Source organism: Melitaea cinxia, chromosome 20, assembly GCF_905220565.1.
Source record: "Melitaea cinxia chromosome 20, ilMelCinx1.1, whole genome shotgun sequence".
In the NCBI taxonomy this organism is placed as follows: Eukaryota; Metazoa; Arthropoda; class Insecta; order Lepidoptera; family Nymphalidae; genus Melitaea; species Melitaea cinxia.
Window position 1 is genome coordinate 5,463,613 of NC_059413.1, and position 72,089 is coordinate 5,535,701.

Below are 72,089 nucleotides of genomic sequence, written 5' to 3' on the forward strand. Positions count from 1 at the left end.
GATACTGTACTCATGAGTAGTATTGAAACAAAAGTATCGATAATTCTAGGTATCGAGCACAAACACAAAAGTACTCGATACCTAGACGTATTGATCTTCCAAAGAAAAAGGTCGTCGCTTCAAATTATCGTAGAAATTTCAGTCAACCAAAAAAAAGGTAATAGTATTCATTTAAAACTTTCGAAACGATACCTGCCAAAAATTACTCATTGAGTAAAAGTATCGAATGCAAAGTATCGAGTACAAAAGTATCGGTATCGAATGGTAATGTACTCGATACCACAAAGTATCGATACTTTTTTCGTGTCCCTAGGGGTAACCCACAATAACCATTTTTTATCCTTTACTTTTTATGCCAATCCGCATTGGAGCAGCGTGGTGGATTTAAGCTCTGATCCTTCTCCTACATGGGGAAAGTGGCCTATGCCCAGTAGTGGGATATTACAGGCTGAAGCGATCCTTTAATTTTACGAGAAATAATGGCTTATTTACGAAGCTATTTTAACCAATACAGCATTAATATTCCAATAAAGTACCATTAATAATTGTGCATTTAGTATAGATTAATATACGAACCTCTACAGCATGTAATTTAAATGAATATTTTCGAAGATATTAAAGATTTAAAATGCAGAGACATAACGCTTGCGGCGGTACAGGCCAGCGCGACAAATTTTCGAAATTGTATGTTCGTATTTTAGATTTAATTTTAGGTATTAAGATTAATTTTTAATCTTCTTTTATAGTAAGTACATTTGGTTGGATAGGATTAGACTAAAACCATAATTTATCAATTTAAGAGTAATCTCTAAAGAAAACATGTTTGTATTGTCTAACGACAGTGAAAGCTGTGAACGTTGTATATAAAGACATTCTGTAGTATATTATTATTATCAGCATTTCGCCCGTGTGAAGCCGGGCCGGGTCGCTAGTATCTATTATAGTTATGCCACAGCCCACAAGAAGTGTTCTTTGATTTTTAACCGACTTCAAAAAAGGAGGAGGTTATTCAATTCGACCGTATATATATTTTTTTTATATATGTTCGGGGATAACTCCGTCGTTTATGAACCGATTTTGATAATTATTTTTTCGTTAGAAAGGAGATATCACTAGTTTGGTACCATGATAAGGAGACCAGGATCTGATGATAGGATCCCAGAGAAATCGAGGGAAACTCTCGAAAATCCGCATAACTTTTTACTGTGTGTACCGATTTTAATGATTTTTAATTTAGATAGATAGATAGTTACTCTTTATTGTACACAACAACAATCAACACAATAACATATTACAAATAAAAAAACAGTGTACAAAGGCGGTCTTATCGCTAGAGTAGCGATCTCTTCCAGACAACCTTTAGGCATATAGGACACAGCGTAGTGAAAGCGGTAGGGAAGTGTACACAGAGAAGTGACAATTAGTGTCACCTAGAACAATATCAACTATCGAGTACAAATACACATACATATAGAGCACAATACATACATACATACATAGATACATACATAAAAATACATATATATACACACGCATATATACACATATATACACATATATAAACATACGCATAAAAATACTATACCTACATATAAACGAAATACATTTAATATGGATAAAAGCATAGAATACAAAATACAAGTAAAGCAATACTCCTACATTATGTTATGCAGAGATAAAAAAAAAACAATTATGACGTACAAGTGACAAATAGTGCGCCTTGAGGTATTTTTAAAGCAAGACAGGGATTGGGCTTGTTTTATAGGAAGAGTTAGAGCGTTCCAAAGTTGAACAGCTTTAACTGAAAAAGAATTTAATCGAAAGCCGATGTTTATCATCTGGTCACATTTAAATTTCATCGAGATCTGATTACAACTTTTGGAGTAATCTTTGATAATGCAATTTTACTTGACTATTTTTTCATCTACCTAACTTGTCGATATAATTGAAGTCGGTTTTCTTCGTTCGCCTGCAAACACAATTATAAAAATTTAATTAAAATGCCGCCGCTAGAAAATGCTCTTTGTTTGTATCTTGGTATTAATCCTTACCAAAATAAATTATTCATATTCAAAATTGCTTTAATATCTAATATGTAAATTTCTCGTGTCGCGGTGTTGTAGTTAAACTCCTCCGAAACGGCTTGACCGATTCTCATTAAATTTTGTGTGCATATTGGGTAGGTCTGAGAATCGAACAACATCTATTTTTTATCCCTCTAAATGTTAAGGGTAGTCCACCCCAAAATTTTTTTTTAATTTTTAGATTATTTTTTTATTTTTTATTTTATTATGATTTGGCGTTGAAAAATACATACAACTCAAATTTTCACCCTTCTACCACCAACCCCTATTTTTAAATAGCGTTTAGCGGCAAGACAACGTTTGCCGAGTCAGCTAGTCTTTATATAATTTTTTGAATTATTCAATTTTTCAACATTCCATTCGAAAGATATCACGACTTTAAAAATGTTAGTAAAAGTTGCTTCGTCGTCGCTCACCTGGCTAGCCTTATGCAATTTAGGCGTCGCTGGGCTTCGGGCCGTATCTTAATAATTTTTTTTTTAGTAACGTGATGAAAATATAAGGGTTTAATGTATATGAAATCATTTTTTTAGTATCATCATCATCATCATTACAGCCTATACAGTCCACTGCTAGACATAGGCCTCCACAAGTTCACGCCAAAAATAACGTGAAATCATGTGTTTTGCCCATTGTCACCACGCTGGGCAGGCGGGTTGGTGACCGCAGTATTGGCTTTGTCGCACCGAAGACGCTGCTGCCCGTCTTCGGCCTGTGCATTTCAAAGCCAGCAGTTGGATGGTTATCCCGCCATCGGTCGGCTTTTAAGTTCCAAGGTGGTAGCGGAACTGTGTTATCCCTTAGTCGCCTCTTACGACACCCACGGGAAGAGAGGGGTGGCTATATTCTTTAGTACCGTAGCCACACAGTACAGTAGTAGTAGTTTTTTTAGTAACGTGACGGTAATATAAGGGTTTATGTATATGAAATCATTTAATTTTGAAATTTTTGTTAAATTTTTGTTAAAACCCGTACGAAGCCGGGTCGGGCTTCTAGTTATTTTATATATTAGGTTCGAGCTGGTATAATAAATTTTTTTTCGACATCATAAATGGAGGTGCTCAACTCGACTGTTTTTTTATTTGTGTTGCCCTCAGAACTTTTGTCTGGGGGGTGGCGATTTTACTGTTTCTTTTTTAATCAAAAGCTGGTGTTTGTCATTTAAATTTAATGGAGATCTATTTGAGTTACCTCTAATAAGGCATATTTACTTGATTATTTTATCGTCTACTCACTTTGTTATTAGTCGTCGATGTAATTGAATTCGGTTTTTTTGTTTCGTTTAAGGGCGAACACAATTGTAAAGACTAAATTATGTTCCGCATATCAATTAATTAATTTATTTTAATTTAATTAGGTTATTTTAATAACAAGTTTTCCTGCTTGTGATTTCATAGGCATAATAAGTTAATTAGGAATATAATAAATTAATAAAGAATATAATAAGTTAACAAAGAATAATAAACTATGACTACTAGAATGACTAACCCGGTGGCGCAGTTTGTAGTAACCCTGCTTTCTGCTCCGAGGGTTGTGGGTTCGATTCCCACCCCGAGTCTGGGTATAATATAAATATTTATTTATATATGTATTATTTATAGGTGTGTTTATCGAAAAAAAAATGTAGCTATATACCAGTCGGCTGTTACTATAACACGAGCATTAAGTTGCTTACTTTAGAAACAGACGACCGTGTGTAGACTCTAGATATTTATTATTTATTTATTTATAATATTACAGTTTTAAAATTTTAAGAATCGATACATTTTTGTATTGATTGTGATTCTCGTCTTTTTGTTCGTAACTAGTTATTCCACATGTCATAATTGACTCCGTAAGAGAATTATAACAATAATTTCACCATGCATTTTTTTATAACTCTAAGAGTTAGGCAGCGTTTTTAATGGAACCTCTCAGGTGACTCGATAAATTCCTATCGTTTTAGCATATTTGCCGTATTTTAATAAGTTTATTATCATCGTATCCATTACGCACTTTGTCTATAAGTTTAAACCGTTCAGTTACTTTTGAGTTCATCACGAAGAGACAGATAGTCATGGCATATAATTTTGTTTTACAATTTGTTACTATAATTTGACCAAACGATGATTTCAATTTTAGTGATGAATGGTTTTGCTAAAACATTTTAAGTGTATTACAAACGTAGGTACAAAAACGAAATAAAAATGTGCTCCTTTTTTTTATGTCACTAGGTCGGCAAACAAGCGTACGACTCACCTGATGGTAAGCGATTGCCGTAGCTTATAGACACCTGCAACACCAGAAGCATCGCAAGCGCGTTGCCGACCCAATCCCCAATCCCCCCAGGAGCTCTGGTCACCATACTCACCAACAGGAACACAATACTGCTTGAAAACAGTATTATTTTGCTGTGGTCTTCTGTAAGGTCGAGGTACTACCCCAGTCGGGCTGCTCCATATTTTGAGCAGGAAATTCCTGCTGTGCCCTACCTCAGTTAAACTAAAATGTCATGACTTAAAATAAATTGATAATATAAATAAAAAAATATATTAGAATAAATTTATATAAAGTATACATAAGTAATAAAAACGTTTATAACCATATTTATATAAGGATAAAAACAAACTGTAGGCAAACTGAATAACACATTAAAAAAAAAAACAAAAAAAAAACTTAACAACAGAATTTATTCTATTTATTTCGAATTTAGAACTATTGTGATACAGAGGTTAAACTTTTTGCCTTATCTTTGGAAGTTTATAGGAGATTCATTATGAACGGATTTTAAAAATATTTCAACTGTAGACGTCTATGCTATTACTAAGTATCTGGTTATATTTTATTTCCGCTTTATCCGCTTCGTAAACAATGAAGTAAAAAAATATTAGTCTGATATCAGATGTATATCAAAGTCCATAATACAATACGCCTTTTATTGAAATAGGGGACAGCAGGAAATATCGTGATCAAATATAAACTACTGAGAAAACTGGAAAGGACCTTAACCTAACAGGTGATCACAGAACAATTTCTGCTCTCAAACAGCATTGTGTTCCTGTGGCGAGTAAGGAAGCCGTAGCCTTAGGACGGTCGGGGGTAGGGTCGACAATGAACTTGCGATATTTCTAGAAAAAACACAACACGTGATAGAATTGCATGTAGTGTTATATGTTAGTGTTTATGTTTATAAAGTAATAATAATAATCTGGTTAAAGGAAGGAATAACTTTGTGATTAAGAATGTAATTCATTCGTGTAATATCGTCAAGAGTAAAGAAGTTTGACATCTAGCAAAGTGGGCGCGTATAAGCTAGAAATAATTAAAATTAATTATTGATAAATTGTGTTACAAATAAAGATTTCACGTATAATAAACATAAACACAAGAGTTTTTTTACGTTTGCATATTTATGCATTAATCACATTTTACTATAATTATTTACATTATTAAGTTTTCAGATGGTTTTTACAATAAGTACAAAATAAAAGTTACAACATTATGTAACGGCGTAAAACTTATTTCAACACTGTTTGTAACTATCAAGCTTATTAAAACTTACTTTAAACTTAATGTTTTAAAATTAACTTATTTGTAACATTAATATATATTTTTTGCACGCTATCAAGTACATTAAAAAGAAACGGAAAAAAAACATACTGAATAAAGTGCAAAGGCGTGCAAAGGAGGTCTTATCTCTGATAATGATTTCTTACAAACTCTAAAGGTAACATTTGTAACAAATAACAGGCACACAGTGCAATTTATTATACACATAGTACAAGACGTCATATACACAGCATAATTATACAATACAACAAAAACGTTTAAGTTTTAAGTTATTAAAACGATTTCAATTAAACTGAAACACAACATCAACTAATAAATATTGCAAATCGACTTTTAGAAAGAAACAATTAGCTACGAGTAATTCCGATTTCGTTGAGTGTTATGGTCGAAGTTCCACACCCCTAGACGTAACCGTGACAGTGTAGTGTGACCTTGACGAAGAAATGTTGAAGCTTTCTTGCAAATTCATCATGATCTAATATTTAATAGTCTCTATAAAGTTATGTCATGTATTATTCTTTATAATAGCTTCAGATTCATTACTCTGTACAAACAAATGACCAAGTCAACCTCGTTCAAAAGAAAATAAATTTAAAAGGCCCCAATCAGGATATTTAAAAAAAATTGAGTAATAAAAATATTTCAGAAGCATAAAAAATAAAATTCAAATTAAAACAAACATTTGACGAAAATGATAAGATGTTTGCGAAGAAAGAAGATTTATTTGAAAACATTTCGGGTAGAGGGTAATTTCAAAGTTTGTATTAAGATAAATAAGGAAAACTGTGACGAAACATAAAAATAAGTTTCTTTTTAAAATCGTGTATTAAATCAACAAAAGTAATTTCAGTTTTGTATTAACCTGTACAAACACAGTGTTGATAAATACATTAAAAATTTATGATTTACCGTGACTTTGTTTACGTGGAATTATAAATGTACCTATCTTGCTTTTATCCTTATTATGAATCTCTTTTTCCCTTGGTATTTAATTGATTATATCCTAAATATCACTTAACTAAAGCCAGAGTTTCAGTATTTACAACCATAGAGTGGAAGAAAAGATTTTTTTAAGTTGCGCTATTGGCTCTTTGTCTCATATATAAGAAGGAAGCTTAATACATTATGACCCCGCTAACTTCCTTACTATGTGTATCGATCGCTATTAATTGACTAAAATAGGTCTAAGATAACAAAAGGGGACGAAAGTTTTACGTTCTCTCCAAGGGATGAAGGGAAGACCCACGAAGAACTACACCAAGATCAGAAACAAATGATGACTTTGTTCAGCCTATAAAATACCACTGCTGGGCCTCCTTTCCCACGTAGGAGAAGGATCGGAGTTTAATGTACATATTAGTAAACCAGAGCGGCTGTAATACCTATACATAAGACTACCCACACGAAGTAAATAAATTATTAGTTAACTATTCATGGAGTAGTTTCTCTAATCAGTACGGAGCCATTCAACGTATATAAATGAAATTATTTAAACTATGAGAATTATTTGTATGATTAGCAATTTAACTTGCGTCATTGTATAATAAGCAATTAAAATTGTGCTTTCAATTTAAAGTTACATAAGAAATCTCGTGTTAAATTCGACCTTTACAAATATAAATACGATCAAAATACATGCACAATTGTCTTTTTTTAAGTAGGCAACTTATTCCTGTGTTTTTGATAAACCCGGCTGACTTTGATACATTTTTTGCAGTAAACTCATGGGATGGTACACAGCACAGAAAAAATTATAAAACAAACAAGAATGAAATATAATAAAAAAGAATAAGAATAAGGGGGCCGGTAGTGACGGAATACCACCACTATTTTGGCGTAACTGTGCTAAGTACTTGTCGAGTCCAATCACTTTAATTTTTAATATGTCTCTTAAAGAAGGAGTATTTCCTACTATATGGAAAAAAGCACACATAGTACCTATTCATAAAAAAGATTCTAAAACTAAAATCGAAAATTACAGAGGTATATCTATTCTTAACACACTTGGTAAAATACTGGAAAAATGCGTCTACGATGCAATTTACCCTGTTATTATCAAGAGTTTACCGAATGAACAACACGGATTCCTTAATAATCGCTCTACAATCACTAACCTCGCATACTTTTCCGACTATATATTATCTAATATGGAGCATGGTGGTCAGGTTGATGTTATATACACAGACTTCGAGAAGGCTTTCGACCGTGTTGACCACTTAATACTCTTAAGTAAACTTCAACAATTGGGAATTCACGGAGATCTGTTGAGATGGATAAAATCTTATTTAACAAATAGGTCCCAAGCAGTAGTCGTAGGTGGCTATAGATCTAACTACGTGAGCGTACCTACTGGCGTAACACAGGGCTCCCACTTGGGGCCACTTCTCTACAATTCGTACTTATATGACATCAAAACCTGTTTCAAGCATGCTAATCACGTAATGTATGCGGACGATAAAAAAGTATACTTAAAAATAAAAAACCTTGAAGATTGTAACTTGTTGCAGTCCGACCTTGACTCCCTTTATGCGTTCTATGCTCGAAACAAAATAAGTGTCAACGTTAAAAAATGTCAATGTATAACATTCACACGTAGGAGACATCCCATTAAGTTTTCTTATGAATGTGATGGCAATACGATAGCAAGAGTCAACATCGTTCGGGACCTTGGTGTATATTTTGATGACAAAATGTCATTTTCTAATCATAATCTTTTGATCACGCAGAAAGCATTTAGGAGTTTGGGTTTTGTAATTCGGATTTGTAAATATTTTACTGATATTGAGGCCATCAAAACTGTATACTTCGCGTACGTTCGCAGTGTTCTCGAATATGCAAGTCCTATCTGGTCATCAATGTATAATATTTACCGACCCGACCGACTTGAAGGGGTCCAAAAAAGGTTTTTAAAACACATTCTCTATCGCAGTTAACAGTTCTCCAAATCTTACATTGAAGATTGCCACCGAAATAACATATTATCCCTCGAGGAACGCCGCAGTGTCTTGGATATATGTTTTTTGTATGATATAGCGAATGGACACGTGGATTGCCCGGAGCTAGTAAGTACACTGTCATATTGTGCACCTAAACGTCGTACGCGTCATACGCCCTTGTAGTAGCAGAAAATACTCTGCCAATTCTGCACTGACTAGATTACCACATATCTTTAATGAATCATTCGAAGACATAGATTTATTTGCATTCTCTAAAGCTAATTTTAGAAATAAACTAATCTTAAAACTAAAAACTAAAAATAAATAAATGTGCGCGACCCTCGCTAAATATTTTTGAATCTTTAGCTATCGAGATAATAACCATTATAGCAAGCTAAAGCTCCCTAGTGGTCATGTACCGATCCCAAGATATTGACATCGTAGGGCTAGGGCGTCAATTCCTAATCCACACAACACACTATGTGATGACACACATAATATGTCTGCCTAATACCTATTTAATTATCTAATGATTATAATAAATATAATGATATTAAAATAACTTTTTATTATATTATAAAAAACATTATTATATATTATACATATTGAAACATCGACAAACACGCTGTACTTTAAATATAATACTCGTATAAATTTATTGAACAATAATAAAAAATTGATCCATAGCTGTGACTATTGTAAGCGCGCCATCCCATCGGTCCAAATGCAACAATGTAATTATACTTATAAATATTATAAAGGGAAACCTGTTATTGGCCTTATTTTTTTTTTTGTAATTTGGTTATAGTATGTATTAACTGAAACGCTGTTGGTTTTCTTATATAATATATAATAAATATAAATAAATAAATAAACAAAAAGGCCAATTACGACCATCCATCCGTTTAAAATTTAAATTAACAAACGTGAAAAAATAAAATAAAAGAAAAAACACAAAAAAAAACTTATTTTCATATTAAACCTATAAATACCCCTGGGAAGTATAATTTAAAAACAATTAACTCCATATGGAAGGAAATATAACATATATAATAATAATAATAATAGTGAACATTATATAAATATTTATAAAATATATATAAATTATATATATTCAGTTGTTGTTTTGATTATTTTTTTAAAGAACTGTTGTTTTATTTTGTTTTGAAAAATATTTTTAGAACCATTGAAAATATCTACGTCTTGAAATTTCAAATTGTATGAGTTAGGTAATCTTCTAAGTATAGAATTCTGTGCATAGTTGGTGGAGCAGTTCGGGACATAAAATAAGGCAGTGTGTCTTGTGCGCCGTGAAGGACTGTTTAGTGTAATGCGTTCAACAAGCTCCGGGCAGTTGATGCAGCCACGAAATATATCAAACAATAGTCCCATGTCTAATACCTTCCTGCGTTCCGTTAACTTCAGAAGGTTATAAGCTCGGCAGATATCTACGTATTCATCACTTATATTGGCTTTTTTTACACTTAAATTAAAGGTGATGAACAAATTTCTTTTGTACACTTTCAATGCGTTTTATATAAACATCATACCTTGGAGACCATATAGGAGCAGCGCATTCTAAGATGCTTCTAACGTATGCATAATAAACTATTTTGAAGCTAAGAAGATCTTTAAAGGGACTATAGGTTCGTATGACAAAACCAAGATTTCTTAGTGCTTTGGATCTAATTGTATCAATATGAGAAAACATTAACATTTTGCTATCAAAATATACACCTAAATCACGGACCATCTTTGTTCTACCAATTTCAACGCCATTAAAATTATATTTAAAAACAATGGGGTTATTTTTACGAGTAAAACTAATACATTGACATTTCTGTATACTAACATTTATATTGTGTTTTGTATAATAATCAAATAGGTTGTTAAGATCATGTTGTAACCGCTTACAGTCATCGACCGTGCGTACGCTCATGTATACTTTTTGTCGTCAGCATAGAGTAAGTGTTTTGAGTTTACAAGAACCGTACTTATGTCATAATTATACGTGCTATAGAATAAAGGGATATAGATATACAAATAATACGTAATTTACACTCAAACTCAGCGCGTGACCCGAAATCATAACAAACACAGCAAGGTCCTAAAAGTTACTTTCGCTCCAGCCTATCACAGTTCACTGCTTTCCAATAGGTCTACCCAAGATCTCCAAATATTTGTGCTTACGAGTATTTTACTCGTTATCATAAAAGCTGCATATCCTATTTTAAAATATTCAATGAACAAAATTGCTTTTTAACTATAATCTTCTATATTCCGACCTCCTCAGGTGGGAGATTAAGCACCCGTATCACTTTGGGCGTCGCAAAGAAAATGTCTCGTTAAAATTCATGAGGCGCAATTGTTGAGTTTCACCCAACTTGAGTGATATTAGATTTTTCATTGAAGGCACCGTTTACCCCAGTATACCCTTTGCGGTTACCTACCAGTTTAGTCTTTATACGCCGGTGGAATTTTTACATGGAATGTTGGGTCGGGCGTATACGTTTCTGTATAAAATTACATGTTACATTATGTGTTTCAGAGCAATAATGTCAAGCACTTTTAACATTACTAACAGACTATGTAAATTATCCACAAAAGTATCAATATTCTTTATTCAGAAGTATGAATTAGTCTCAATATTCTTATTTCAACAACTTAAAAATTCAATATCGACGATGGTTGTCGTTAAAAAAAGCCTTTTTTTGTATTTTCTTGTAAAAAGTTGCAAAAAAAATATTGGTTTTATTGTTTGAACTTGTTTGTACTGTGTGGCTACGGTACTAAAGAATATAGCCACTCCCTCTCTTCCCGTGGGTGTCGTAAGAGGCGACTAAGGGATAACACAGTTCCGCTACCACTTTGGAACTTAAAAAGCCGAACGGTGGCAGGATAACCATCCAACTGCTGGCTTTGAAGTACACAGGCCGAAGATGGGCAGCAGCGTCTTCGGTGCGACAAAGCCAGCCTTTGGTCACCAACCCGCCTGCCCAGCGTGGTGACTATGGGCAGGACACATGAGTTCACGTTGTTTTTGGCGTAAACTTGTGGAAGCCTATGTCCAGCAGTGGACTGTATAGGCTGTAATGATGATTGTTTGAAACTAGCTGGTTTCGACACCATGAAAATATGGCATTTTTAAAAATAAAATTAAGAAGAAAAAAAATAGTTTTCTGCCACTTTTCCTTTTTTCCATCCGTTTACGATTCAGCCTGTAATATCCCACTACAGGCCTCTTTCCCAATGTAGGAGAAGGATCAGACGTGAAACAGATGTGAGGTATAAGCGAATTTGGTAACTTTTGATTATTTTTGAACAAAGCCATCATGCTGGTTCAATATATCACCAAACGGCTTTGGATAGACCTCATTGCGTACTAGTGTTTCAAATACTTTCGACATTGTTGATAGAATTGAAATTTGTCCACAGTTTTCTATATTTTGCTCAGATTCTTAAAGCGCCAGAACTATTCTAGTAATTTTCCATACGTCGGAACACAAACGTCGGATACGTCGGATTCACCCAATTCAAGAGATTTGTTATAATTGTAATTTAATAATTTTTGTTTTTCTTCCAGCTTGCTTCATACTCGTAAATATATTTTTATGTATGTGACAACTTTTCGTTACGGAAATAAGCAAACCCTATGACACTCAAAAATAATAAACTACTTATAAAAAAAATTAAAATCAATTTTGTAGCTGGAGGGATTAGCTCCAATAAAACTACCAATAAACACACAAGGTTGATCTTTTTATATTAGTATACGACGACAACCGATGTAACGGTGTAGACGTTTCATTAAGAGTGACGGTTCGGTGTCCTTTGCCACATAATGAAGATATTTTTATATAAAAAATATTCGTTTTTGGTCAATATTTTTATTCGTGTACATTCCACCGTATCTCGGGGTGCATGTATTCGTAAAGTTGTCCACTTCATTTTTATCATAAACCCCTGAAACGCCTGATGATTGATCCATACTCTAACACTAAGTATAGAAATTATTCGTTAAGCCGTAGTAGACTGTTATAGAAGACTAAGCCCCTACTAAGAAAAAAAAGTGCTCAGCAATATGAAATTTAAGGGTACTTTCAGTTTAGTTCAGTACACTTCATATACTCCCTGTATAGTACACAAGGATTAAATATTATATCTCTCCACAGGTGATCGCTATTACGAGATGGCCATAATTGCGTGTAAGGGATCTATAGAGCGTGCGAAGGGCCAGCTGGACAGAGTATGCACTATGAGAACATTACTACCACATTTTTTTACGGATTGGAATATAAAAACAGATTTTGCCAGTGCAACTGAACCTGTGTAAGTATGAATCGAGCTTGTAAGAGAATGGTATTATACTAAAAAACTTCAAAAAAGGTTCTTCTATAAAGATTGGCAAACTCGAAAAATCATCGTCCTTACAACGTAAGGCTTTTCCGAGTACTAACAACCTTAAAAGCGAAAAGTTTTTCTTAATTTACTTAAATATTTCGTTTGTATTCATGCATATTATGCAATATGCAATCAAATAGAAGTTACTTTATATATTTTATAAGGAAAATATCTTGATTTGAATTTGCTAACTCGGTTATGTTTATTATTTTATTATTAAATAAATTATCCTTATTTAAATAAACGGTTTCAATAATCAACTTTATTATGGTATGTGAGTCATATTAAATATAATAAATGGTACACTTAAATAATTATAGATAAAATTAGCACAACTAACCTTGAGTGATTACATCATACTATGTTTTATATAAGAATAACACAATTTGCTTATATAAAACAACTAAAGATTTTCATTTTAAACGTGAAACAAGTTACAAATAATCAAATAAAATATCAAATATTGGGGGCACATAGGACATGTACACAAATTATTATACAATTGTTTCAAAGATTCCTTCGTTTATGTAAAACTGGCTGGGAAAAATTAGAATTATTTTTTTATTTTTTTAATAATGCTTAGGAATTATATTGAAAATAATATTTTTAACGATTTAAACAAAGAAACAAAATTATTATTGCTAGTGATATGAAAAAGAAAGTAATGAGAAATCATTTTCCCGGGCTAATGGTAGCTAAAAATTGATAATTAATGCTATTTTCATTATAAATATAGACAATGAAATATATAATAATGTAAATATTGATGTGTGTGTGAAATGAAAATTTGTATGTGTGTATGAATGTATAAGTACGTGTGTATTTATTATATATATTCCATAGATATTAAGGCTTACTTACTATTCGTTCTGCTGTTCACTTTAAATTTTTGTTCAATCAAATTTTTACGTAAATAATAAAAAACATGAGTAATCTATATCATCGTAATCTGTATCAAATTGTTCTAAAATGTATCTTCTTTTTGGCTAAGATCTAGATTAGGTAAAACCGAATTTCGGGACCGTGGGGGGATGGGGGGGGAGAGGGTGGGAAACGCTACCCCTGGTACCACTGTCACACCTCGGAACCCCATGGTTATGGAGATATCCATGGTTAAAGTTTTGAGGAAGAAGAATTTCGAAAGTTAGAGGAACGCTTGGCTCCGGCGCTACGGGAAGTGCAGCCCTTGCGTGCGAAAGCACGCTCACTCATGCTCCGTACAAAAAAACCGAATTATGGGGTTTTTGGGTGTGGAGGGTGGAGGGTGTAGGGGAATCTATACAAGGTAACACTGTCATACCTCAAAACCCCATGGTTATGGAGATATCCATGGTTAAAGTTTTGAGGTTAGAAGAAGAATTTAAAGCTATTATAATACCTTTGAGCTCGTACTGTTTGCATTGTGTGACAAATCGACACTTTTAAACAAAACGTCAAGACACAATATTCTAATAAAATTAGTAACATTGCGTGCTAGAATATAGGTTTAGAAATTCGAAAAATACCCAAAACCGAATCGGAGCACCCCACTGTCCACGTGGTCTTGGTCTGTCCTACCCCTAGAGTGTTTTTTTTTTGTGCCGCGGAGGCGCGAAGGGAGGGCAGCCCTCGCCCGCCGTGCGAAAGCGCGCGAACGAATGCGTAGAGGAGCGGCTGAGGCTGGTCGCCCAAGGCGACCAGCCTCCGCTGCGGAACGGAGCATGAGTGAGCGTGCTTTCGCACGCAAGGGCGGAAGGGCTGCACTTCCCGTAGCGCCGGAGCCAAGCGTTCCTCTAACTTTTGAAATTCTTCTTCTAATCTCAAAACTTTAACCATGGATATCTCCATAACCATGGGGTTCCGAGGTGTGACAGTGGTACCAGGGGTAGCGTTCCCCACCCTCTCCCCCCCCCATCCCCCCACCGTCCCGAAATTCGGTTTTACCTAATCTAAAGCTTTACCTTCTTTTTTTGTGTGCAATAAAGCTTAATAAATAAATAAATAAATAAAATAAAACATAAATGTATATATTAACACGCGAAGCACAGGCTTTGTACCCCTTTTACAAAAATTGCACGGATGGAGGAGTATGAAATTTAGCACACTTATAGTTTATATAGAGATGGAACTAGAGAATGCTAATTATAATTTTTATTATGCATAAAAAATATTAAATCAATAAAAAAAACATTACGCACACTACCATGTATAATATAATTATACTCATTTATTTATTATTATAGAAATATAATCTTTGACAATAGAACCTTAATAATGTTCAAACTTATAATTTAAATTAATTATGGTCGAATTTAGACCACTGGGTAACCACTAGTAATTGTAAATACGCAATCTTTAAAACTAACTGCTTATCTGAATATGGAAATTTATTTATTCCAGGTGGACAATCTTGCTGCCAAAGTTGACAGATGAGCACTACAGAGTGGAAGTCGTGAAGTTTAACAACGTTCCACTCCACCCTTCTCAAAACATGGAATTCTTTAGATCGACTATTGTTGTAAGTTGTGTGTACTTAAGGAATGAGGAAAATGTTGTGCGTAGAAACCAATTATCTAGTAGAGGATCTAGCCACATTTCTATGTCATTTAAAACAAAGTTTAAATTTAAAATAAAAATAAATTTATAGTTTTTTTTTTTTTTTTTTTTTTTTTAATTTAATATATTTTCTTATCTTGTCAAATTCTTCATAATCGTATTTCTTCCTCGTGGAAACAAATAATTCGAACTGTTAGAGTCTCGAAATATAGCTACGGTTTATAAATGTCTACGAGATTTCGATGCTTTACAATGAGCCCAGAATCCGAATGTTGTAAAACAGCTACTAATTCATTTATTTGAAATGCAGGAGATAAATTATATACATTTGTTTATTTTTGAATATCATTTGATTTACTTTATAAATACGAGTGATGTAAAAATCAAACAAAAAGGTAGTTTTCAATAACATAATGTAATCTAGTCAGTGAAAAATAAATGCCTCATATTAAACTCGTAGGAAAGTAAGTAAAGTTTCTAACACTAACGTCTAACTATGCTCAGTATTTGTGTAGCTTCACAAACTTCATTATGAGCGTGGATCAAGCTCAAGCTCATGAGCGCTTATAACAGCCAATCCCTATCGTTAATACAATCAGTTGGATAGAAGACGCGTGACACCGAACATCCGGTTTATATTCGTTTCAATCCAGTTTTATTTTAGCCACTGTGTTGTACCGTTTATCCCTCACGTTAGTCACAGACATGCTGTGCGTTTCCATTGCAAAGCAACCGTTGAACAACCATTGATTAAATGTCTTAAAACTTTTTCATTTTACTTGGAAAGTAATTTAGCACAGAGAAGGATCATTCTAGGTCTCCAAAAATCAATATTTCACTTCTAAGGGATTGTTTGAGTGGATATTTTATATTTCTGAAAAAAATTACACATATTCCTAAAATAATAGTTTTACGCAATTTTTATTAGGGAAAAAATTGTTGGTAAATTAATTCATTTTTTCACCTTGTGTCAGTTTCGTCTGGACCACAATAATTGTTGGAAAGTATAATTAATGGAAGATATAATTTATTCTTTGTAATTTTGCAGCTGTCAGAATATATTAGAGCTCACGACTACATGAATGGATTTCTAGTAATCGTGGATATTTCTGAAGTAAAGCTTGTGGATATTTTGCCCAAGATAAATCTTATGTATTTAAGACAAGCTTTGTCTATATACATCGTGAGTATTATATATATTTTAAATCTATATTTATAAGTAGCTAAATTGTGATTTAAAAAATGTATATAATTTTACTAAGGGGCATTAATCATGTCATTTTTTTTTTAAATTTTTTTAACCCCTTAACCCTAGGTGAGAAATATCAAAATTAATTGATTATTGTTGTAGAAACCGTCCATCGTTCAATGAAAAATAATATTCGTGATATCACTCCCCTCTGTTGATATTTTTTTGTTTTTTCCGAACATCACTCGATTGTATGACCCCTTAGAATATTATTTAAAAAACTTGGACTGATATTAAGTAATTCTCATCGTCTTTGAATTGTGGATTTGACATTGTATCTAAACGTATGTAGGTTAGGAGGACAAGGGCAGTAATAAAAAGTAAGATTATGTAACAACATACGATCTTCCTCATCATCTCCAATTTTTAAACATTGTATCTAAACGTATGTACGTTAGGAGGACAAGGGCAGTAATAAAAAGTAAGATTATGTAACAACATACGATCTTCCTCATCATCTCCAATGTTTCAAAATCAAAATCAAAAATTATTTTATTCAAGTTATCTTCAAAAGCACTTTTCACAAATTAAAATAATATTTCTATTACCAAATTAAATTTAGTTGAAGTAAATTTAGCACCGATTCTAAACCTCTCTAAAATATACCCTATACTTCTGCGCTTTGACACTGTCCACCATATTATGTGTTAAGGTGCCTTTTATTTTTCAACTTTAAAAAATTAACCTCGTAAATCTGCCATTAGCTTCTATAACCCGAAAAAGTAACTAGTGATTTTTTTAGAAATACTTTAGGGGTCGCTACTGTGTGTCAAGGTTTTGAAAATAAGGGCACACATCTTAGTGTACACAAAACGGTTCAATTCACGATTAAAGTACAACTAAACGTATTTTTTAGCTCATTGTTGTTGATCGTGGAACGTGACACGCTTTGTTTACCTTCCCGCCCTTCCCCCGCAATCCTTATGATGCCCCCCTAAAGCACCTTGGCAACAACCAACAGTGGCCAACGCGCGGTAAGACCGAGTGCACGTATATTTTGTTTTGCCGCGTATCGTGTTTTGTGGCATCATGGTGTCGTCGTCCAGTTCGTTACTATTGACCCCGAATAAAACTAGTATTCGGTTGGAAGGACAAACATCAAATAATTTAATTCAAAGCAAGTTGCCGATGACTAATAAAGTGTTGAGTAAATTTTTTCATTACAAGATCGTTATGAAACAAACCAATCGTAATTCTTTGAATACTACTACTTGTGATTTTATTGCAGTGTGAAAAAGAAAATAAAGCCAAACGCTCTAAGAGCCTACGAAATAATGAAAAATAATGGCAAGGTTAATTAGAAGAACTTTCTTTGACATAGCTCACGCTGATTCTTTAAATGATATCACCATTGAGAAAATCATACAATTTTTGATTGAGTAGAAAAAAAAAGGACGCCTTGGTTCTTCTTCTTCTTAAGGTGCCGTCTCCTTGCGAAGGTTGGCAATCATTAGGGCGATTTCAACATTTGAGACCGCTGCGCTAAAAAGTGATCTTGTGCTCTTCCCGAACCAATGGCGCAAGTTCTTTAGCCACGATATCCTTCTGCGGCCAGGCCTCCTTCTGCCTGCTACTTTCCCCTGAATGATAAGTTGAAGGAGTTCATATTTTTTGGTGTTGCGCATCACGTGTCCAAAATATTCCAATTTCCTCCTCTTTATGGTTGTAAGTATCTCTGTGGCCTTCCCCATTCTTTGTAGCACGGTGGTGTTTCGTACGCGGTCCCTCCAAGAAATTCTTAACATACGTCTGTACACCCACATCTCGAACGCTTCCAGTTTTTTAGACATGGCTCCTGTCAGCGTCCAAGCTTCCACACCATAGAGAAGTACAGAAAAGACATAGCACCGCGCCATGCGTGTTCGAAGAGAAATACTTAGGTTCCGGTCACAAAGAACTCTTTTCATTCTCGAAAAGGCGTTGCGTGCCTGCTCTATTCTGCATCGTATTTCGAGGCTGTGATCTCCTGTTTCGTCAACGATTGTGCCCAGATATCCGAATTTGGTGACCCGTTCAATGCCCTGGCCATTTAGGGATAAAGACGTGATAAGCTCGGGTTTTCGGCTTATTACCATATAATATGTACGATTTTATTTTTGTGTTACCCTCACATTAGGAATTCTAAACATTTTTGAATATCATATCAAAAATTGACCGCTCCAGCGGGATTCGAACCCGCGTCTCCGACTGACCGTGTCGGCGTTCTAGCCAATTAAGCTATGGAACGATGTACCCGCTAGAGCGAAACTTTTGATATGATGATTTTTATTTTCGGTTTAAGCGAACCGTGGCGCCGTCTATAGTGAGTTCTTTACAGAGACCCGTAACTATTCAAAGTTTCATATTACAATGAAAATCTTTGACAGGAGACGACACCATGCTATTTCTAATATGTACGATTTTATTTTTGTGTTACCCTCACATTAGCAATTCTAAACATTTTTGAATATCATATCAAAAATTGACCGCCACGGTTCGCTTAAACCGAAAATAAAAATCATCATATCAAAAGTTTCGCTCTAGCGGGTACATCGTTCCATAGCTTAATTGGCTAGAGCGCCGACACGGTCAGTCGGAGACGCGGGTTCGAATCCCGCTGGAGCGGTCAATTTTTGATATGATATTCAAAAATGTTTAGAATTGCTAATGTGAGGGTAACACAAAAATAAAATCGTACATATTAGAAATAGCATGGTGTCGTCTCCTGTCAAAGATTTTCATTGTAATATGAAACTTTGAATAGTTACGGGTCTCTGTAAAGAACTCACTATAGACGGCGCCACGGTTCGCTTAAACCGAAAATAAAAATCATCATATCAAAAGTTTCGCTCTAGCGGGTACATCGTTCCATAGCTTAATTGGCTAGAGCGCCGACACGGTCAGTCGGAGACGCGGGTTCGAATCCCGCTGGAGCGGTCAATTTTTGATATAATATTCAAAAATTATTACCATGTACTTCGTCTTTTTGGTGTTGATGTTTATACCGTATTCAACACTAACGGAAGCCACTGAATTTATCAACCTTTGAAGACCCGCGAGACTATCGGCGATTAATATCGTGTCGTCTGCGTACCTTATGTTGTTCAATAATTTGCCATTAATTGATATGCCGTTTGGACTGCTATCTAGTGCCTCCGAAAATATTTTCGGAGGCACGCCTTGGTTAAATGTGTGTAAAAAAAGAGCAGAAAAACGCCCGCGTTTAACGTTTTATAGATCAAGAGAAAACTTATTATCAATCTTTGCGACAAAAGTGCATACTGGCTTCTTCGACCACCAGCAGTGACGACGAAAAAAAGTTCTACCTCAGTAATATCGGTGAGACCAGGATCGACTTTGACAGTAGAATTGCCCCGCCTAAACACAAACGGGGCGCAATAATTTTAACATCAACGCTCAAAAGTACAGGAGCCGATCCTTCTGAGTTCAATATTAATGCTTCCTCGATTCGTCACCAACGTATGCAACAAAGAGTAGCGGAGGGTTTAAAAAAATAATTTCAATCAACTAAGCCTCTTACAATTCATTAGGATAGCAAACTGATCGAAGACATAACAGAACACGAAACAGTGGATCTACTACCTAAACTTAGCCATGGAACTGGGGAAGCTTGTGCTTCAAATGTGCTTCTGATACAATTCTATCCTAGAACTTAGGCAATCAAACTCACCAACGGAAACACAATACTGCTTGAAAATAGTATTATTGTGTTTAGCGATTAGTTTAAATTCACAAAAAGGGCAATTAAAAGCTATTACTTATATATGGGTTTTCGTCGTTACAATTTATGTCGAACATTGGTATCAAGCTCCTATGATAACTTCAGCACCAAGGAATGATTTATGGTTGTTAAAAAATCTATAAAGTTTCTAGATATAAACAAAGCAATGACCAAAAAAGCCCTAACAAAGATCCTGGGGTTTTTGTGGTATCTATCCGAAGAACTTGTTTCCCTTGCATTTTTTATGACGAGATCTTTTTTGAAACTAATCTAAAAATGGTACCTACGCTGAATGACGAAGGTTCAGATTTTAACTTCCAAGCGTATTACCCTGGATATTAGTCACATTGACGAAAAAATATTGAGAATTTTGTGTCGGCTTTAAGGCTTTTCAGTATTTTTGGAATTTCACTCGCATTTTTGAAAAAAGAACGCCATTTTTGGACATAATATGAAGAATACAAGGTTTTTAGAGTTACATGAGAGTGTTAAATGATACAGCAAAGCTAGGCACAGCATTAAAGGAGTATTTGGTAATGTGAAGAAAAGGGAGGATCCTCCAACCAGACGGGTGTTATGTCTGGCGGGCTAACGCCCCGACGGTTGTTGTTGGGATCTTGTATATAAACTTTGATAACTTTGATAGCGCGATGTAGGATACGTCAGTTTTCTCTAGTTTGTGTGCCGCGCGATAGATGTCGCTACATCACTCCCCTCCGAGACCGGAGGTCGATAGCAGGTTGAATCGTCCATTCATCTTGTGATGCTTGCCGGGCCAGTGGAGTGTTCCAGTGAGTCGGAACCAGATGCCACATAGTTCACGGTGAGTCGGAACTGTCTGCGGTGATGCTGTATATGCTCCAGTGAATCGGAGTGGTGCAGTGCTGCGTAGTGGCTGGCTGCTGCGTCGACCAGGAGAGAAGTGCATCTCTGCTTGCTGACCGGCCGAATTGCAGTGTGCTGTGCCAAAAGTCGCTGAGAAGACTGTGGGCGATGACCAGGAATACGCGTCCGCTGCATGCTGATGGTCAGGATACCCATGGTAGCCGTAAATGCTGGCTGGCTGAAGCCGTAGATGCTAGATGCTACTCGCTGCTCGAAAGCTTGAGGAAGTGATGATGACGATGAAGGTTGCGTTGATGTTCTTGCTCGGGGTCAAGTGATGATGACGTCACGATAACGTGGCTTTTGCGAAGGCTGCGCTGACGTTCATGCTCGGGGTCACCAGTTTGGGAATGCGGAGGAATATGGTTTGTGAAGTTCTTCATCCACCCTCACAAAGGGAGGATCCTCCAACGAGACGGGTGTTATGCCTGGCGGGCTAACGCCCCGACCGTTGTTGTCGGGATCTTGTATAATTATATACTCAGTCACTTTGATAACTTCGATAGCGCAATGTAGGATACGTCAATTTTCTCTAGTTTGTGTGCCGCGCGATAGATGTCGCTACAAGTATAACAAGCTGATCACCACCAACGAAGAACAAAAACAATTTCTATTTTGGTAGTCAAAAATTTTAGAGAAAAGTATCCAAATGTTAATAAGAGTACATTGTTAACGTAAAATATCTTTTTTTCTAATGATTAATATTTTTTTTAATGTATGATTGACATCTCGGTAACGAAATAAATTAATTGCCACACAAATGTATTTTTTTATTGTTTTTAATTTAGTAGTAGTGACCCCTAAATATTTTATTAAAAATCAAAAGAGAAATTAAGATAATATTTATTTATCTCTTAGGACATGATCAAAGGGGGTGAACTAACGTAAATTCAGAAAAAAAAAATTTTGAGTCAAATTATAACTAGAACCCTAATATATTATGTTTATATACCTATAGTTATTTTTTGATTTCCAGGAGGGTTATGGAATGAGAGTTAAATCAATTCATTTGGTGACGACATCGAAAGTACTAGATACACTTTTGGCGGTCATTAAACAAGTTATGAGCCCTAAAATTGCTGGGAGAGTTCATATTCACAAAACCATGGATGAAATAAATGAGTTCGTTCCAAAACGCATTCTTCCAAAGGATTATGGTGGTGAAGAGCGCTCTATAAAAGAATTATATGGTACTTACATAATTTAGACTTCGCTAAGACCCTTTTACCTACTCAAAAAATTAGGGAGACCTACATACAGAATGTTTATTATAGGAAAACGTAGTTATCACGTAATTTAGTTTTTGTTTCTAATAATTACATAGACTTCCGATCGCTACTATAGGTATATACCTATATACTAGCTGACTCCGCAAACGTTGTTTTGCCGTATATGTTACTAACCCCCTTAATCCCCCCCCCCCCCTTATAACTTAGGGTTATGAAAAATAGATGTTGGCCGATTCTCAGAACAACCCGATATGCACACAAAATTTCATAAAAATCGGTCCAGCCCTGACACGAGAATTATATATATATATACATGTATATATTTGCCCCTCATATGGTAACGTATTGTTTCACTATCAATTTTTTCTTCTTTATTTATTTTCAGAGGAATGGCTCGAAGTACTTACATCTGATGATCATATAAAATATATGCGCGATATAAATGAAGCGCGTACCGACGAAGTTTACAGACAGAGTGACAAGTTCAATGAGCAGTGCGCTGGAATGCCCGGCACTTTCAGATTATTAAGCATTGATTAAAGTAATAAGAAAGTTCCGTGAAAAAAAATTTGAACAAATTTTATATTGTTACAATATATCACATGTATCATTCGATGGGTCGATTGGTACCATTACATTAAAATAATTTGGAACTGCTAACGTCTATAAATCCATATTTTAAGCTAGGAAAAAACAAATCAAATTATTAGTGATCAAATTATATTAACTTCGTATGCCTAGTAGTAGGATATTACAGGCTGAAGCGAATATTAATAAAAATTTAATACAATAAATATATTTTTGACGAAATCATTTAGATAATTTTAATTATTATAAATTTTACGAAAGTACGTGTTACGCAGCAACGTGTGACGCGTCAGTACTTGGATGGGTAACCGCCTGGTTTATACCACGTTGAATACACCGGTTCTCGTCCAATCACCGAAGTTGAGCAACGTCGGGCGCGATCTGTACTTAGGTGGGTGACGGCCTGGGAATACTGCATGACGTTGGCGTTTTGTTTTTTGTTTTTAATTAGTTTTTTTCAATTAGTTTGGCAAAGAAGTTTCACTTCTGACATGTGTACTTTGTACGAACGCAATTTTGGGCACAGCATTTATATATTTAATAAAAAAATATTTATTACCTATAATACTTCTTTACATAGCTTGTTTATTATTACACATTTTTTTATAATATTATTTCTTTGTTTTATTTAGTATTTCCTGTTTTTTAATCAAGAGCAATACCTACCTAAATGTTGTTGATTGAAGTCAACGTTTTCAATTGTCTTCAATGTGTAATGGCCTTCAAGATACCTACAAGTTTAAAAAATACCTACAATAACACTATTCGTATATCCGCGGCTGCAACCGTTTAGATAACACCGATTACATTTTGGTTGTTCCATTATTACTATTAAAATATAGCACGTCTAACTGCGAGTATATAATAATATTAAATTAATATGAGAATAAAATTATTAAAATCATATTTTAAATGTTGAAAATTTCGTGTAGTGTATATATATATATACACTACACTATATATATATATATATATATATATAATTATATATTTAGTAATAAAATTATTATTAATTTTTTCTTGTAGTGCTTTTTCTATGTTAAAAATAAAATGTTTTTCGATATTGCAACAAAAAATTTCCCTTATAACAACTTTTTTTATACACTAGGGTTTCGAATTTCCTCATGCTGTCCAAGTAGAAAAGACGCATTGTTTAATACTGTAATAAAATGTAGCATGTTTTGTTATTTTATACAATTCATAATATTGAAACTGTTCAACGTAATATTGCTACACGACGATAGATGTCGTTGCACGCATTTAAATCGCGCTATCGTTTAGTTCAACGATTTTGATATATACGTCTCCATATAATTTACCCCGACCCCGCCGGCGAGGGCGAGGTCCCCGCGTTCTGACAGCTCGCATGCGCCTAGGCGCGTAGCTGACCGTCCGTAAGCCGTCTCAGCGCTCCGCATAGCGCCTCCTCCACTCCGACGACGCTCTAAGCCGAGGTGCGATCTCGCTATGAGACACCCTAAGGGCGGGCGTTTTTCCCCCCCGAGCCCTCCCAGAGGGCTCCCATTCTTCCTTCGCTGCCGGCTTGCCTAAGTGCCCGGCCCCTCTCACCGGTGACGCTGTAAAGGCCGCTAGGGCCAACAGCACTCTACAATTCGAAAAAAAAAATTTACCCCGAGCCTCCGATTCCTTGAAAAGGTCACCTTTTCAAGGTAGCAAAATCAGCCAGTTACAAACGATTTAATCAAAAAGAATTTATTGCAACTTTTTACCAGAAAATACGAAAATATTTTAATTATAAGTTTCTAACAAGTATATGTAATAGCTCAATGTACTTGTGTCGTTTTAAAATTTTTGTTATTTCTTACTTGTGGGTCATTGCAGTCTATTCAAATTAATTTTATTGTTATAATCTTTTATAGAACACGTGTACATCACGTCCAAAAAAACATCACCTATTCTACGGGATTTACAAAATAAATACGCTGTTGCAAGGCGCTGTTGCGCTTTATTTGAAAATATAAAAGAGAAATAATATTTTCATTTTTTTCGTATTGTTGAGTGTTGTTGGCCCTATCGGCCTTTACAGCGTCACCGGTGAGAGGGGCCGGGTACTAAAGACACCGGCCGTGAAGAAAGAAGGGGAGGGCTCGGGGTAAATTTTTTTTTTTTTTTTCGAAGTGTTGAGTGCTGTTGGCCCTAGCGGCCTTTACAGCGTCATCGGTACGAGGGGCCGGGTACTAAAGACACCGGCCGCGAAGGACGAAGGGGGGCCCTCTGGGAGGGCTCGGGGGGAAAACGCACGCCCTAAGGGTGTCTCCTAGCGAGATCGCACCTCGGCTTAGAGCGTCGTCGGAGTGGAGGAGGCGCTATGCGGAGCGCTGAGACGGCTTACGGACGGTCAGCTACGCGCCTAGGCACGTGCAAGCCGTCAGAACGCGGGGACCTCGCCCTCACCAGCGGGGGCGGTGTGTGTGTGTCTTTTGTGTGGTGGTGTATATGGCGTTAAGCGCCGTGATCCTATCGTCAGGGTCGGTTAAGACGTGCATGGGACGTCTTTGTACGGTCTGTAAGTTTCCTCTACCTACGTATTTACAAGCCTCTGCTACAAGAGGATTGGGGTGGCTGCGCACTCTCTCAAAATACGCTGTAGCGAGTATTTTGAGGTACTCCGCGATTGAATCGATCTTAAGGTCGCGATGTAAGTTGACATTACGCATGTACCACGGCGAGTACGTGGCAGTGCGTAGAAACTTGTTCTGAATGATTTGAAGTCTGTAGATGAGGGTTGGTTCCACATGAGCGAAGACAAGGCACGCGTAGGTCATAATAGGTCGTACGCAGGCCTTGTATAATGTCGTCTTATTTCTAAAAGACATTTTACTCTTCCCGCATAGCAGCGTGTGTAATCGACCTAAGTAGTACGAACGCTGCCCTGTTTCGGACCCGGTTGATGTGGGCTTTGAACGAAAGTTTACTGTCAAGAATGGCACCTAAGTACTTTGTTTCTTTTGGCCAAGGAATCGGAGGCTCGGGGTATTTTTTTTTTTTTTTCGAATTGTAGAGTGCTGTTGACCCTAGCGGCCTTTACAGCGTCACCGGTGAGAGGGGCCGGGCACTTAGGCAAGCCGGCCGCGAAGGAAGAATGGGAGCCCTCTGGGAGGGCTCGGGGAGGAAAAACGCCCGCCCTTAGGGTGTCTCATAGCGAGATTGCACCTCGGCTTAGAGCGTCGTCAGAGTGGAGGAGGCGCTATGCGGAGCGCTGAGACGGCTTACGGACGGTCAGCTACGCGCCTAGGCGCGTGCGAGCTGTCAGAACGCGGGGACCTCGCCCTCGCCGGCGGGGTCGGGGTAAATTATATGGAGACGTATATATCAAAATCGTTGAACTAAACGATAGCGCGATTTAAATGCGTGCAACGACATCTATCGTCGTGTAGCAATATTACGTTGAACAGTTTCAATATTATGAATTGTATAAAATAACAAAACATGCTATATTTTATTACAGTATTAAACAATGCGTCTTTTCTACTTGGACAGCATGATGAAATTCGAAACCCTAGTGTATAAAAAAAGTTGTTATAAGGGAAATTTTTTGTTACAATATCGAAAAACGTTTTATTTTTAACATAGAAAAAGCACTACAAGAAAAAATTAAAAATAATTTTATTACTAAATATATAATTATATATATATATATATATATATATATATATATATATATCCTTCGTGGCCGGTGTCTTTAGTATCCGGCCCCTCTCACCGGTGACGCTGTAAGGACCGCTAGGGTCAACAGCACTCAACACTTCGAAAAAATAAAATAAAAAAAAATTCACCCCGAGCCCTCCCAGAAGGCTCCCCTTCTTTCTTCGCGGCCGGTGTCTTTAGTACCCGGCCCCTCTCACCGGTGACGCTGTAAAGGCCGATAGGGCCAACAACACTCAACAATACGAAAAAAATGAAAATATTATTTCTCTTTTATATTTTCAAATAAAGGACCTTACCTTGCAACAGCGTATTTATTTTGTAAATCCCGTAGAATAGGTGATGCTTTTTTGGACGTGATGTACACGTGTTCTATAAAAGATTATAACAATAAAATTAATTTGAATAGACTACAATGACCTACAAGTAAGAAATAACAAAAATTTTAAAACGACACAAGTACATTGAGCTACTACATATACTTGTCAGAAAACTTATAATTAAAATATTTTCGTATTTTCTGGTAAAAAGTTGCAATAAAATCTTTTTGATTAAATCGTTTGTAACTGGCTGGTTTTGCTACCTTGAAAAGGTGACCTTTTCAAAATGAAATTAAAAAGTAAATACAGTTTTTTTGCCACTTTTCATTTGTTTTTCTGTCCACCAAGTTGGTTAATCCAACGAAGAAATTCCAGAGATGCATTTCGCTCTGGTCACCCAGTTACGGATAAACATGATGAAATTTTTGAAAAAGTGGAACTAGATCGACGCATATTGAGCATACGTCTTTAATTAACTTTTAACTCTTTCAATTAACAAAACTTGATAGGGAACTGGGGAGTTTTAATGCATGCACCATAAAGCCCCACTCTGGCGCTCTCAGATTTACAGCTGTTTCAGTCTCATGATAATTCTTTAAGTAGTGTAAATTTAAAATCAAGAGAGAACTATCAAAACTACTTATCGCGGTTTTTAGTAATTCACAAATTTTCATCAGCAACTGAATCCTATCCCCACCTACAAGATGGCCCAAGTTATCGAACAAAATGTTACATAATATATGTAATATAAATTATTTTACACTAATATTATAATTAGTGTAAATAAATTTTGTAAAATCTTATCTTGAATTTCAATCTAAAATGCGAAGAAACTTTTGTAGCGACATCAATCTCGCCACACACGAACTATAAACTGACGTGACCTACATCGCGATATTAAAAGCTATCCGAGCGATTGAACATATATACAAGAACTCGACAACAACCGTTGGGCAGTAGCCCACCAGACGCTACACCCGTCTGGTCGGAGGATTCTCCATTTTCAATGGTGGATGAGGAACTTTACACCCTCTTCCTCAGACTCCCAAACTGGTGATCCCGAGCATGAACGTGCTGGGACAGTTGTTCTAGTACTGACGGTCACTAGATTGATCTCCGCTCATGACAAATACTCACACAGGTCATCCAGGTGTTTGACAGGGTTGGGGCGTTTGTACTGTATGTATTTCCGGACCCCTGACATAGGAATTAAATTACTAAATGTGAGTTGGTTGTTTTATTTTATATGTAAAAAACTTTTGAGTTTTAGAAAACTTTTTTACTTTTAAGTATCATTCGTTTTATCATTCGTATATTCATTTTAATTCGAAAATAATGTAAAAGTATTAATACAAAAATAATAGTGACGCTAAAATTTTAACTCGTTGTAACGATGATGTCTGTGGTTGGTCCCATTTAATCGGGTAGCAATCGATTTTTTTGGTAGTGTCAATTACAATGGCTATATTTTCATTTTAGATTATTTTAACTACAAGATGAACTGATCTTAAGTTTGTCGGTTCGACACTTTTCACATAGTATATTGGAGATTATTTTTCCTTTTTTACCGATATATTTTTTTTTGGTAAATATCCTTTGTATGTTATAAGTTATAAATAAAAATAAACAAGTAAGTAATAGAAAATATGTAAATATTTTTGTAACAATATAGCAGTCGATAAAAAAAAAGAATAACACAAATCACCCGAAATCTGCCTGCGCAAAGTAATATTTATTTATAAAGATTTCAAACAAAAGCAATTTCAAAGTTTGTTTGTGAACCAAATAAAGAAAACTGTGATGGAAAGCAAAATATAAATGAAGGATCGTACTTTCCAAGTTAAAAAAACAGTTTCATCCTTCGTCATTATAATTTTAATATTGTTGTACACAAAATGATGTTAAAATTATGCAAACTAGTTGTTTAAACAAACGGTTTGAATAATTAAACCTCACATCAAATATTTACGTGATCGAAATATTTTTCAAACACAGTAATTTTAACGCGCTTGTTATGCTCATTGAATTGTAATCGTCCGTTGGCTGCGGTATTTCCTTACCGTTGGGCAAACCGTAAGCTTGGTTATCACCCTAGATGTATAAAAAAGCGAGTTTACTCCTTCAGAACGACTGTCTAAATAGACAAAAAAAAGGCTTACTAGTCTAGGAAAAACATTATTACTATATCAAATGATAAATAAACGAATCAAATAACGCCATCTATCGGAACCCTATTGTGTTTAACTGTAGATGGTGTTATTAGAAAACGTCGTCGTCTATACTAGATGGGGTTACAAGAAACGTAACGAGATCATTCGTTCAGTAGATTTTACTCCTCATGTTTTTTTTCATGTCGGGGGCCTCATACAAAAATCTATTCCTAAGGAGTATAACTCCAATAAAACACGAAACACAAGCAACACGCACAGCTGTATATATAGCTAAAAATTACACATATACATTTTGATTACGGCAAAAATTACATATTACATTCTAAAGAAAATAAAACAAACAAAATATTAGAAAGACCATTTTAAGATTCAAAGACATTAGTCACTTTTTAACCGACTTCCAAAAAAGGAGGAGGTTCTCAATTCGACTGTATTTTTTTTTTTTTTTTTTTTTTTTTTTTTATGTATGTTACATCAGAACTTTTGACTGGGTGGAGCGATTTCGACAAATTTTCTTTTAATCGAAAGGTGGTGTGTGCCAATTGGTCCCATTTAAATTTATTTGAGATCTAACAACTACTTTTCGAGCTATATTTAATAATGCGTTTTTACTTGACGCTTTTTTCGTCGACCTGCGTTGTATTATACCGCATAACTTTCTACTGGATGTACGGATTTTGATAATTCTTTTTTTGTTGGAAAGGAGATATCCTTAGTTTAGTACCATGATAAGGAAACCAGGATCTGATGATGGGATCCCAGAGAAATCGAGGGAACTTCTTGAAAATCCGCAATAACTTTTTACTGGGTGTACCGATTTTAATAATTTTTAATTTAATCGAAAGCTGATGTTTGTCATGTGGTCACATATAAATTTTATTGAGACCTGATAACTACTTTTTGAGTAATCTTTGATAACGCGTACTTGCTTGACTATTTTTTCGTCGATCTGCGTTGTATTACTTGTCGACGTAATTGAAGTCGGTTTTTTTTTTCGTTTGCGCGCAAACACAATTATATAGCTTATTTATAAGAAGTAAGCTATCAAATTCATAAAGACAGATTAGAGAGACCACAGAAATAGTTCTGTAAGCTTTAAATTAAAAGTACAATAATCAAATTACCTTGAATAAATATTGTGATATGTCAAAGTATCATAGACAACAGGAAAGTAGCAGCAACATGATGAAATTATGTTTTCTACATAAACTATATTAAAGACATGAATTTCAGGTAACATACACTACGCTTCGGCCTGTAATATCCCACTACTGGACATAGGCTTCTTTTCCCATGTAGTAGAAGCATCAGAGTTTGATCTACCACGCTGCTTCAATGCGGATTGGCGGATATTATTCCCTACTATGAGTAACGATCGCTATCATACATGATAACAACCGGGACCGATGGCTTAACGTGCTCTCTGAGGTAAGGTGGGAAGACCAATAACTTTTACTTACTATTACTACTATTTACTTTTTTCCTTATTTTTCTTTATTATACATAGGTATTTCATAGAAGCGTTGAGTTAGTGTATAATTGCAATGTATAATGAAAATTTATTATAGGTACTGTTAATTTTTATTTAAAAACTAGCTGTGCCCGCAACTTCGTCAGCGTGGAATTAAAAAAAAAATATGTTCAGTTCGCAGAGTTACAAAATAAATCAATTTCTAAAATCAAATAAAATAAAAATACTTGTATTCTGTCCTATAAAAAAGGTAAAAAAAAATATACTAACTTGTTCGTGATTCATCTTCATAAGGTAATTCGTGATTCGTTAATGAAAATAAAAAAAAAGAATACCCCTTGATTATTTAGAGTGTCGGAGATAACAAGAATAAATGACTGCAATGGGAGTTGAAACAGAATTATAACATATTTGTCGTGCCATGAATAGCACAGTCTGAAAATGTTCGCGACATAACCATCAGTTTTCAGGAAGTACTTGTTGCTATATGTACGTACATATTCGTGCATATTTACACTATTACTTTTATTGAAAACAAATGATAAATATCATATTTTATTTTAGTTACAATTACGCATAAAAGAGTCCATTTACAAAAAGGCAGAAACCGTCGTAAATAAAAAACAAAATATAGCCTGCAAAATTACATACTTATATGTACATACATAAATTAAACTGAAGTTATGTCCAAAAAAATCAAACAAAAATACTTAGCTCGTGTAGACTTCTAAAGCACTTAGATCGTCATTTTAGAAGTCACCTACGTTTATATTTATTAATTATTATGGGTCACTCGTCGCAATGGCTTTGCCCGGGTATTAGCCATACATAAATATTACTATTAGTATATTCCGCATTATAACTATGATAAATTATTTAAAAAATCAAAAACTTAACCAGTGGATTACTGTAGGATAGGGGCCTGGTTTTCATTTATTAATTTCGTTAAAATCCATAAAATTCCTCGAAGGAAGTAATAACTTTGACTACGGACAAAACCTTTGATAAAAGTTCCGCAAAATTCCTTGCATTTACATCAGTATGCTTTAACATTAACAAAGGTTCGATGCTTATTAAAATTTCTTTAACGGTTTCGCTTCAAGTAGAATAAAAAGGTACCCACAAATTTCCCAATTCCTTAAATTTCTTTGAAAATAAATAACACTTTTAGGATACTTAAGTCTGAACATCTGTCAGGGGTCTTTGCAATGAATTCACTTGATCGATCATAAAAATATGGTAATATATACTCGCAAAATGTGCTGTGTGGCTACGGCACTAAAGAATTTAGCCACCCCCTCTCTTCCCGTGGGTGTCGTAAGAGGCGACTAAGGGATAACAAGGTTCCACAACCACCTTGGAACTTAAGAAGCCGACCGATGGCGGGATAACCATCCAACTGCTGGCTTTGAAATACACAGGCCGAAGACGGGCAGCAGCGTCTTCGGTGCGACAAAGCCAGTACTGCGGTCACCAACCCGCCTGCCCAGCGTGGTGACTACGGGCAAAACACATGAGTTCACGTTATTTTTGGCGTAAACTTGTGGAGGCCTATGTCTAGCAGTGGACTGTTTAGGCTATAATGATGATGATGATGATGACTCGCAAAATAAATTGAAAATAACATTTCTATAACCCAAACTAGAACGCAATATGTATATAAGTTAACAACAGTCAAACTAGTTTAACTACTCATAACTTTATACGATATTGAATTTAGATAATTTTCTTTTTACTAATACAAGGCAGCATCTCGATCGTGGCTTTTATGCGAATTTGTAATGCAAAACTGTGCAACAAAGCTAAAGCGGAGTTCTATATTATATTGTTATAGCCGAAAGCCAATGTTATAAATTTGAATTTTATACAGTGAGTGAATCAGCCCTAAATTTCCGTTTTGAAATATTAAAATTAAGCATTTGAATGCTGCGTTAGTATTGTTCATCGTTATTGGAAAGGGGTATATGAAAAATTAACTTATTTGTTTGTGTTTCTATATGTAAACGATTATTATAGCCCATAGACGCCTGGCAATACCAAGAGCATCGCAAGAGTACTAACTATTCTACTTCCGACTCCCCTTAGGAGCTTTGATTACTTTACTCACCATAGGAACACACCACGACTTTAAAGCAGTGTTATTTTTTTGTGACTGTGCTTGTGTGCCGTGGTCCTTCAGATTTTGAGAAGAATATTTCTTGCTGTGCCGCAATTAAGATTCTGCTAGTACTTAATCATCGTATACTATATTAAAGATTTCGAGTTTCGTGCTGATTCCTTTCAGAATAATCTGATTCCAAAACGGTGGTAGCTGATCGAGAACTATAAAATCAATTAATGTAACGATTAAAAAATTAATTTAAAATTCCTTGAATAAATACCTAATATTTTTCATTATCTTTTTAGAAATTAAAAAAAAAATTATTATCATTATTTTTATATCACAAAAATGTTAATATTTTACCGTTGCTACCTTTCGTAGGAAAACCATTGTAAAAACGAAGAAATATGGATTGATCTCAAATCTTCATTCTATATAGAGGAAGAGTTTTCTCCTTTTTGATTACCAATGTACATAAACAATTTTTATATTTCATTCTTAAACACAGTTTAATTTAAAATTTATTTGTTATTTAAGCCTGTTATGTCCTGCTGCGGTGCAGATATTTTTGTTTCTTCATATAGAAGAAGGGTTGAATTATAATCATCCACGCTGCTACGTTGCAGTTTAGCTTGTTTTTTTATACAACTAGGTTGGCAAATAAGCATACGGCTCACCTGATGGTAAGAGTTTTGAGCATATAACAGATTTAGCCTGTCGCTAGAGGGATCCATGTTGCCTCCAGATCCGGTATCCTCCAAATAAAACGGCTGATGGCTTCCGCAGGGGTTTGATCGGTATTGCACCCCCAAGTGTTGAAGCCGACATACAGTCTTGGACTACCTACCCAGGCGTCCTGGATATCACCCGTAAATGGGTTCCCCTGCGATTCCAAAAAGATGCCTATAACCACTTGCAATACCAGAACTATTACAAGCGCGTTGCCGACCCTACCCCCAATCACCCCAAAAAAGCTGGTCGCTACAGGAATACAACACAGCTGAAAGTATTGTCATTAAGCTGTGATCTTGGTTGGGGTACTTCTCCAGTCGGGCTGTTCCAGATTATGAGCAGAATATTGTCTGCTGTGCTTTAACTCGTAACATGAAACTATCTAGCAGCCGGAACCTACTGCTTTACGTGCACCTAGAACAATACAAAAAGTGCTTGTTTGAGTGGAAACTGGTCACTTAAGTGGCTACACACCCCTACACCAGAAAGGATGTCATTGAAAATTTAGAACTATTTTAACGTAAGGGTAAGTAACCTCTCGATAAGTTTTTAAATAAAATGTGATAACATAACCTATTCCATTCTCTCACGTCATATCCTCACCCTTTCTTCATCTGTCTCCTTACTACCCAGTCAAATATTGTTGCTAGTTGAAACAACTACAGAAATACTGTATCATGTTAAGTATATGTGTAATGTAAATATAAACTTCACGATATAAAATAACTTGAAAAAACAAACATTAACGACGTAGTTCTTGGTCGCTGGTAAAACATTCAAAATATTGGGCACTTGTCATAGCTGACGGGACCCAAATTGAATATTATGCACGAATCGAATTCGCCCTACTCGCACCTGTCAACGGAATTCGTGCCCTTCGTAATATTGGCACTTATTGTGAAATCGTTTACGCAATACAACCCGAAATTATTATACGACTTTTAAAAGAAGCAAATTTTTAGTGGATGAATGTTATTTATCGATTTCGAAAACTTTAAAAATTACAATTCGATTTAATTTTTGAATTATTTAAGTTTTTTCGAGTGTCGTTCGTTTTTTTTTCGAACAAAATTCAACACAATTTTTTTGAAAATGCTATTTTATAATATTTTATGATGAGACTCAACTCAATAGTTCTATATTCGAAAGTATTGATTTCGATAAGAAGTCGGTACTATTACGAAATGACGTTAGCAATTTATGCTTGTTGTTAAGTCGCTGTGCATTGTTTTTTTGGAACGAAGTTCCTTACGGCAGGCTTGACATTTGGCTGGGCGACCGAACTGAAAAAAATGTGATACTAAAACCGTAATAAAATATGTAACGGAAGTGACGTAATATCAGTCACACGACTGTATAATATGACGTTTGTAAAACCAAAATATTACTAGTAAACTTTTTTTTAAATTATTTATGTAATTTTATACTATCAACAAAAATAAATAAAGACATGTTTTTTATTTCACTTAATAGTTTGAATTCTTATTATTGTTATTATTATTATTATTTTGTTTGATTTATTTTATTTTACGGTATTTGTTATTTTCTAAAACACTAAATTTCCTAAATACTTTTATGTACTTAATTAAAAACCAATCAACAAAATAAAAAAAAATCAAGAACTAGAAAATATATATAAAATTCAACATATTTTTTTTTCAAATTGTGTTGCTTCTATATATATCCGAAGAAACTTCGTTCATACCTGGTGTCCCATAACACCAAATATTTTTTTTTTATTACTTATGGGAAAAATTACTTAATTCATTTTGAGTAATGCGGTATCGATTATTTTTTCGTGATATACAAGTGTTAAGTTTCAGTTCGTTAAGTGATTTTACATACACACACATTTTTTACAGTTTGACGTCAAATAATATTAATCTTATTATACTATTTTTATCAGTACTATATTACTGTACGAAATACGAAAAAAAAAAAAAAAAACAATTAATGAAAAAAATATGGCCATGGGCGATATCTACATTGGAATTCACGAGCTAACGCTGAAATCCCCTTTCTGCAGTCCTTTAACTTTACTACATTCACATTCAACAAATCAATGAATACATTTAAAAGTTATGGTAGAGAATCTTGTAATATGATAAATTCTTTTGCTCTTAATTATATTTTAATCGCATATAATTATGTCAACTCATAATTGTGTATTAATATAATTGTGTTTGCTCGCAAACGAAAAAAAACCGACTTCAATTACATCGACGACTAATACAGCGTAGATCGACGAAAAAATAGTCAAGTAACTACGCATTATCAAAGATTACTCAAAAAGTAGTTATCAGATCTTGATAAAATTTAAATATGACCACATGATAAACATCAGCTTTCGTAAGTAAAAAGTTATTGCGGATTTTCGAGAGTTTCCCTCGATTTCTCTGGGATTCTATCATCAGATCCTGGTTTCATTATCATGGTACCAAACAAGGGATATCTCCTTTCCATCAAAACAAGAATTATCGAAATCGGTACATCCAGTAGAAAGTTATGCGGTATAATACAACGTAGGTCGACGAAAAAAGCGTCAAGTAAAAACGCATTATTAGATATAACTCAAAAAGTAATTGTTAGATCTCAAATAAATTTAAATGGGACCAATTGACACACACCAGCTTTCGATTAAAAATAATTGTCGAAGTCGGTCCAACATGTCAAAAGTTCTGATGTAACATACATAAAAAAAAATATAGTCGAATTGAGAACCTCCTCCTTTTTTGGAAGTCGGTTAAAAAGCAAAATTGAAATAGAAACGACAGTTTCTGAACAACACACTCATATAAATATGAACTCTAAAAGTACGTGATTGAACGAATTAAAACAATAAATTGAAATAATTTGTTTCGTTTCGGTATGTGATATAACTACAATCTGAGTGGCCTGTTAGTTCAGTTAGATTGCCAACTGAGCTAACAGGCCACTCACCACATGCCTTCAGCTCCAGCGTTGTTTTTGATTTCCGCATCACGACTGGTGGATATATTTTATATGTGGTATTACTTATATATACAAACATTTGCGTTTCAGTCGGATATAACCTAAAACACAGGTTTGTTTTAGGTTAATACTTTTCTTAAGAACAGACGACCGTGTTTCGTTCTTTGATTTAAAATTGTTTTTATAATTTAAATTGAAAGGGTCTTGATAAAATTGATGATCTAATAATCATAAAATATAATATACCTATATGAATAATCTCAATGTTCGAGTTAATATTTTCCATTTTGTTTACAAATATGTAAATTATATTCCTTCATTTTCGATTTACACATTTGTATTCAAGCAATTCCTTCGCTCTTATTCTTATTGGCAGGGGTTGATTGGATGCTCATTCGAATACGAGGGTTTGATTTCACAAAGAAAACAATCGCTTATAAATATTAGCCATTCTTCTGTTGTGGAGATTGGATGAATCCTTTCATAATTATGGAAATACACATGGATTTATTGCGATGCGATGATTGGTAGAAAAAGGCCTAAAAATAATTGATATACAAGAAACAATTACAATGTAATATAAAATGTTGATTCAGAAAATGTACAATAGTAATATATTCAGAGTTGAATTGAACCATGTCAATTAATAATACACGTGGCAAAGGGTTTTTGACGTTATACGAGTATTACTTATACTATTTGAGTAAATGCCACAGATTTTAACAATTATATCACTTTTTTATACAACTAGGTCAGTAAACAAGCGTACGGCTCCTATGATGGTAAGCGATTACCGTAGCTATAGACACTAGCAACACCAAAAGCATCGCAAGCGCGTTGCTGACCCTACCCCAAATCTCCCCAAGAGCTCTGGTCATCTTACTCACCACAGGAACACATCACTGGTCGAAAGTAGTATTATTTAGCTGTGATCATCTCTAACTTCGTGGTGCTTTCCCAGTCAATGCTCCAGATTTTGAACAGGATAATTCCTGCTGTGCCCTACATTGGTTTATTTAATGAAAAGATATTAAAAATAATCATTTGATTAAGTTTTTAGATTAACATAGTTACTTCTATTACTAAAACCATTCAAAACGGGATATTTACTACGATTATTATTTTCATTTTTCATTCGGAGCTCGATATTTAGACATTAACTGCGAATGTCTTGTTTACGAGACTGAAATTTGCGGGTAGATTTTGACGACTTTAGAAATTTTCATACCGGACTACCTCCTTTCTCACACGTTACAATATCAGTTTCAGTTGCAGTCTCAATGTCGAAATATCGAGCTCCGCAAAATGAAAATAAAAAACAACATGTAAAATATCCCATTTTTGAATAGTTTTAGTAATCATGAGATTGTTTATCAGAGACACAAGTGAGGAATTAGGTACGTATATATGCTTAATTTCGATATAATCGATTGCATTGCAGTATTATTTTATTGTTATTCTTATACAATTAAAACTGATGTCTACCCAGGATTTAGAGTTCATTATATACTGTGACTAAGTTAAAGTTCCTGGATAACATAAAGTTGATGGATACGTTACATAAGTTTTTAATGTACCTAATGTAAGAAGGATGTAGCCATTTCTAAAATTACTGTTGCTTTTGATGTATTGACTATTGTTTGTTCAAATTATAGCGAAGTAAATGTTTTCATTTTATTTAATTTCAATACTATGCAGGTATACATATAAAGCAGAAAGGTTTTTAGGCTTGAAAATTTAATTAGGAATCACGATATTCATGCTCATATGCCGATTGAAACAGCAAATACTGTTGCTGCTATTTTCTAGTACCATTTCTATCAGGTTATAATTAAAGCAAATTGTATTCTCAATGACCGTCTGTTTTTTAAATTACATGTTTACCAAAGAGTTTAATCATATCAAAAAAAACCTGGGCAAGAGTCCTCGTAAACCAATGACATCTCATTCAGTTTGGTTTGAACAGACTGTCCTTGATTGGTAAGGAATTTTATTACCACGCGATTTTCGATTTTTTCCATATTTTGCACTTTGCTCCCGATTAAGTTGCTTGGCCAACGATAATTCAAGGACTAATAATCTAATCTCTATAATTTTTAATAATATCATTACTATTAATTAGGTATATTGGATGCGATTTGCGTGGTCACAGCACTGGTATGTGGCTGTTGAGCTGATGGTTGCGGGTTCGATCCCAGCACATTACAAACATTTGCATTGGCCATACAGATGTTTACCGTGGTCTGGGTGTTTGTGCAATCCTTGTGGGTCTCCCCACCGTGCTTCGGAGTGTACGTTTATTATCTATTATTGTTTTAAATGCTCGACTTTTCTGATACTTTACAGCAACCATAGTCACGGGAGGACCTCCCGAAATAGTTGTTTCATTATAATGAGTGAAATTCGCATAAACTTTAGAAAACTAATATGTATTCTTTATTGGGAAAACACACTTAAAAACAATATTGACATAAAAAGAAACTTAGATGCAGAAATAGTAAGCAGTATAGCTTCTGACGCTGAGATGGCTTATGAGACGGGGCTTAGTATCTCTTCAAGACAACCTTACTAGTTTGGAAACAGAGTCAATGTATAACATAGTGTGTATAAAAATTTAAAAAAAAAATTTACACTTGAAACCTTAATCGTCACCGACTTAATAAAGGTATAAATGAATTTAATGCTTAATAATATGAATTTCGAGGTGAAACGTCTAAGGTACAGTTGAATAAATAGAAATCATAAAAAAGGTTGTAAAAAAAATTGAAGTTATAAAAGTAATAATGTTTTAAATAAATCGTAATCGTAAACTAATAGTAATAATTGATGATGGTTAAGGTGTGGGAGATTACATTAATTATTGTATTGTATAGATAATAATTTATGACGGAAAACCTTCTATAACATTGTAATAATAATAAAAGTGTTTGTTTTATGATTTACCTTGAGCGTTATTATACCTACATACGCCTAACCTATGCCTAGGCGCCTATTAAACTACTATTCGAGGAGGAAGATTTTAAAACATATTACACACAATATGGGCTAGGGATGAAGTAGAGTTTTCCTAATTTTAAATACCATAGAAGATTTTTTTCCATAGAAGCGTAATAGTACATAAAACTATGGGTGAAATCACGCGGGTTATATCTACTATATAACAAAAATAACAAAATTATATTTTATAGGGTGGTTCTTTTTAGTAAGTATCTACAGCTGACGAGAATTGTCCTGTCCTAATCTTTAATCAAGTATTACTTGCAATGTCATTTTCAAAGTTACTGAAACATCAAATCATTGATTTTTTTATTACAATAGCCATGTCGCTCTCTTATCATGTATGTTGTCAGTGCGTTATCGCCCTAAACTGACATTCACATGTTTCCCTTCTCTTTTATGGCCTCTCAGTATGATATACCAGACATCATCACATTTGTCGTAATTTATGAGAGTGGAAAAAATAACGTATACACTCAAACAGCTCATAACGAGTACTGAAACGTAAGTAGCAGAAGCATTTGTGTGTAATTTGATTACTGTTGAAAAACAGATGGAAATATTTATTAAATAATATATTTAGGCTAATACGTTTTATTACCAAATGCAATTTTATTGTAGTTTATTTTAGTTGTATGTAATTATTGATTATCTCTAATGTAAGAATAATTGAACTAAGGTAGCGCAGTATAGTATAGTAGTAATGAAACTTCATTTCTTGTTTAAATTTTGTTTATAAAATTTTTTTTTTTTTTTTTTTGATAAATATCAAGAATTTGTATTTAATGAAACAACTTTTTTCGGATTTTATCGCGGTTTACTATTAACTTTTGATTCCCGACGTTTCGGATACTTTACAGCAACCATGGTCACGGGAGTCCTCCCGTATCCGGAAAAAAGTTGTTTCATTAAATGAGTAAAATTCGCGTAAACATTAGAAATCAAGAATTTGTATTTTGAATTCTTCTTTATAATTTATGTTTTGCAATTTATTAATTCTATTTTAACCGACTTCAAAAAAGGAGGAGGTTACTCAATTTGACCGTATAAATATATATTATATATATGTTCGGGGATAATTTCGTTGTTTATGAATCGATTTTGATAATTCTTTTTTTTTTGTTGGAAACGAATGTGGTCCCAACTGTGGTACCATGATAAGGAAACCAGGATCTGATGATAGAATCCCATAGAAATCGAGGGAAACACTCGAAAATTGTAGTAACGACTAGTGCGTTTGTTAATTTTCTACGTCTACTTACGTTATATTTCTTGTCGATCTAATTAAAATCGGCTTTTTTTCGTTTGCGAGCAAACACAATTATGTTTATATATTTTACTACGTGCACGTTGTTTTGATATTATATATATTTTGCTATGTGAACATTGTTATTTATATTATTATTATTATTCTTTAATAAAGAGTCTGTGGAGGATAGCGAAGATCTTGTCTTTGCTTCAACCGTTAAATAGCTCATTTGCTAAATTTCTATCTTAGGTCTTCACCTTTTCACAAACAAATTAAGCCTTTGCTGGATATCTAGTTGTTGTTGGTCTGTAGATATTAGTACAGAAATATAGAAAAAACTACTCACATTATCAGATATAACAAGTCGACAACTCTTTTCAATGTCTGTGGTGTAATAATAATTTACACTTTACAGGAAAACTGGAAATATCATTACTTAGATAAGATCATCAGTGTTTTTATTATTTTTACCATATTTGATTGTGTCATGGAAATTCGTCTTGGCATCTTCGTCAGAACTGATAGAATTTTAATTGTAGATGATTAGAATCCTATCAGTTTGACTACAAAAACAAAGTCGCTTCCCGCTGTTTGTATGCTTAAATCTTTAAAACTACGCAACGGATTTTGATGCGATTTTCTTTAGTAAATAGAGTGCTTCCAGAGGAAGGTTTATATTATGTATAATACAAGCATAATATAATAGAGAAATACTGATAGTTTTTGCAACCGTGCAAAATCGGGGCAGGTCGTTCGTATATATGTATATAAAAGAATGTTTAGCAGGTATTTAAAACAATCGGTCGGGCGTGTTCTACATAATCAACCGTAAAGCTTTGATAGTCACACACGTAAACAAAGTTATGGATACAATACCAAAAGATAATTTTATCGAGTTCAATACAAACACTCTTGAGTTTATCAGAAAACAATATGATTTGGAAACACCAGAAAGAATTGAGGAAGCTATCAACCTATTAGAAGATTGGATAAAGAAGCAACCTCATTTTATGAAAAAAGACTTTTGTGAGTACACAATCTATATATTTTAGTAATAATTTTATATATTGTAATATATATTTTTAACTGTATTAGCAGAGTTTTTGTTACATGTATAACAATCATTAATTAGTAAATTCTAACATCCTAGCTATTTTCTTTTCATTTCTTAGATATACGGGAGATGGAGTTAATATGCCAAACATATAATGCCACAATAATAAAAATGTTTTTTTTATTTGTGAAATATAAAGTATATCTTTTTATCTTTAATTAACGATATACAATTATTTATATCGAGATCATAGTATTACTGATTTTCCAAGTTGTGTGATCAAACACGAAGTTTCCAATCTTTTATTAAATTTAAATTATTTTATGAAGTAAGCAATAGTTTGATGCCCTTGAAATAAATTACAATAATTAGCATGTTCACTATTTTTCAATGATTTGTCATAACTAATTAAACTTCACTTCCAAGATTCTGCAATGCTTGAAGACAAAAGTCATCAAGCAATACGTCCTACCTGTATTGACGTATAGTAATGAGACGTGAACACTGACGAAAGAACACATGTTCAAAGTCGCTCAACGTGTAATGGAACAGGCTATTCTTGGGATTACTCTCAAATATAGGATCGAAAACGAGACTATCCGCGAGAGAACGATAGTAACTGACATAAACCACAGAATAAGCAAGTTGAAGTGGCAGTAGGTTGGTCATCTCCGTTGAATCAAACGTGTCCTGGAGTGGAGACCGCGTGTTGGCAAACGTAGTATGGGACGTCTCCCAGCTTGCTGGATCGAATATCTACTTAAGATCGTCAGTTTAGTACTACACTAATTTGGGGAGGTTTGCGTCCAGCAGTGGACTACGATAGGCTGAAGCGAAGCAAAATATACAACATTTGAAATTTTCTTTGATGTTCCACCCATACTTACTAACATATTTACTATACACGTGTCGCGCCTCTCGGTTTTACCGGTACACGGTTTGCAAAACAAACTGACTTCAATTACATCGACCAGTAATACAACGTAGATAGGCGAAAAAATAGTAGGCAAGTAAATACGTATAATTAAGTAAATGCGCATATTATGTTAATACGCATTTTTGTCGATTAACTTAACTTAAAAAAAAAAAAAAAAAAATGCTCCGAGATCACGTTCTGTTTTTTTATACGAATAGGTTTGCAAGTATACGGCATACCTGATCTTGTTTTTTCTTAATCGTTCATCAAGATCATTAGGAAACAAACATTTCAACTTTATAATATTTTTATATTTAATTAATATTTGCTCTTCGACGCGATTTTTGGAGTCTATACATAAACTATCTGTACAAGTGACTACATCCGCGTGGAATTTAACAAAAATTTATTGTTCATTTTGCAGATTTATAAAATTAATTTCTAAAATAAAAGTAACTTAAGTTACTCCATACTACATTAGCTATCTGCTAGTTAAAGTTCCGTCAAAATCAGTCCAGCCATTTCAGAGATTAGCCGGAACAAACAGACAGACAGACAGGCAAAAATTGTAAAAAATGTTATTTTGATATACGTACCGCGTATACATCAATTTTCATTTAATAATAAGCGGTTATTTTAATATTACAAAAAGACACTCCAATTTTATTTATCTGTATAGATGTGTGGATTGTATTACAAGTACATTAAAAATACAATTGTTATTTTTTTAACAATAGTTATTGTCTATTGATTATATCTTCTGTAAGGTCGAGCTACTTCCCCGGTGGGGCTGCTCCATATTTTGAGCAGGATATTTCCTGCTGTATGTACCCTACCTCACTAAAATATCCCATTTCTATACTTAGTGATTTTAAATAGTACATAACTTATTTTATTAGCAAATGAAATTAAAGTAAACGAAAAGAGTGTTTGAGAACAATTAAAACCGCGAGTCCCGGCTAGTTAGTTATAAATCAAAACAATGAAGATTTAGATTTCGAAAATAAGAATTTATTTCAATTTACTTCACAGCAAGAGACTACTTGGAGAGAACAATAATCATATCCAAAGGATCTGTGGAAAGAGCTAAAATCAAGCTTGACAGACTTTGTACTTTTAGAACAATATATCCTGAGTTTTTCGAAGTACACGATGTTAGAACTCTTAAAACTATAAATGATTTGTAAGTATTCAATTTTTGCCAAAAATATACTAATACTAGCTGACCTGGCGAACTTTGTACCGCCTTCTTTATTTTTTTCTTAAATATAATAATTAATATATCAAAATAAAATATAGCCTATCTTTCAAGTTGGATCGAACTGCACATGGTGTGCGAATTTTATTATAATCGGTTAAGTGGTTTAGGAGTCCATTGAGGACAAACATTGTGACACGAGATTTATATATATTAAGATGTTTATGTAGTCTAGAGTCTAGACTATTGACGAATTAAATCTCTATATTAAAATGAAATAAATTAATCCATAAACAATTATTAATGTTTAACATGTGACCACGGCCGTCTGTTGCTAGGTAAACAACTTCGTGTTTCTTATAGTTTCATAATTGTCTTTTATATACGTGTATACTTTAACTAACTTTTTTCTGGGTGTACCGAATTTGATGATTTTTAATTTCATCGAAAGCCGATATTTATTATTTGGTCACATTTAAATTTCATCGAGATCTGATTACAACATTTAGAGTAATCTTTGATAATGTGTATTTACTTGACCATTTTTTTGTCTACCTACATTATATTACTTGTCGATGTAAATGAAGTCAGTTTTTTTCGTTTGACAGCAAACACAATTATTGTACTTTTAACCTTTTTTTTTTTCATTTTATTATTTACTTAATTAATGATGTGCAGTATAGATTATTTATTTTTGTATATTATTCATTATTTTTATTGTCCTTTTTATAGTACTTTTCTTTATCTTTTTAGACAAGGCGTTTTTCTTCCAAAAATGACATCGGATCATTACAGAATCTATTTAGCAAAAAATAAAGCAAAATGTTTCGAAAAAGGATTACATGACTTTTATCGATATTTCTTTATGGTAAAATGATTATATTATATCTTTATGGTATATTTGTTATCAATATTTGTGTTAAACAAAGAGTTGCTGCAGAGATGACATCGACTGCAGCATTAGCAGTTCCATATTAAAAAAATAAACATTTGTTCAAATCTTGGTGTTTGTTTATGGGAATAAAATAAATAATTAACAGACAACGATATCAAGAGGTTCATATATATATATGTGTGTATACGAATGTTTGGCTGTATGTTCTTTATAGAATCGTTAACTATGCATTTGATGATACCATGATCTTCAGCAAATTGTTGTGGACTAGCCTACAAAGGTTTCTGAGTTGGTACGACATAAAAAAAGCGTAGCAATGCGCGCAAGGTATAGCTAGTAACAAATAGATAACAACGCAATAGGGATATGCTATATGGAGATGCAATATTCATAACAGATTGTTATGCGTGTTACTGTGATCGAGACTCAGCATTTGAGTTCTTGTTATGTGCGTTTCAGGTTCTGCGATGCAGAATTTTAAAACAATTGAGGCATTTGAGTATGAAGTGCTGGTTTATTATAGATTCTAATTAATTTTTTATTTATAGCAATGTGAGTACATCCAAGCTCACGATTACTGTAACGGAGTAGTGGTCATACTCGACTTTCGAGACGCAAATGTGATGGAAACGCTGAAAGTTCTCAACGTCACCGATATGCGGAATGCATTGGATGTTATGAAGGTAATATGTGTTTATTGCCGACGTTTGCTGAGTAGGCGCCTAAACACGGGTACTCGCGGGTCTAATTCCCACCTGTTCCCACCAATAACCTTTTTTTTGCGTAGGGAAAATCTACCATGGATACCCTCCAGCGCGGGGGCACCAGAGGGTTATGTCAGACTCCTACTGACTAAAAACCACCACGAGTGAGCAGTCGTCCGCCTGGGTGCGGCAAGATGGGGTCGCGCTAGCATTCGCTACCTCGCTCCCGCGGAAGGCCCGGGCAAAGCTTCGGGGCCCGGCACAATGGTGGGGTGGTCTCGCACACAACAAGGCCACCCCTAAGACGTGTGGGGTCGTGTCGTCCGGCCGACCAAAGTCGCCCGCCTATCAGCCGGCGACCCCACTATTACGAGGGGAGGAGGAGGTGGGCAAACCGTCTCCTCCTTGTCCCCGTATTCCCACCAATAACCTGCTTTAGCGATAAGGCCGCCTGTTGCAACTAATGCAAATTTGTTATTATTTTAATTTTTTGTTAACCTAATTAAAATTATGTTACTTTTGTGTTGGTGTGCAAAAAGTGTAAATAAATAAATATTTGTAATTGAACAAATATGCAACTCCGGACTAGTCTAGGTTTCAATATCCTTTCTGGTTTTTACCGCGTTTTTTGCCTTTGTAGTTATATAAATATATCTCTAATCTATTTTTGTACTATATTATTGATGTGGTTAATATTTCAGGATGGATATGGTATGAGAATAAATGGATTACACTTTCTAACAGATTCGAAGGCGATGGATGCTATCGTCAATGTATTCAAGCAAGTATTCAGTGCAAAGGTAGCCGGAAGATTACTAACACACACAAGTTTGGACACATTATACCAGTATGTGCCTAAAGACCTTTTACCCAAGGAATATGGTGGTAAAGAAAAATCTTTCACCGAAATCCAAGGTAAGTACATTAAAATATTTGAGATTTTAGTATTGGAAACAATCTCAATATTTAAATAAAAGTACTTTTTGGAAAATTCCGAAAATAAAGTTGTATGACAATGACCAGTCCTCCTGTCCGCAGCGGACCTAAAGATCTTCTACTTTTGATGTATAAATAAATATTTTTGGTTTAAATCTAAATGTTTACTGGTTTATTTAATACACATAAATTTATTTCAATCCACTACAGTCTGAAGTTTGCAAACTTAATATTAATTACGTGGTATATATACTTAACAATGATTTTAAAAAACAACGGACTTAGCCCGTTATTAACGTTTTTTTTTCCATTATTATATTATGGGCTTACTTTTGACCCCAGTCTAGAGCAGAGACGAAGTCGAAGATGGAGCGAGCTCGCCCAGAAGAAGCCTGTTCACTCGCGCTTTAAACACATTCGGGTTATATGTACTCGGAAATACAGACGCCGGTAGAGGATTCCACTCCTTAGCCGTGCGCATTAAAAAAGATGAAGAAACGTATTCAGAATTGTAATAACGAATGTACAGTCAATACTAGCAAAAAGATTGTCTAAGTCTTTATTATAAAAGCCGGTTATAACTAAGCAACAAGTTTTCGAGATCTTCATGATTCAGGATTTCCAATTTTAATGCCTAGCTACAAGATAGAGAGTCTTATTGTGATTCCTGCGCAGAATCTTTTATGAGTAGTAACTCATACAACTTAAATAGGATACATGCTTTTAGTAAGATAGCTTTAGTAGTAAATTTCAAAATTATTAACTAATATTTGACATTAATGTTACCCTTTAAAATTTTCTGGTGAACCCACATCATGTCTTAGAATGAATTTGTTTATTTCTTTTGTATAACTCGGTCGGCAAACAAGCGTACTGCTCACCTGATATGGTAAGCGATTTCCGAAGCCTAGATATATATGATAGACGCCTGCAACACTACAAGCATCCCAGGAGCTCTGGTCACGTTATTTACCACAGTAATATAACACTGCTCAAAACAGTATTATTTAAATGTGGTCTTCTGTAAGGTTGAGGTACTTCCCCAGTGGGGCTGCTTCAGATTTTGCGCAAGTTATTTCCTGCTGTTCTCTACCTCAGTTAAATATATATAGTAGTAAATGTACTTAAGTACATTTTAAAATATAAGTAAAAGAGAGTTACAAGTTGTCGTAGAATAGTCATAACGAATTGTTTCCTTTAAAGAATTTTCTAGAATATTAAAAACAGTAATTTACAACGTTACATATATTGTATCGATGGAATAACTAAATATTCAATTCTATATTAAAAATAATTTTTGTGCCATGTGTGTAGTCATAAAATAAATAAATAATAAAAGCAACTCAAATATGAACACCCAAAGCATCAATTTAATTGTAGTTTTGGTTGTCAAAGAGCTAATGATTTTTTTAGCTTATAAATACGGTTGTGGTTAAATATCCAGATAAACAATTTTAGTCATCGAGTTCAAGTTGTATATTCAATAAAAATAAACAGATTTTAATTGATAAAAAAATTGTAAATAATCATATTTATACAAATGAATATCAATTCATTTGAAACCTTGTCTATTTTTCCTTTGTTTATTAACACATTGTTTAAATTTTTGAAGTGAAACTTTTTTTATTAGCGTCACGAAGATGTGGCAACGTTTTTGTCGAACAACAGAGACACCTAGGTGTCTAGGTGTACTATAGAAACTATAAAGGTTGTTACATTAATATCAATAGTATTACATTGCAAACTAACTAGATGGCGCTGGAACGGAAAACTAAATCTTTAGATTTGTATAAAAATAAACGAGACTTCAAAATTAGTTTTCCAAAGAAGTTTTAATTCGGACATGTATATTTTTAGGCTCGCACTTTTTTTTACTACAGTTAGGTAAAATAGTTGTTCGTTTTTAAAACATCTTGAAAGAATAAATGTTTTCGATTACACTTCGAAAATATGAGAAATTTTTGCTGTTTTAATTGTATGTGCAGTAAATGAAAAGGTTTTCTTGTTTCAGATAATTTTCTAGTTGAACTTGCTTCCAAAGAATTTACTGCTTACTTGAACGAAATGAGTAAAGCTTACACTAATCAAGATCTGCGAAGAGACAACGACGGTTACGATTTGGGTCTACAGGGCTCTTTCAGAACATTAAGTGTTGACTGACCCGCATATCTTGCGAACTACTGCACCATATATTATAATCCTTTTTTTTATTCGTTTTTGTCAATCAGACTAATATCAATAATTATTCAGAAGATTGTATAAAAGAAAATAAAAAATCGTTTTCCTCATTACAAAAAATATGGCGGCGTGAAGTTCACCGGGTCAGCTAGTTTTTAATTGATTGGTGTTGTTTAGGAGATTAAGAAATAAACTATACAAATTTTTTGAACCCTTTTTTAATCCCAATCATCATATATAATTAATATGCTAAGATTAAGATGTTTGACTCCCTTTTTAGAAAAAAACTCACAATCACTCCACATAAATTATATACCTAGTAAAAAGATACACTTACAACTTATGTGATTACACTTTTTTCACATAACCTCAAAATTAATTATTAGGTTTTTTATTTTTCTATTTTACAAGGAAAAAATGATTTACGAAATTTTGAGAAAGCTTACCTTTTTATGTTCTAAGCGTCCTGTTTTTTTTATTTCAAATACTTATTTTTAACCTTATTTTGACCTCAATATCGAAAAAGTACCCTCATTTTCAATCGAAAAATTATGTAAAATTTGTGTAAAAAATATATATTACTACGATTAATTTTCTCAGAAAATGCAAAGACATAACAGGTAGTAAGGCCCAGATCCCCCTAGCCCCTTCCCCACTTCTCTATGAACTTTACTATTGAATTTTTTTTTCACAGGACTTGTAGTTTAGCCGGAAATCGAGATAAACCGTTTTTTACCCTTAACCACTTCCCGACCTCAGATCGCCCGTAATTTATTTTTTCTTTTCCTACTATAATTTTTTTCACTTTTTACCATTTTAAAAGGCTAAAAGCGCTGGTCTAAATTTACTTTTATAAGTGCAACTATTTCATTATTTCAGAGCCCAGTATTTAACAGTAACAAATTATTTTAGTAATATTTTTCTAATAATTATATGATTACGAGAAAAAAAAATCTGCTGTGAGGCTATGGCATTAAAGAATATAGCCACCCCCTCTCTTCCCGTGGGTGTCGTAAGAGGCGACTTAGGGATAACACAGTTCCACTACCACCTTGGAACTTATAAAGCCGACAATTGACAGAATAACTATCCAACTGCTGGCTTTGAAATACACAGGCTGAAGACGGGCAGCAGCGTCTTCGGTGCGACAAAGCCAGCCCTGCGGTCACCAACCCGCCTGCCTAGCGTGGTGACAATGGGCAACACACATGAATTCACACCATTTTTGGCGCGAACTTGTGGAGGTCTATGTCCAGCAGTGGACTACAATAGGCTAAAATGATGATGATGATGAGGAAAAACAGTTATAGCTCTCTCTATATTATTACCTTAAGAGCTTTACAAATACCATTACCAATACCATTACCATTACCAGTACCATTTCTTTTTATCAAATGACTCTCGTGCTGGAATCTGTCTGTATGTTCGTAATGATGTCTGCTAACGGCGTCTATGTAATTTGGAGATACCTAACCTTTTCATCATGTGGTGTTTATTGGACACGGGCATGGAGCAGATTGTGTATACCTGTTCCTATCGGTCGCACAGTGGTGACCGTGAGACGACTCGGATGTTTGTTTAACTATCTCAGTGAGACGACTGACATAATCCAACGTCAGTATTCAGCTGCCCAAATGGTATTTCTGGGGGATGTTAATGCTCACCACCAACACTGGCTCTTTCCATACCAGAATATCGACCATGCCGGGCTAACACGCTTATTTTAGATAGTAATTTATAGCAAAATGTTTAAAAAAAATAACAAACGTGAAATGTACAATTTTATTGAAATTAAATGAAAAGAAAACACTTTTTTCGCCATAAGGTTAACACACTTAATGAACGTCAAGAAAATATACATTTTATACATAATACTCTATATATACATATATACTCGCATGCCTATTTATTTTTTTACAATTTTAAACTGGTATTTAAAGCTAACCGGTCGGGCGAGTTCTACAAATCAACCTGTAAGCTTTGATAGTAGCACACAGTTATGGATACAATACCAAAAGATAATTTTATCGAGTTCAATACAAACACTCTTGAGTTTATCAGAAAACAATATGATTTGGAAACACCAGAAAGAATTGAGGAAGCTATCAACCTATTAGAAGATTGGATAAAGAAGCAACCTCATTTTATGAAAAAAGACTTTTGTGAGTACCCAATCTATATATTATAGTAATAATTTTACATATTGTAATATATATCTTTAACTATATTAGCAGAGTTGTTGTTACATGTATCACGATCATTAATTAGTAAATTCTAACATCCTTAGCTAGGTATTTTCTTTTCATGTCTTAGATATACGGGAGATGGAGTTAATGTGTCCAAAGATATAATGCCACCATAAGACTAAAAAAAGATATAATTTTTATTTAAGAAATATGAAAAAAAAAATTACCTTTAAAGATACATAATTTTACTCATATAAAGGTAGTATTACTGATTTTCAAAAGTTGTGTGATCAAACAATGCCAATAACAGAATTAGTCTTAAAATTAATTACGTTAACTTATTTTGTACGAATGCGAGGCGATATTTTTATATAAACCAAAACGAAATTATTTGTTTTATAAATGTCGCGATGTTAATAATGCTTTACAATAAAGTTATTGTTATGTGTAGAGCGGAGCTCATAGAAATTGCCCGTCACATCTCCGTCCGTGTGTGTGTGTGTGTGTAATGAATAGTATATTCTTTATTCTTTATAACGTCATAAATACAAAAAATATAATTACCTAAACATATTACAAGAAGTGATAATAAAATAAAAAAAAGACATAAAAGGAAGAAGTGATAAATCTTGTTTTTTTTTATTCTTCATCAAGGTCGTTGGAACATTGATGCTATTGCAAGAAATAATATTAAGGTTAATTAAAATACAATATTATTTGTATCAAAAGTTATTGTCTATTGATTTTATGACTTGTTAATACTTTTTTTCTATACAGTAAGATATTGTAATATAGTTGTTACACAACAAAAAATAACGAATTACTGAAAATTAAATTTTAATTTTTTAACAAAACATCGTACGAACTTTCATGTTTTTAATGTAATTAGTAATTTTAAATAGCACATGACTTCTTTCATTAACAAATTAAGATAAAGTAATCGGAAAGTGTGTTTGAGAATAATTATCATTAGAGTAGGTTATAAAGGTATATTTATTTGTTGTAGCATTTTTTAAACTATATTTAACAACTCCCACTGGCTCTTAGTTACTCATGCCTTTTTTTCTATATAAAATATTTGTTTTGTTATCAGCGTGCGTTTTTTACAGTAGCTTAATTTCAGACTAGCAGTTCCGAAACTGTCTGTCTAATCGCTTTGTTATACCATTTGAAATGCCTAGACTATGGAAAACTTTTATCAAAAAAAGTCATAATACATGATATCAATAACAATATAACACTATTTCTCATACAGTTGGAGAAGTCAGGGTCTAGTCTAATCTAGACCTAGTTAGTAATGTTATCTTTGCAAAAGTTTATGAGGATAGATTGATGGATATTTGTTGCATTGTCACGCAAAAACTACTACTCACCGACTTGATTGTAATGAAACGTGAACAAAACATAGCACACTATTTTTTCCATACATTCTGATTATATCGAAAACTGTGAAGGTACCGCGAGTAAATAAAAATTATATTAAAATTTACTTCACAGCAAGAGACTACTTGGAGAGAACAATAATCATATCCAAAGGATCTGTGGAAAGAGCTAAATTCAAGCTTGACCGAATATGTACTTTTAGAACAATATATCCTGAATTTTTTGAAGTACACGATGTTAGAAGTTATAAAATTATTAATGATTTGTAAGTATTCAATTTTACCCAAAATATAGTAATATTTTTAAGTTTATATAGTCTAGACTATTGAAATATTAAAATTCTATAGTAAATTGAAAGAAATTAATTCATCAATAAATATTAATGTTTATTTAACACGTGACCACGGTCGTCTGTTGCTACGTAAACAACTTCGTGCTTCTCATGGTTACATAATTATCTTTTATAGACGTTTTCAATGTTAGTTTAATTTCAAAAAAAATTTAAAAATAAAAATTTTAACTTATAATTTTTTTTAAAAAGTATTATTAAAAAAAGATTGTGTGGTAGAGATCACTATTTTGATAAGACCGAATTTTTTACTTTTACTGTTATTTGTTTTTTCATTTTATCGTTTACTTAATTATTGATGTGAAGTATAGATTATTTATTTTTGTATATTTTTGTTCTGCTTTTTAACAGTATTTTTCTTTTTCTTTTTAGACAAGGCGTCTTTCTTCCAAAAATGACATCGGATCATTACAGAATCTTTTTCATAAAAAATAAAGCGAAAAGTTTTGAAAAAGGATTTCATGACTTTTATCGATATATATTTATGGTAAGATGATTTCAAATACTCGCTATTAGCACTACATATTTATTCATTTACTCTTTATTGTACACCGATAAGAAGTAAAATAAACAAGCAACATTAACCATAATTAAAATGTACAAAAGGCGGCCTTATTACTTTTACCAAATAATTCGCAAATTTTTGCGGTATACAAAATAATGTGAAACAACTCAATAAATAGACATACACACATATAAAGATAGATTGGTTACATATACATACATACACACACATATATTCATATACACACACACATACACATTAACATATATACATTCATACATATTAAACGAAGCGTTACCGCGGATATGACCTCAACTCAAGCACTAGCAGTTCCACATAAAAAAATATATATATATTTGTTCAAGTCAAACTAACAGAAAACCATATCAAGAGGTTCATAACAAATAATTAAATAACAACGGGGAGACGCAATAGGCACAACTAATTGTTATGCGTCTTACTGTAATCGAGGTTTATCATTTAAGTTCTTGTTGTGTGCGTCCCAGGATCTGCGATGCAGAATTTAATAACAATTTAGGCATTTCAGTATGAAGGGCTGGTTTATATTGGTTATTTTATTTAATTAATTTCTTTTCACAGCAATGTGAGTATATCCAAGCTCACGATTACTGTAACGGACTGGTGGTCATACTCGACTATCGAGACGCAAATATGATGGAAACCCTGAAATTTCTCAATGTCAACGATTTGCGAAAGGCATTGGAAATTATAAAGGTAATATGGTTTTATTACCTTATTATGGTATGATATTTTGTTTGTGGTTCGTGTGCCGTGTAGGCGCCCAAACACAGGCACTCGTGGGTCTGATGTCCACTCGGAATGGATCAATATCCTTTCTGGATCTCCTAAAACTGCTGGCGTGCATAAACTTTCGTATCCACCACCATCAGGTGGACCATGCGCGTGTTTGCCACGTGTGTGAACAAAAATATGTCTATTTTTTAATAATAGCATAAAAGTGGTTAATATTTCAGGATGGATATGGTATGAGAATAAATGGAATGCACTTTCTAACAGAATCGAATGCGATGGATGCTATCGTCAATGTATTCAAGCAAGTATTTAGCGCAAAGGTAGCCGGAAGATTATTAACACACACAAGTTTGGACACATTATACCAGTATGTGCCTAAAGACCTTTTACCCAAGGAATATGGTGGCAAAGAAAAATCTCTCACCGAAATTCAAAGTAAGTACACTAATATTAAATATATAAATATTTGAGGTTTTATTATTGGAAACATTTTCAATATTTAAAGAAAAGTACTTTTTTCAAGATTCCTATAGATAAATGGGTATGAAATTGATCAGTCACTACTGTCACCAGTAGAGCTAAAGATACCCTTGATGTATAAATAAATATTTTAAGATTTTAACTACTTTTTCTGAATATTTAAATCTAATTAAAAGTAAGCAACATGTTTTCGAGATCAACCTGATTCCGCATTCCCAATTTAACCTAGCTACAGAATATAAAATATAATCTTATTGTGATTCCTGTACAGAATCTGTTATGACTACACATATAATTTAAATAGGATACACGCAGTAAGATAGTTTTAGTAGTAAATTTTAAAATGAGGGACGATAGATTATGTATAAACTAATATTAAATTGACATTAATGTAACCTTTTAAAATTTCCTTGTGAAACTACATGTTCTAGAATTAATTTGTATATTTATATTAAATCTATATATTTTATATTTTATATATAAATGCGAAAGGTCACTCATCACGAAATCTCCGAAAGTATAACACCTACAAACTTGAAATTTGGCAGGTAGGCTCCTTATAAGACGTAGGCATCCGTTAAGAACGGATTTTATGATACTCGACCCCTAAGGGGGTGAAACGGGGGTTGAAAGTTTGTATGAAAGTCCTATGTTTTTGAAGTAAAAGACTTGAATTTTAAAATGTAAGCTCTATAGATGGTGAAAAGGTGTCCAAATAATGTATCTTTAGAAATCAATTCCTTTTGGGGTTAAAACGGGGAATCGTAGGTTGTCTCACTGATTACGAGATCTCCGAAACTATAGCACCTACAAGCTTGAAATTTGGCAAGTAGGCTCCTTATAGAGCTTAAACATCCAATAAGAATGGATTTTAAGAAACTCGACCCCTAAGAGGGTAAAACGGGGTTTGGAAGTTTGTATGAAAGTCCTATGTTTTTGAAGTAAGAGACTTGAAATTAAAACTGTATGCTTTATAGATAATGAAAAGGTGTCCAAATAAAGTATCTTTAGAAATCAACTCCCTTTTGGGGTTAAAACGGGGGATGGTAGGTTGACTGACTCACTCATCACTATAACAGCTTCAAAATTGAAATTTGGCAGGTACGTTTCTTAAAGGGCGTAGACATTTGCTAAGAACGGATTGTATGAAACTCGACCCCTAAGGGTTAAAACGAAGGTTGGAAGTTTGTATGAAAGTCCTATGTTTTTGAAGTAAGAGACTTGGAATTTAAAATGTATGCTCTGTAGATGGTGAGGAAGTGTCCAAATAATACATCGTAATCTATATATATAAAAGAGAAAGGTCGCAGATTCACTTATTACGAGAACTCAAAAACCGCTGGATGCTCCATCCATCCTAGATGGATAAAGATGAAATTTGGCAGGGAGGTAGATTATAGTTAGTAAACGTTCGCTAATAACGGATTTTGCAATATTCCACCGCTAAGGGGGTTTAATTGGGGTTAATAGTTTGTATGAAACATATACAGCAGCTATAGTTTGCCTGATGGGTTATTTATACTGCAGCCTAAAAATAAAACTAAAAATGTGGTGTATAGAGAGGTTTTATAAAAATAACTATTAAATTATACTAAATTGTGCCTTTGAAAAAGTTACTCAGAGTAGTAATAAGCATTTCAAGTGACTGAAATAAAAAAATAATTTGCGTTAAGCATCTTAATAGTAATGCATATCTTCATAACGTCCCGGACGTAGTCGCGGGCAACTGTTAGTGTATTATAAAACAAAGTCCCCAAAAGCGTATGTGATCGATTCCCTCAAAATCTATAGAACTTATTTTCATACGGTTTCACCAGTGGAGAGAGGGCTTCAAGAGGAAGGTTTACGGAACTGCTAAGCCGATTTTGATGACAGTTTCACTGGAAGTTTGCCGGGAAAACTTTGTGACAAACTGATTTCAACGCGGGCGAAGCCGCGGGCACAGCTAGTTATATTCATATATACATTAGAAAATATACATAAAAGAGTGTTAAAATTTGTTGTAGGATAGTAATAAATAATTGTTTTCTCTAAAGATTTTTCTAGAATATTCAAAACAGTAATTTACAATGTTACAGATATTGTATCGATGGAATAAATAAAGGTTCACTTTTCAAATACAATTCTACACTAAAAATAATTCTAGGAAACATGTGTAACATAGTCATAAACAAATTATTAAAAAATAAAAAAAGGAAATCAAATATGAACACCCAAAAGCAACAATTGGATTACTGTTTTGATTGTCAAAGAGCCAATTATTTTTATCAATTATATATAGTTAGTTTATCCTACAGTACAGCTCATAAATACGGTTGTGGTTCAATATCCAGATATACATTTTTGGTTATGGAGTTTTGGTTATATATAAAATTAAAATAAACTGATTTAAATTATATATAATGAAGAAGGTTCTCTAGAATAGGCTTAATAAAGTGACGTCACCAATATGATGTCACTATCTTCAATATAATCATGATCATGCTATACGTTCATTTCATATTAAAACTATTTTCGATATAACACAATAATTTTTATTTTACAGCACTTTTATCAATAGCTTTAACATTTCAATTAATAGAAATTCTATCATTAATACTCCAAAATAGTAATTAATAGTCTGACGATTCGAATAAGAATAAAAATGGATGTAGTTCGACCGTCAGATAGACACAACACCAAACATGGAAGCATTGTTCCAACACCGTACAAACCGTAGGTAAAACCAAACGATATAGGTATAAACATTTCGTCTCATATTTCACCTACTTTCGTGCATCATGAAAATAGGTGTTGTATGGTGTAACAAACAGGTTTAAAAACGAATTGTACAATGTAATATCTCGTTGATACAATTTATGAAATAAAGTAGAAGAAACTCGTATAAACGTGTTTTGTGAAAATGTCTCGCGCCGATGAAAATAATATAAAAAAAGTAAATATGTTATGGGTTTTAAACGTAATGTATTTTTATCCTTTGTTTATAACAAACTGTCCAAAATTTTGCAGCACCATTAAAAGTTGTTCATTTTTATAACATCTTGAAATAAAAAATGCTTTTGATTACACTTTGAAAATTTGTGTTTTTTTTTTCTTTTGTTTTAATTTTATGTGCAGTAGGTGTAAAGAAATTTTTGTTTCAGATAATTTTGTAGTTGAACTTTCTTCCAAAGAATTTACTGCTTACTTGAACGAAATGAGTAAAGCTTGCACTAATCAACATCTGCGAAGAGACAACGACAGTTATGATTCGGGGCTACAGGGCTCTTTCAGAACATTAAGTGTTGACTGATATATTAATAAAAATGAGTAACCAAAATGTATAAGCATAACTTCTGAACAACTGCACCAAATCTAATATTTTTTTTTAATTAAAAATATGTAAAGTTAAATCTACTGAAAGAATGACCTCGTTACGTTTCTTGTAACGCCGTCTATTGGAACCCTAGTGGATGATGACGTTTTCTAATAACCCCACTGGGTTCCGATAGATGGCGTTTTTTGATTCGTTTATTTGATATAATATTAATCTTTTTCTAAGACTATTAAGTCTCTTTTGTGCCTATTTAGATATTCGCTTTGAAGGAGTAAACTATTCGTGTGTCGAAGCTGACATACACATTTTTTTTGTACGTTTTGTCAACAGAGATTGTATAAAAGAACATAAAAAATCGGTTTCCTTATAAAAAAATATGGTGGTGCAAATTTTGTCGGGTTAGCTAGTTTTTATTATTTTGTTGGGGCTGCTTAGGATTAAGTAATACACTTTATTTTTTATCCCTTTTATTTTACCGAATTATAGTTTAAATTACTAAAAGACGACCAAAATTTAATTAAATTACAATAATAAATAATGTACTTAAATATTTATTGATATATACAAGCTTAGAAGTAAACAATATGTGAACTTATACCAACCTTCAAACGTGTTCCTACGTTAAACAACCCTATTTATTTTAACTACTGATTGCAATTCTGGAAAGCTCTACTCTATCTTTGTTGATCTGCGGGGTTCTGCTCCTCCAAAATGTGGAACCGTGGACCCCGCATGTTTTAAAATGAGTAACAAAATAAAATAGTAATAAATTAGAGGACGTGTAGTAAGTATGTGTGGAGAAGAGGATATACACAAAAATATATAGTAATAAGTTAGTAAAAATAATATATCCTTTTTTTTTAAAAAAAAACCTCACAATTACTTCATATAAATTATGTATCATTTTATATAATTGTTTACTCTACCGGCATCTAAAAAAAATTAGTTTTCTTTTTATAAATTAGTTAAATATTAAAATTATATATATGAAAGCTTAAATGTAGAAACAACGTCAACATGATTGACGGTCGGTTAATTTTTTGTTCTATTTCAGGCTATTTTTTCCTCAAATCAATGCGGGTTAAGTTATGATAAAATTATATTATACTAGCTGTGCCCGCGGCTTCGCCCGCGTTGAAATTAGTGTATCACAAAGTTTTTCCGACAAACTTCCAGTGAAACTCTCATCAAAATCGGCTAAGCCGTTCCATAAACTTTCCTCTTGCCAATGGTGAAGCCCTCTCTCGTATGGTGAAACCGCATGAAAACCCGTTCAGTAGATTTTGAAGGAATCGATCACATACACTTTTGGGGACTTTATTTTATAATACACTAACTATTGCCCGCGACTACGTCCGCGTGGTTATGAAGATATGCATTACTATTAAGATGTTTAACGCAAATTATTTTTTTATTTCAGTCACTTGAAATGCTTATCAAACTGAGTAACTTTTTAAAAGGCACAATTTCTATACACCACATTTTTAGTTTAATTTTCAGGCTGTATATGTTTCATACAAACTATCAACCCCAATTAAACCCCCTTAGCGGTGGAATATCGTAAAATCCGTTTTTAGCGAACGTCTGCTAACTATAATATACCTCATTGCCAAGTTTTATCTTTGTCCAACCTGGATGGATAGACCATCCAGCGGTTTTTGAGTTCTCGTGATGAGTGAGTTAGTGACTTTTCTCTTTTATATATATAGATTACGATGCATTATTTGGACATCTCCTCACCATCTATAGAGCATATATTTTAAATTTCAAGTCTCTTACTTCAAAAACAAAAGACTTTCATAAAAACTTCCGATCAACGTTTTATCCCCTTAGGGGTAGATTTTCGCAAAATCAGTTCTTAGTGGATGTCTACGCTTTATAGGGAACCTACCTACCAAATTTCAACTTTGTAGCTGTTATAGTTTCAGAGGTTTCGTGATGAGTGAGTCAACCTACCATCCCCCGTTTTAACTCCAAAAGAGAGTTGATTTCTAAAAATACATTAATTGGACACCTCACCATCTAAAGAGCGAACATTTTAAATTTCAAGTCTCTTACTTCAAAAAAATAGGACTTTCATACAAACTTCCAAACCCCGTTTTATTCCCTTAGGGTCGAGTTTCGTGAAATCAGTTCTTAGAGGATGTCTACAGGTCTATAAGGAACCTACTTGCCAAAGTTCCAGTTTGTAGCTGTTATAGTTTCTGAGATTTCATGATGAGGGAGTCAACCTACCATTCCCCGTTTTAACCCCAAAAAGGAGTTGATTTCTAAAGATACATTATTTGGATACCTTTTCATCATCTAAAGAGCGTACATTTTAAATTTCAAGTCTCTTACTTCAAAAACATAGGACTTTCATACAAACTTCCAAACTCCGTTTTATCCCCTTAGGGATCGAGTTTCGTAAAATCAGTTCTTAGCGGATGTTTACGCCTTATAAGGAACTTATCTGCTAAATTTCAAGTTTGTAGCTGTTATAGTTCCGGAGATTTCGTGATGAGTGAATCAATCTACCATCCCCCGTTTTAACCACAAAAGAGAGTTGCTTTCTAAAGATACAATATTTGGACACCTTTTAACCATCTATAGAGCTTACAATTTAAATTTCAAGTCTCCTACTTCAAAAACATAGGACTTTCATACAAACTCCCAGCCCCCGTTTTACCCCCTTCGCGGTAGAATTTCGTAAAATCCGTTCTTAGCAGATATCTAAGCCCTATAAGGAACCTACCTGCCAAAGTTCAAGTTTGTAGCTGTTATAGTTTCTGAGATTTCGTGATGAGGGAGTCAACCTACCATTCCCCGTTTTAACCCCAAAAAGGAGTTGATTTCTAAAGATACGTTATTTGGACACCTTTTCATCATCTAAAGAGCGTACATTTTAAATTTCAAGTCTCTTACTTCAAAAACATAGAACTTTCATACAAACTTCCAACCCCCGTTTCATCCCTTTAGGGGTCGAGTTTCGTAAAATCAGTTCTTAGCGAATGTCTACGCCCTATAAGAAGCCTATCTGCCAAATTTCAAGTTTGTAAGTGTTATAGTTTCGGAGACTTCGTGATGAGTGAGTCAACCTACCATCCCCCGTTTTAACCCCAAAAGGGAGTTGATTTCTAAAGATTCATTATTTGGACACCTTCTCATCATCTATAGAGCATAAATTTTAAATTTCAAGTCTCTTACTTCAAAAATATAGGACTTTCATACAAACTTGGAACCCCCATTTTACCCCTTTAGGGGTCGAGTTTCATAAAATCCGTTCTTAGCGGATGTCTACGTCCTATAAGGAGCCTACCTGCCAAATTTCAAGGTTGTAGGTGTTATAGTTTCGGAGATTTCGTGATGAGTGAGTGACCTTTCGCTTTTATATATATTATAGATTATTACATTTAATAACTTATTTGATACGAATTTATCTCATACTGAACTGCTCGTATATAGTTTTATAGTATCTAAAGTTCTACAAAACTAATTTAACATGACAATTTACACATAGAAGAGACGATTGCTCTCAAGAACTTTAAGGCGTCACGTATCTCACAGTTTACCAACCGACCTAACTAAACACGGCAACCAATTCGGCTTAATTAAAGCATATAAAACAAATATCTTCCTTATGTAATGTTATATGACTTGATTGTTTTATACCCTATCTTGTGTATATTCGTTTCTCAATATTGTTTTAATGATAAAGCACTCGTCGAGACAGTCAGTTAAACTTGAAAACTCAATTTTCATTAATCTACAACTAGTTTTTTTTTTTAAATTACTGAGATTAACATTATAAATCTGAAGAGTTTGTTTCTTTGTACGCGCTAATCTCTAAAACTAGTTGTTCGAATTCAAGGATTATTTTTGTGTTGGATAGTCGAAGAAGGAACATGCACTTCTATTCTTATACAGACTCTTTAAATATACATATAAACATTTAAAATGAATATGTTTTATTTTTAATACCTATGACCTAGTTGTATAAAACAAAGTAGTTATTACGACAACACGCAATATAGAAGAATACAAACGCAAATATAGAAGATCACTAAAAGAACATTTATTGAAATCTTTAAGCGTTTAACCCTTACTTAAGCGCATGGGGTCACGGCCATTTCAAATTGAAAAATATATATCTTTGAGAGATTTGAGTGCGCCCACGCTTACTCTAGCTTCCTAACTTCCCTCAGGGTACGCAATCAGTTGCTTCCAGAACATCTACGCATATGCACTGGTCGCTTTTCTCTAGAGCGCTGACCCCATGCAACCACTTACGTGATTTTTTTTACGGAGGTAAGTTTTTATTTTTATGTTTTTACTTCGTTTATATTCGTAAATTGGTAATTTTTATATTGGTATATATGTATTTATATACCGGCTATTTAATTTACCTATTTTTGTGTTTATTTGCACAAACTTTTTCTTTTATTTTCAATTTATTGATTTTTTAAATGGCTAATGATAAGCAGTTATTGGAATGGCTGGAGGTGTCCGACGATGAGCAAGTTGTTGCTAGTTCTGCTTCGGAAGACAAATTAAACAGAAACGCTGTGAATAGTTCCCATGATTCTGGTAGTAAAATTGAAGAGTTCGCAGATAGTCAAGTTATATCATCTGAATCATCGGTGGCAAAAGTGGTGTCGATTGCAATGAACAACTTTGCACTAGTTATAATTTTGGAAGAGAAGTAGAAATCTAGCTATATTTTGTCATCTTCTAAAGTTATCTGGCATCAACGCATTTGTCATACTCAGATCGAATGCTAATAAGAGTATTACACATACAAGACAGATTTTTTTTTAAATTGGCAGCAGCACTTATAGAAAGTCACTAAAAGCATCGTATTAGCAGCTTTTTGTCCCTGCGTCAACAAAAAAATGGCTCCGTGAAGCACATAATATGAAAAAGATGGTGCATCAGTCAATATCTAAGCGCGGACGTTGCTCATTGTGTCCTAGGAAGAACGACAAAAAAGTGCCAACCAAATGTCATAAGTGTTGTAAATTTGTTTCTCAACAACGCTTTAGAGTATACTGCGTCGATTGCAGATAAAAATAATCGGCTAATGAGACTTATTATTATTTTTTTAAATAAGCGAATCGGCTTAGTCAAAAATGATTTAGTTTTAGGAGTAGTTAGAAGTTTGTCATTTTTTGTTTATATTTTAAATCAGAGCTATATTTGTGTTTATGAAAGTTAAAGATGATAAAGAACACTAATATTTTATATAATCCAATCATTGTTTTATTTATTTCATACACTCCTTTTTCAATCTTGTTTTTGGGGTCACTCGAGACCCGATGCGACTAATTGTGTGATTTTCTTAATTCGCCTAATTAAGTGCTAATAGTGACAAAATTTTGCTAATTACCTTAGTTTAGATTTAATTGCTATAATATGGTACGGTACGGTATAGATATTATATGATAATATGGTATGCGACGCGGCGGCTTGTCCGGATAAGCTCGTGTGAAGCATGTAAGCTCAGTGTTGTGTGTGCTTTTTTGTATTTTCTAAATAAATAAAAAATATACATATATAAATTTACTTTATAATCAAATCACGACTATTTAAAATACTAGTGGCATTTAAAAATATACATTTTGCTAAAAATACTACAGTAAATTTTAGGTGATTCTGAAAATACCAAACCCCGCTTCAGAAGGGAAACACGAATGATGTTTCAACGCTCATGAATAAACGATTTGCGTCACTCCGTTTAGTGTTTTGAGGCCAAGGTACCTGTAGATAGCTTTTATCATACCTGCATATACAGTATCTAAGATTATAACAGCCTATAAGTACTATCACGGGTGGGCATAGAACAGATTAACGGAATTACGTATCTTAAAAATCCAGTTCAAAAAAGTGTTGATGACATTTCTCTTAAATAATTATGCTTGCTTGCCAACGGAAATAAAAAAACAACTTCGATTTACACATTCAAGTAATACAACGTTAGTAGTTGAAAAAATAGTCAATAAAATGCGCGTTATTGGAGTTAAGTCCAAAAATTACTATTTAAATAGGTTAGGTTTAAAAAATTTATTCTCGAAAAGAAAATTCACTTACATGAGAACAACATAATAAATGTATAATACAAATATTCGCCTTATAAGTAGGTACTTAGTTAACGGAATATAGTATAAATAAGTCGTTTTATATTTGTTCTTGGTTTTGGTGTTCTTGGTGTTGGTTTGTTGTTGGTGGGTGTCGTAAGAGGCGACTAAGGTATAACAAGGTTCCACAACCACCTTGGAACTTAAGAAGCCGACCGATGGCGGGATAACCATCCAACTGCTGGCTTTGAAATACACAGGCCGAAGACGGGCAGCAGCGTCTTCGGTGCGACAAAGCCAGTACTGCGGTCACCAACCCGCCTGCCCAGCGTGGTGACTATGGGCAATACACATGAGTTCACGTTATTTTTGGCGTAAACTTGTGGAGGCCTATGTCCAGCAGTGGACTGTATAGGCTGTAATAATAATATTTGTTCTTAATCACTGTAAAAGTCGGTATTCTCTAAAATATATTTTGATAGGTGAGACTTAAATCCATTAACTGAGCTTACATTTTTTATATAGGAAGGTAATTTATTATAAAGTTGTGCTCCATCGAAAGTAATATTTTTTTTTTGCAAATTTGGTTCTTACTTTTGGAAGAACTAGTAAGCTTGGTCTACGGGTGCTACGTTTACTGCTTTGTTTTATAAATATCAAATTAGAATGCATGGATTTACTAATAATTTTTCTTACAAAAATACAAGAATTATTTATTTATTTATTTATTTATAAGGGATGGTACACAGCACAGAAAAAATTATAAAAGAAACAAGAATTAAATAAATAATAATAATAATAAATAAATATCTACACAATACACACACGGTCGTCTGTTCCTAAAGTAAGCAACTTAATGCTTGTGTTATAATAGGTAACAGCCGACTGGTATATAGCTACATTTTTTTTTTTCGATAAACATACTTATAAATAATACATATATAAATATATAAATAAATATTTATATTACACCCAGACTCGGGGTGGGAATCGAACCCACAACCCTCGGAGCAGAAAGCAGGGTCACTACAAACTGCGCCAACGGGCTAGTCGAATATATTATCAAAAAGGCCAATTACGACCATCCATCCGTTTAAAATTTAAATTAACAAACGTGAAAAGCAAAAAAAAAAAAAATAAATAAAAGGAAACACAAAACCATTAACACGGTGAAAAAAAAAACAAACTTATTTCCATATTAAACCTATAAGTACCCTTGGGAAGCATAAATTAAAAACAATTTACTCTATTGGAAGGAAATATAATATTGATAATAATAATAGTGAAGATTGTGTAAATATTTATGAAATATATATAAATTATATATATTCAGTTGTTGTTTTGATTATTTTTTTTAAAGAACTGTTGTTTTATTTTATTTTGAAAAATATTTTTTGAACCTTTGAAAATATCTACGTCTTGAAATTTCAAATTGTATGAGTTAGGTAATCTTGTAAGTATAGAATTCTGTACATGGTTGGTGGAGCACTTCGGGACATAAAATAAGGCAGTGTGTCTTATGTGTCGTGAAGGGTTGTTTAGTATAATGCGTTCAGCAAGCTCCGGGCAGTTGATGCGGCCACGAAATATATCGTACAATAGCCCCATGTCTAATACTCTCTTTTTTATTAAGCACTTTATGTTCTTGTGGCGTTTGGCGTCTGAAATCGCCGATGCAGGCTCTGACGGAAGAGCAGCGCCTTAGCAATAACAATTTGCTGCTAAGCAATGCTGAGGCAGAGACCTGGTTGGCCTTCTAACTTATTGTATTATTAAAATTTTAAATGATTATGGCCAATAAAGAACTTTTCTTTCTTTCTTTCTAATACCTCCCTGCGTTCCGTTAACGTCAGAAGGTTATAAGCTCGGCACATATCTACGTATTCACACATAAAGTTGTCGTAGGTTCATAATATTCGTTTCTTTATAAAGTTTAGTTGTTGGTGTCAAAGGCGGATATCGAAAAAGTATTTTAATTATTTTATTTCGTTTTCTTTGAAGTTATTGTAGTTTTGTTTTGCCGGTGTTACCCCATATTTCTATTAAATAAAATAAATGCGATTTTACTAAAGAATTGTAGATGTTATATTTTATTTTCTCAGGTATACATTTTGAAACATTTATAAGTGACCCAATTAAAGAAGAAAGTTTTTTATTTATGTAGTCTACTTGATATTTAAAATCCCGATTAAATTTAAATTGAACCACACGATGAGCACCAACTTTGATAAAAATGGAATCACCGCAAATTGGTACACTCAGTAAAAAGGTACGAGGTAATACAAAAAATACAGTCAAGCTCCAGCGTTGACAACAACACCGTTGCAATAAATATACCAAATGTATCATAAGCAAATGTATATTAACAATAGTGACGCTTCGGTGCCTGCACAAAGCTTTAGTGCAACTTTTCTTAATGTTAATTAATTTTATAACTACGTAGTTACGCATGTTCGTCGAAAATATAATCCTTTAGACAGTCATCCAAAATATGTACTTCTTGAAATAGTATAAAAAAACGTTTAATATACAGACACTAACATACAACACACATACACAGACACACACACATACACATACAATTTATATTTGTATTGCGATGTTTTAAATACAGATATAAAATACTTCTAGGTCTAAGGCTTAAAACAAACGTATTATATCAAAATAATCATGTCCATCGCTTTTAAAAATATAAATTCTATTTTTGAAATCCATTTAAATTACCCAATGAACGTACATGTATGGTATTATAAAAAAAATATTAAGACAATATCAAGAATAAAATATTTAGTGATGACACTCTACTTAACCTCGTTTTAACATTACTGTATTTTTTATGTAAATGTCAACCTCAAGAGACAAAAATTTCCACTAGTAAGAGTAGCGGTGGGGAATTATTAAAGGTGATCCAGACTTAAAATAAATAGGTGCGGTGCAAGAATCTCGGTATTTTGTTTTTAAATCATCATTTAGCATCAACTGATATAACAAACAAGATTTACCTCTTGCAAACACCTGAAAATAAAAATGTACACAGAAAAAAAATACCACAAATTTTGTAAACATTTTTTTGTACAAACAATTTTCGACGCACTCGACGCGCGCGAGCTTTGAATATATTATAGCGGGAGAGAAAGGGCAAAAGACTTGTAAATATTTTACAGGGTCGTATTTTTTTTGTACAGTAAAACCATGGAATACATGTCATTTTTTCACAAGAAATTAACGTAAAATGTTTTTTTTTTTTTCTATGTGGCATCACGATATCATCATAACAACAGCAAAAATTACATATCCAGGAATATATACTTTGAACATAAATACCAACAAATTTTATTTTGTTTATTAAAGTATGGCTCAGCAGAAAATGTTCTGTTTAAAATTTCGGTGTAGAGGACCATAGATAAATAATACTGGTCTCAACAAGCGATATCACAAAAAATGATAGGACTTTTGTAAACCGACTTCCAAAAAAGAAGGAGGTTCTCAATTCGACTGTATTTTTTTATGAATGTTCCTTCAGAACTTTTAACTGGGTAGATAGATTTCGACAATTTTTTGAAAGGTAGTTCATGTCATTTGGTCCCATTTAAATTTATTTGAGATTTAACAACTATTGACTTATTTGACTATTTTTTCGTCGACCTACGCTGTATTATACCGCCTAACTTTTTACTACTGGGTGTACCAATTTTGATGGTTTTTAATTTAATCAAAAGCTGATGTTTATCGCTTCAGCCTGTAATATCCCACTACTGGGCATAGGCCTCTTTCCCCATGTAGGAGAAAAATCAGAGCTTAATCCAGCACGCTACTCCAATGCGGGTTGGCGGATATATTCCTTACTATGGAGTAACAATCGCTATCAGGTGTACATGATAACAACCGGGACCGACGGCTTAACCTGCTCTCCGGGGCACAGTGGGGAGATCTACAAAGACTGCACAAACACCGCCACGGCACACACCGTGTGGCCAATAAAAATATTTGTCATGTTCGCTTCAGCCTGTAATATCCCACTGTTGGGCATAGACCTCTTTCCCCGTGTAGGAGAAGGGTCAGAGCTTAATCCACCACGCTGCTCCAATGCGGGTTGGCGGATATATTCCCTACTATGAGTAACAATCGCTATCAGGTGTACATGATAACAACAAAGACCGACGGCTTAACATGCTCTCCGAGGCACGGTGTGGAGACCCACAAGGACTCCACAAACACCTAGACCATGGCAAACACCTGTATGACCAATACAAATGTATGTCATGTGCGGAGATCGAACCCGCAACCGCCAGTGCAACAGGCACAATCCATGACTGTGATCGTTGCGCCAACGTTTCAAATGTTTATCGTGTAGTCACATTTAAATTTGATCGAGATCTGATAACAACTTTTTGAGTAATCTTTGATAACGCGTATTTACTTGACTATTTTTTCGTCTACCTATATCGTGTATACTTGTCGATGTAATTGAAGTCGGTTTTTTTTGGTTTGCGAGCAAACACAATTATGTTTTGTTAACTTCGTGTTATATATATTATTTAAATAACTAGGTCGGCAAACAGGCATATGGCTCACCTGATAGTAAGTGATTACCGTAGCTATAGACATTTTCAACACCAGAAGCATCGTAAGCGCGTTCCTGACTCTATCTCCAATTCCCTCCAGAAGCTCTAGTCGCCTTACTCACCAATAGGAACACAACACTGCTTAAAAACAATATTATTAAGCTGTGATTTTCTGTAAGGTTGAGGTTAGTACCTCACCTCACCCCGGTCGGGCTGCTTCATATATTGAGCAAGAATTTTCCAGCTGTGGGCTACCTCAGTTGATTCTTGTATTCTTCTTTCAAGTACATATAACGTACAATACACCATTATAACTAACAATAATAATAGTTTATATAATCAAAATGCTATGTCTAACTTATTAGTTTTTTGATATTTTAAATAATAGAGAAATAGTTCGAGAAGTTTACATAATTACAATTAGATAAAAAATAAACTCCAATGTTAGTGTTTTGTTTCCATTTCGTTCGAGAATAGGAATGCAATAAAGGCTTCTTAGACGGTAGCAAATTGTTTTGTAAGACATACTCACATTCTCAAATGCAGTGGATGTTTTCAATGTTAAGGTTACCATACGCTGATAAGATAAAGCGTATTAACTTAAAATAAGAATGGTTTTATTTATTTGAAATACTTTGGTATGCTGATGCTAGTATTTTAAACAATATATCAAAGGATCAGTGTATTGACAGAGACTCGCCTAGCCGGAAAACGAAAGGAAATGTAGAGGGCGTTGTACCAGCAGCTACGCGCTTATTCACAGACCCTAAAATTGCTATATATATATTTTTTACTAAATGGAAACAATAACAACACATTACATGAACACTAGGGGTCATTTCATTACATAGGTACAATTTCTTACGATAGTGATAATGATAACGTATACGGTATGTATACGGTACACATTGTGAAACTGAAAAAACAATATTAATGATATTACAAATACTGCCAGACCCGATTAGTGAGTAATATATTTATAATCGCTGTCTCTTGTGTAATGTGTCGACACCGCAAAACGTTTAAAGGCGGTAATACGAAAAATTTCACAGTATGTGGTAGATACAGGTAAAATTGGACGGTAAACGTAATTCGCGTGGTGAAATGGAGAAATGTCCTACCTATTACAAATAAATAAGGTAGTTTAAAAATGTGTATGTTTAAAAGAACTAAAATAATATAAAAAATGTTATATTTTACCTTTCAAAAATAGCTAAGTTGCGTAAATTTGTACGTAAAAAAATCTCAAGTACCTACAGATTAAATATGTTATATCAATATTTACACACTTATCATTACTTTTTGGCCCTTAGATTTTTTGTAATCGTATACGCAATGTTTGAAACAATATTTTTATAACAAGCTATCTATATGCCAGTTTATAGAAGTTTTATTTTAGTGAACATCTTACGGTAGCTTTAATTTGTATTTAAGGCAAAACTACAAAATCCCAATAACCAGTTCATATTGAAGTAATTTTATTATAGATGTATAAAATTCTATTGTAAAAAACATAAAAAATCCGTGCATATTGTGGAATATGATATTTAAAAAGTTGTAAAACTAAGATAAAAATTATAAAATAACTTGTTTTCATTAAAGAAGCATTGATTATCGTTCCGCTCTTACGAATCAGAACACAGTAGCATAACTTGGCGTTGGGAAAAGAATATTTGCCTACTGCCTGGAGGATAAAAGAGGATCACACCCAAGCACTTTGCAAATTTCTCAATAAAATGGACGTTCTAAAGCTATAGTTTATGGTACAATTTAGCCTGCAATATCCCACTGCTGGGTACAGACCACTTTCTCCATCCACCACGCTGCTCCACTGCGTATTAGCAGATATATTCCCCACTATGAGTAATGATCATTATCAGGTATCTATTATGATAACAACCAGGATCGACTGCTTAATGTGCGCTCCGTATTACGGTGAGGAGACCTACAAGGACAGATAACCAGACCATCCATCCAACAGAAAATCAATCCAGAGCGACAACAGTTGATAGTAAACGGTATTAATTTATTAATCACAAAAGTTTTATTCGTTTTATAAAACGCTTGCACAACATATATAAAGTACACCATTATAATCAGCAATCCAAGTCTTTAGTATATATAAACTAGTGATTGCTCAGTGGTCGAACTTCAACCATAATTTAATCAGAGAATAAACAAAAAAGTATATAATTATGCGTGTGTGTGTCAAATACACGGTAGTATATGTAATGTTTTTTTATTGATTAAATGTACTATTTTGCAAATTTAATAAATATTAGCATACTGCACTCCTTCTCTATATAAACTATAAGTGTGTAACGTATATTTTTATTCTTCGTTCATTCTCTTAGCAATTATTTCGTTTCGTCAAGTTGCTATTCTCGTTGCTAGGCGGTTATCTATTTGCGTGTTTTTGTGTAGGCGGCGACTGGTGGGGTTCGCGGTGTAGATTAGCGCTGGTGCTTTTCGGCTTCTTCCTTCTCCGTTGTCTTCAGCTTTGGTCTGGTTCAGGGTGTGATTTTGTTGGGGTCCTTGGCGTGCAGACACGTGCGGTGCTGTTGTTGCCGGTGATACCACGTGGCCGGATTTTGTGGATTGACTGCTAGGACCCCAACATATACCTACGATAAAGAACTACCCAACATCTACGATAAAGAACTGCTCAACTTCTTCGGATCAGCATCGGGAGTCTTCCCTCTGGCCGAGCACAATTTTTATAACCCCGGCTGATCTCGTGATGGAGATGGTATCGTGGACCTGGGACATCTGAACTCGAGAGACTGGCGGTTGATCGTCCAGGGAGTTTCTGCGGAGCCACGTGTCACGGTGACCCGCTATGATAAGTGACCTCTGTTAACCTTCACCCACGTGTCAGAAATAATTTGAACCCATAAGTGTAGTTTAAATTAATATTAGATTTAAAAAATATATTTAAAGTTGTTTGTTCATTCAAATTGGTATTAAGCTTAAAAGTGGTTTCCTTGTATTAAATTACTTTCTACATTAGTCTAATTTAGTTTTGGTCTCCTATTCAATCTGATAGTTAATTTTTTTAAATATATATTTACCTCTCCCTGATTTAGTTCGTCGCGTTAAAAAGAATTAATTTTCTCTTATTCCGTGCACTTTTAATTTAATTTAATTACACATACATATATTTATTACTTATTACATATATTTTTTTAACGCGCGACAAGTGTGCGAATATTTTGAGCCTAATTTGTTCTAGTATTTTTTTAAATGACCCGAGTGCCGACTCAGTTTTTCAAAAACACTGTTACAGTAACAGTATCTAGTAATTATTTTAATACTCAAACTTTATTGCAATGAAAACCTTATATTAAACTTAACAATAGAGGATAGGGAAAAAATATTAAGGTATAAATGGTGGCCTTATTACTAAAACGAACTTTTCAAGAAAATTGAAGACAAAATAAGAAAATTAATTATTTAATTTAACAACTAGTGTAATCAATTCGTTGATCTTGGATCACACCAGTACTTATTTTTTCAATTAAATAATAATAATGGAAAATTTCGTTTATATACACCTATGCTGACAAACAAGCGTATACGTTACATACGTTGACAGTAACTTATCACAAAAGTTCATTGCTAACCAAACTAAACTATGAAAGTATAAGGACACATTTTTTTATTACACAGATTCTTTTAAAACTCATTATTAAAATCTTTCCTTCAAATATTCTTCCTTATATTCAAAAAGATAACAAGGTTGCTACTGCTCTATACAGACA

At 33.7% G+C, this 72,089-nt stretch overlaps 3 protein-coding genes across 3 annotated transcripts; all 3 read left to right on the forward strand.

Annotated features, from left to right (window-relative positions):
* The first annotated feature begins 12,777 nt into the window (after positions 1 to 12,777).
* On the forward strand, positions 12,778 to 23,292 carry LOC123663415 (alpha-tocopherol transfer protein-like). The gene is made up of 5 exons (XM_045598100.1): positions 12,778 to 12,898; positions 15,350 to 15,467; positions 16,554 to 16,688; positions 22,337 to 22,550; positions 22,975 to 23,292. The coding sequence occupies exons 1-5, from the start codon at positions 12,825 to 12,827 to the stop codon at positions 23,127 to 23,129; spliced, it is 696 nt and encodes a 231-aa protein (XP_045454056.1). The 5' UTR covers positions 12,778 to 12,824; the 3' UTR covers positions 23,130 to 23,292.
* Positions 23,293 to 41,630: 18,338 nt separating this feature from the next.
* LOC123663342 (alpha-tocopherol transfer protein-like) lies at positions 41,631 to 48,928 on the forward strand. The gene is made up of 6 exons (XM_045598031.1): positions 41,631 to 41,862; positions 43,839 to 43,989; positions 44,758 to 44,872; positions 45,448 to 45,582; positions 46,305 to 46,518; positions 48,551 to 48,928. Exons 1-6 carry the CDS (start codon positions 41,700 to 41,702, stop codon positions 48,697 to 48,699), a joined length of 927 nt encoding a protein of 308 aa, XP_045453987.1. The 5' UTR covers positions 41,631 to 41,699; the 3' UTR covers positions 48,700 to 48,928.
* A 1,734-nt stretch (positions 48,929 to 50,662) lies between these two features.
* Positions 50,663 to 57,740, forward strand: LOC123663341 (alpha-tocopherol transfer protein-like). Its single transcript, XM_045598030.1, has 6 exons — positions 50,663 to 50,879; positions 52,401 to 52,551; positions 53,008 to 53,122; positions 53,741 to 53,875; positions 54,136 to 54,349; positions 57,538 to 57,740. The coding sequence occupies exons 1-6, from the start codon at positions 50,717 to 50,719 to the stop codon at positions 57,684 to 57,686; spliced, it is 927 nt and encodes a 308-aa protein (XP_045453986.1). The 5' UTR covers positions 50,663 to 50,716; the 3' UTR covers positions 57,687 to 57,740.
* Positions 57,741 to 72,089: the final 14,349 nt, after the last annotated feature.

Bases quoted from the DNA above. Each gene is read 5' to 3' on its own strand.
- LOC123663415 (XM_045598100.1), top strand. From the start codon at position 12,825: ATGAGAACATTACTACCACATTTTTTTACGGATTGGAATATAAAAACA. The intron at 12,899-15,349 runs GTAAGTATGAAT...TATTTATTCCAG, and splicing joins GCCAGTGCAACTGAACCTGT to GTGGACAATCTTGCTGCCAA. The intron at 15,468-16,553 runs GTAAGTTGTGTG...GTAATTTTGCAG, and splicing joins TCTTTAGATCGACTATTGTT to CTGTCAGAATATATTAGAGC.
- LOC123663342 (XM_045598031.1), top strand. From the start codon at position 41,700: ATGGATACAATACCAAAAGATAATTTTATCGAGTTCAATACAAACACT. The intron at 44,873-45,447 runs GTAAAATGATTA...TTTTATTTATAG, and splicing joins TTTATCGATATTTCTTTATG to CAATGTGAGTACATCCAAGC. The intron at 46,519-48,550 runs GTAAGTACATTA...TTCTTGTTTCAG, and splicing joins ATCTTTCACCGAAATCCAAG to ATAATTTTCTAGTTGAACTT.
- LOC123663341 (XM_045598030.1), top strand. From the start codon at position 50,717: ATGGATACAATACCAAAAGATAATTTTATCGAGTTCAATACAAACACT. The intron at 50,880-52,400 runs GTGAGTACCCAA...TTTACTTCACAG, and splicing joins TTTTATGAAAAAAGACTTTT to CAAGAGACTACTTGGAGAGA. The intron at 52,552-53,007 runs GTAAGTATTCAA...TTTTCTTTTTAG, and splicing joins TATAAAATTATTAATGATTT to ACAAGGCGTCTTTCTTCCAA.